Source organism: Mustelus asterias, chromosome 1 (assembly GCF_964213995.1).
Source record: "Mustelus asterias chromosome 1, sMusAst1.hap1.1, whole genome shotgun sequence".
In the NCBI taxonomy this organism is placed as follows: domain Eukaryota; kingdom Metazoa; phylum Chordata; class Chondrichthyes; order Carcharhiniformes; family Triakidae; genus Mustelus; species Mustelus asterias.
In genome coordinates, this window is record NC_135801.1 from 12520850 (window position 1) to 12583125 (window position 62276).

At 45.0% G+C, this 62276-nt stretch overlaps 1 protein-coding gene across 1 annotated transcript; it reads right to left on the reverse strand.

Moving 5' to 3' along the window:
- Nucleotides 1-9057: 9057 nt before the first annotated feature.
- Nucleotides 9058-54079, reverse strand: papss1 (3'-phosphoadenosine 5'-phosphosulfate synthase 1). Its single transcript, XM_078209257.1, has 12 exons — nt 53971-54079; nt 47917-48031; nt 46445-46680; nt 43645-43783; nt 41486-41604; nt 38360-38473; nt 33733-33844; nt 31122-31327; nt 29082-29217; nt 19143-19411; nt 13315-13544; nt 9058-10306 (listed from the first exon to the last, which is right to left on the reverse strand). Exons 1-12 carry the CDS (start codon nt 54040-54042, stop codon nt 10168-10170), a joined length of 1887 nt encoding a protein of 628 aa, XP_078065383.1. The 5' UTR covers nt 54043-54079; the 3' UTR covers nt 9058-10167.
- Between the last annotated feature and the right edge of the window lie 8197 nt (nt 54080-62276).

A 62276-nucleotide genomic window follows, 5' to 3' on the forward strand; every position in this document is an offset into this window, starting at 1 on the left:
ATAAGTACACACTATTTGGAATGCTCCAGTTCATGCATGTTATACATGTTTTTTATTCTTTCTAGGATGTAGGTATCACTTTCAAGGTCAGCATTGCCCATTCCTAATTGCCCTTAAACTGAGGGCAGTTAAGAGTCAACCACATTGCTGTGACTCTGGAATCACTTGTAGGCCAGACCAGGTAAGGATGGCAGATTTCCTTCCCTAAAAGGCGCTAAAGAACCAGAAGGGTTTTTACAACAATTAACAATGGTTTCATGGTTACCATTAGACATTCAATTCCAGATTTTTATTGAATTGAAATTTCACCGTCTGCCATGGTGGGATTCGAACCCTGGGTCCCCAGATCAGTACCCTGGGTCTCTAGGTTACCAGTCCACTACACCATCACCTCCCCAGCATATCTGCCAAAAGAAAAACACCATTGTCCTGTTTATCAGCCATGTCTTAGCAATAGAAAATGCATGGAGCACATTTCTGCCTTACAGGCATGGTCATTGGAAACCTAACTAACAGACGTGGGACAGGAAGAATCTACCTTAACCAGATCTCTGCAACTTGCATAGGATATACTACACTGAAATAGGCCATTGGGCCCAACCACTCCATGCTGGTGCTTATTCTGCATTTTTCTCATCTAAGCACAACACAACCTTCTCTTTTCTCCTTCATAAGCTTGCCTTGCTTCCCCTTAAATAAGTCCATACTATTTGTTTCAGCCATTCCTTGTGGCACTCCGTTCTACATTCTCATCACTCTCTGGGTGAAGAAGTCTCGGCTGAATTCCCTACTGGATTTCTTGGTGACCATCTTACATTGATGGCCTCTGGTCATGCTCTTGCCACAAGAGGAAACTTTCTCTCTCTATCCACTTTATCATATCCTTCAAAGATTGCGATTAGGTCACTCCTAAGCCTTCCTTTTCCAAGAGAAAAGCCACCCAACCTGTCAATCCTTTTCTGATACGTATATCATCTTTATAAATCTTCTCTGTACTCTCTCCAGTGCCCCAATTGTTTTTCATGACAACCCAGAACAGCATGCGGTACTCTTAAGTGTGGTCTAACCAAGGTTCAATACAGATTTAACATAATTATCCTACTTTTCAATTCTATAACCTTTATTTGCTAAATAGTGTAATGGAGCACACACTCGATTAACCATTACCCCTGAAGTTGCTTCATCACTGAATTGCCTGGTGTCTTTTACTAAGCTCTCTGAACATTAAACCAAAACCCTACCATCAACAGTATTTCAAAGGCAAGAAACTTAGGTAAAAGATAGAAGCATCTGCATTTATGTAACACTATTCATGACCACCAGATGTCTCAAAGCACTTTACAACTAATGAAATGAACTGTGTACAGTTCTGCTCACCCTACTATAGAAAGGGCATTATTAAACTAGAAGAGTGCAGAAAACATGCTACAAGGAGAGGCTGAATAGACATGGATTTTTTTCCTTGGAGCGTAGGAGGCTTAGGGGTGATCTTATACAGGTCCATAAAATCATGAGGGGCACAGATTAGTTGGATGGTCAATATCTCTTCCCAAAGGTAGGGGAATCATCAACATCTTTTCCCAAAGGTAGGGGGAGTCTAAAACTAGAGGGCATAGGTCTAAGGTGAGAGGGATGAGATACAAAAGGATCCAGAGAGGCAATTTTTCACTCAGAGGGTTGTGAGCATCTGGAACGAGCTGCCAGAGGCAGTAGTAGAGGCGGGTACAATTTTGTCTTTTAAAAAGCATTTAGACAGTTACATGGGTAAGATGGGTATAGAGGGATATGGGCCAAACGCAGGCAATCGGGACTAGCTTAGTGGTAAAAACTGGGTGGCATGGACAAGTTAGGCCTAAGTTTCCATGCTGTAATGACTCTAGGTGCTTCTTGAAGAGGAGTCACTGCTGTAATGCAGGGAACATAATGAACAGATAACCTACTTTTTGTGATGTTGATTGAAGAATAAATATTGACCAGGACACTGGGGATAAGCCCCCTACTCTTCATATAATGCCATAGGAATTTAACATCCACCATAACAGGCAGATGGAGCCTCAGTTTAATGTCTCAGCCAAAAGACAGGCACCTCAGACAAGCTACATTCCTTCAGTACTGTGCTGGAATATCAGCCTTGATTAGTGTTCAAATTCTGGAATGGGATTTGAACATGGAACTTTGTGTATCAGCGGCAAGTGATCTACCAACTATGTCACAGCTGACACTGTTGCAGCAAAGAGACTAAGATATGCTTACTTGGGGAATATGGTTGTATAAATCTTTCCTGAATTGGGGATGGGGATTCCTCACAAGAGGCCTTCAATTTGGTTCTGGAGTATAAGTTGGACTGTGCCTTTTACGAACATTGCTCTACCCAATCCCAAGGTCTGAAGTCTGATCTCCTAATGTGTTCAGCTATTGTTACTGGGATGAAACCAACCTGCACTGATCTAGCCTGAGTCACAGCAGTTTTAGATATGCTCCCTTAAAGGTCCATGCACATCATTGCACCATAATACCTGCAAGATCTCAGCTCCTCCTCCACGGGAAATAGATGGATTTTGAGCAGAATTATGCAACACCGCACAGTTGGACTATTTTGGTGTGAGGAATGGAGTAAACTGTTATGTTCTTACATTCACAATAAGGGTTCGTGTGAGAATGGTTCCAGTGACACTAGGGCAAATGCATTGTTTTGGAGTAATTAAAATTACAGAATTCCCAAGCTGTGATGGATCATGAATAATGCAAAATTATTTTCTATCTAAATTGCAGAAGTAGTTAGATCTCCGATGTTTATCTTGAAGCATCTATAAGCTCCCCTCTCCACAGTGAATGAACGCAGACTTCAAAGAACAAAGAACAGTACAGCACAGGAAACAGGCCCTTCGGCCCTCCAAGCCTGTGCCGCTCCTTGGTCCAACTAGACCAATCGTTTGTATCCCTCCATTCCCAGGCTGCTCATGTGACTATCCAGGTAAGTCTTAAATGATGTCAGCGTGCCTGCCTCCACCACCCTACTTGGCAGCGCATTCCAGGCCCCCACCACCCTCTGTGTAAAAAACGTCCCTCTGATGTCTGAGTTATACTTCGCCCCTCTCAGCTTGAGCCCATGACCCCTCGTGATCGTCACCTCCGACCTGGGAAAAAGCTTCCCACTGTTCACCCTATCTATACCCTTCATAATCTTGTATACCTCTATTAGATCTCCCCTCATTCTCCGTCTTTCCAAGGAGAACAACCCCAGTCTACCCAATCTCTCCTCATAGCTAAGACCCTCCATACCAGGCAACATCCTGGTAAACCTTCTCTGCACTCTCTCCAATGCCTCCACGTCCTTCTGGTAGTGCGGCGACCAGAACTGGACGCAGTACTCCAAATGTGGCCTAACCAGCGTTCTATACAGCTGCATCATCAGACTCCAGCTTTTATACTCTATACCCCGTCCTATAAAGGCAAGCAAACCATATGCCTTCTTCACCACCTTCTCCACCTGTGTTGCCACCTTCAAGGATTTGTGGACTTGCACACCTAGGTCCCTCTGTGTTTCTATACTCCTGATGACTCTGCCATTTATTGTATAACTCCTCCCTACATTATTTCTTCCAAAATGCATCACTTCGCATTTATCCGGATTAAACTCCATCTGCCACCTCTCCGCCCAATTTTCCAGCCTATCTATATCCTGCTGTATTGCCCGACAATGCTCTTCGCTATCCGCAATTCCAGCCATCTTCGTGTCATCCGCAAACTTGCTGATTACACCAGTTACACCTTCTTCCAAATCATTTATATATATCACAAATAGCAGAGGTCCCAGTACAGAGCCCTGCGGAACACCACTGGTCACAGACCTCCAGCCGGAAAAAGACCCTTCGACCACTACCCTCTGTCTCCTATGGCCAAGCCAGTTCTCCACCCATCTAGCCACTTCTCCTTGTATCCCATGAGCCTTAACCTTCTTAACCAACCTGCCATGTGGGACCTTGTCAAATGCCTTACTGAAATCCATATAGACGACATCCACGGCCCTTCCTTCATCAACCGTTTTTCTACAGTATGCAGTCCACATGGACTTAACACAAGCACCTTCTACACTAATTTCCATTGCAGATACTGGTTCAATCTGAGTGTTTATACTGAACTGTATCTCATAGTTTAACTTTTTTAAAAAGTTTATTTATTCGTGTCACAAGCAGGCTTAATTAACACTGCAGGGAAAATACCCTAGTTGTCACACTCTGGCACCTGTTCGGGGACACTGAGGGAGAATTTAGCACGGCCAATACACCCAACCAGCACGTCTTTCGGACTGTGGGAGGAAACCCACAGACACAGGAGACTCCGCAAAGACAGTGACCCAAGCCGGGAATTGAACCCAGGTTCCTGGCGCTATGAGGTAGCAGTGCTAACCGCTGTGCCGCCTTTGCCTATGCATTGCATTTGATTACTTAATGCTGATTTTACAAGGGAGTGCTGGTTTCAATTTATTAATAATGTCCCCACTTTCTGATGTTGCTTATTATCTCTGCAGACCATCACTTTCCTTTCCTTACTCTCAGAAAGATGGCAATTTATCTGCATTACAGATCAACATTTCTTTTATCTGGGATATTTAAAAGTACTCTTGGAATTGAATGGAAAACAGATGGGTGATGTTCGAGAGGCTATAGCACTAATGAAATCTGAAAACCAAAGGCTTCAATTCTAGACTACAAGTAAAATATCCCGTCAAACCCTAGTCTGAGCACAATTCTACTCGGAGTACTCCACAGCTGCTCTGCAGTGACAAGGCGATCACAATACAATCATCTAGGTTAATGGGAGTAAAATGCTTCCACATTTTGTCTACCACTTCCAAAATTGGAAGAAATTACTTTATAGCAAAATCCTTCAAAATCAATTACCGTACAGCTGTAAAGAAAACCCTTTAATGCTTTGTTTGAGCCTTGAATTGCTGCCCAAGAGTGTTATTCAATTATACCAAGAGTTCATTGCAATGAAGTTGAATTTCATAGTCGTGTCACCTGGCAGGTGGAACACTGGCAACCTTGACAACCAGGGAAAATTTAAAATAAAAATGCAACTCAAAACATCCTACTGTGACCCGCAAGTTTTTTTTTTTACACAGAGGGTGGTGGGTGCCTGGAACTCGCTGCCAGGGGAGGTAGTGGAAGCAGATACAAGAGTGACTTTTAAGGGGCATCTGGACAAATACATGAATAGGATGGGAATAGAGGGATATGGTCCCCGGAAAGGTAGGGGGTTTTAGTTCACACAGGCAGTGTGGTTGGTGCAGGCTTGGAGAGCCAAAGGGTCTGTTCCTGTGCTGTAATTTTCTTTGTGGAGTCCATTTAGATTAAGCCCAATCAATATTTGGACTATATAAATAGCTGGGCCTGCTTATCAGTATCTCTGTTAGCCCTCGATCATGATTGAGAGATGAAGTACAAGATAGATGATTGCAGACTCTCATGAGACATCTTTTGCCAGGGGAATATCTATCCATGCAACATGGAGGCAGGAGAGGCACGTAAACATTGTAAGAAGTTAAACTTCCAGGGATAAGAGTTATCAGACAGTGCAAGGTTAAAAAGTCGTTTTGGAAGACTCCAAGTCAGTTTTGGTTAAGATTTTAAATCTTCCCAAAGTGATGGCCAGCAGGAGGGCTCATAGTAGATACCAACTCAGTGTAGTGTTGCAGATTCAGTGAGTCACCTCAGTTAAGTAGCTGGGCTTTGTATGGAAGAACTCACATTTAACTGAATGAGGCTGAGAGCCCTTGGCTCTGGGGTGTTCCCAGGCTGAGGTGGGGGCAGGGGGGGAGCGGGTGCATTCCTGCCTGGTGATTGTTGAGCGGTGTGCATTCATCGATTGTCGTGGCATCTCACCAATGTACCAGGGGCAACGCTCCGAAAGCTCATGCTACCAAATAAACCTGTTGGACTTTAACCTGGTGTCGTGAGACTACTTACTGTACCCACCCCAGTCCAATGCCGCCAACTCCACATTGAGGCTTAACAAGAAATAGTGATAATCACGGTGGCACAGCGATTAGCACTGCCAGGGATCTGGGTTCGATTCCCGGCTTGGTCTGTGCGGAGTCTGAATATTCGCCCTGTTTCTACGTGGGTTTCCTCCCACAGTCCGAAAGACGTGCTGGTTAGGTGCATTGGCCATGCTAAATTCCCCCTCAGTGTACCTGAACAGGCACGATGGTGTGGCAACTAGGGCATTTTCACAGTAACTTCATTGCAGTGTTAATGTAAGCCTACTTGTGACACTAATAAATAAACTTTAACCTTGCTGACCTGAGCCAATAATCACCACCATCTTCAGTCTTAATTTGCTTGGGATCTTGGAAATGGTTACGGAGAAGGCACTAACACTTGGAGAAGTTCCCTGGTGGAAGCAAGTTTGTAATCTTTCATGGGATTTTTGATGGAGCTATTTCTGTGAAAGGACAGATCACAGAAATTAATCATCGATCTGACAGTTAAAGCTATCTAACAAGTGTTTCACTTTTCTGTCAGATAAGCTGCATCATTCTATTCCATTCAAATAGATTTGGATTTGTTTAAACATGCATTTAATTTTTCAATTTAACAGTTGCTTTCGGTTAAATACTTCTCAGCCGAGGTGGCTCACATTGTCTGTCCGCAGCTTCTTAAATTTCTTTTACATGATTTGGGTGTCACAGGTCGGGCCAGCATTTGTGGCCTATCCTTAACTGCCCTCCATTTCAGAGGACACTTGAGTATCAACCACATTGCTGTGGCTCTGGAGGCGCATGTAGACCAGACCAGGTAAGGTCTGCAGATTTCATTTCTCAAAGAACATTAGTGAACCAGAAAGTTTTTTTTTTTAATGACAATCGACAATGGTTCCATGCTAACATTCGACTTTTAATTCCAGATTTTTAACAAATTCAAATTTGTCATGGTGGGATTTGAACCTGGCTCCCCAAATTTAGATGTGGAGATGCCGGCGTTGGACTGGGGTAAACACAGTAAGAAGTTTAACAACACCAGATTAAAGTCCAACAGATTTATTCGGTAGCAAAAGCCACAAGCTTTCGGAGCCTTAAGAAGGAAGAAGGAGCTTAAGGCTCCGAAAGCTTGTGACTTTTGCTACCAAATAAACCTGTTGGACTTTAATCTGGTGTTGTTAAACTTCTTACTGTGTTTTCCACAGATTTAGCCCAGGGTCCCCGGATTACAAGTCCAGTGACAATACCGCTGTGCCACCACCTCACCAGGAGGAGACAGTCAAGTTGCAGAACTTCCATAGACAGGAAGAAAAAGAAACTGACGTGCCAGAATATCATAGTTTAGTGCAATTGTTGTAGTCATTTGTTACAGACAAGTACGAATAAAATCCCCATTGGTTATAGCAAGAGTTATCGAGAGGGAGAGACACAGAAAAGGGGAGGGGGAAAGAAGCGAGAGGGAGGGGGGAAAGAGAGAGGGAGGGGGGAAAGAGAGAGGGAGGGGGGAAAGAGAGAGGGAGGGGGGAAAGAGAGAGGGAGGGGGGAAAGAGAGAGGGAGGGGGGAAAGAGAGAGGGAGGGGGGGAAAGAGAGAGGGAGGGGGGAAAGAGAGAGGGAGGGGGGAAAGAGAGAGGGAGGGGGGAAAGAGAGAGGGAGGGGGGAAAGAGAGAGGGAGGGGGGAAAGAGAGAGGGAGGGGGGAAAGAGAGAGGGAGGGGGGAAAGAGAGAGGGAGGGGGGGAAAGAGAGAGGGAGGGGGGAAAGAGAGAGGGAGGGGGGAAAGAGAGAGGGAGGGGGAAAGAGAGAGGGAGGGGGGAAAGAGAGAGGGAGGGGGGAAAGAGAGAGGGAGGGGGGAAAGAGAGAGGGAGGGGGGAAAGAGAGAGGGAGGGGGGAAAGAGAGAGGGAGGGGGGAAAGAGAGAGGGAGGGGGGAAAGAGAGAGGGAGGGGGGAAAGAGAGAGGGAGGGGGGAAAGAGAGAGGGAGGGGGGAAAGAGAGAGGGAGGGGGGAAAGAGAGAGGGAGGGGGGAAAGAGAGAGGGAGGGGAAGAGAGAGGGAGGGGGGAAAGAGAGAGGGAGGGGGGAAAGAGAGAGGGAGGGGGGAAAGAGAGAGGGAGGGGGGAAAGAGAGAGGGAGGGGGGAAAGAGAGAGGGAGGGGGGAAAGAGAGAGGGAGGGGGGAAAGAGAGAGGGAGGGGGGAAAGAGAGAGGGAGGGGGGAAAGAGAGAGGGAGGGGGGAAAAGAGAGAGGGAGGGGGGAAAAGAGAGAGGGAGGAGGGAAAGAGAGAGGGAGGAGGGGAAAGAGAGAGGGAGGGGGAAAGAGAGAGGGAGGGGGGAAAGAGAGAGGGAGGGGGGAAAGAGAGAGGGAGGGGGGAAAGAGAGAGGGAGGGGGGAAAGAGAGAGGGAGGGGGGAAAGAGAGAGGGAGGGGGGAAAGAGAGAGGGAGGGGGGAAAGAGAGAGGGAGGGGGGAAAGAGAGAGGGAGGGGGGAAAGAGAGAGGGAGGGGGGGAAAGAGAGAGGGAGGGGGGGAAAGAGAGAGGGAGGGGGGAAAGAGAGAGGGAGGGGGGGAAAGAGAGAGGGAGGGGGGGAAAGAGAGAGGGAGGGGGGGAAAGAGAGAGGGAGGGGGGGAAAGAGAGAGGGAGGGGGGGAAAGAGAGAGGGAGGGGGGGAAAGAGAGAGGGAGGGGGGGAAAGAGAGAGGGAGGGGGGGAAAGAGAGAGGGAGGGGGGGAAAGAGAGAGGGAGGGGGGGAAAGAGAGAGGGAGGGGGGGAAAGAGAGAGGGAGGGGGGGAAAGAGAGAGGGAGGGGGGGAAAGAGAGAGGGAGGGGGGGAAAGAGAGAGGGAGGGGGGGAAAGAGAGAGGGAGGGGGGGAAAGAGAGAGGGAGGGGGGGGAAAGAGAGAGAGGCAGGAGAGGAGGGGAAAGAGAAGTAGAGAGAGGACAGGACTGGGCTTGGCTGCAAAGGTCTCCAAACAAACAGAAGGAAATTGGTAGGAAACATTTAATCATTTCACTGTCAAAATATAAAGATAATTTTTAGAATTAAAACTGAATACGAAACAGGTCCAAATCAATCAAGGATCCTTAAACTGAATGGAACAAAATCTTTATTATGCAGGCATAGACAGACATCAAGTGCACTTTATGCCAACGGATGCAACAATGCAACTGCAACTAGTAAGTCTACAAATTACATTCCCAATCATGCCACAAGCATACCACTTGACTTTACTACAATCATAATCCAACATTTTATCGGTTTGGAACTCTCGAGAGTTTTCCCACTGCACTCCCACTCACCCACTGAGAATGGGAGATCTCTAAACTTCACTGTGAATACCTCCGTTCGTTGAGCTTCATGGAAAGACAGCCCAAGCAGTGGGCACAGAGGCAAAACCACCTGTAAATTTCAAATCATACCCAAACTCTAAATCTAACTTTCACCACCTGCAGATCATATTAACCCAATGACCGAGGCAATTTCTGCAGGGAAAGGGGCACAGCAGCTATCTGATTTGAAGTGCTAATGACAGGTATTGGTCGAGCCACTCAGTACAACCACTCAGCAGCTGGCTGTCATGAATGAAGAACAAAAAGTACACTTTTCAATCGCCCCTTCTTCAGGCCTTTGTGTAATCGGATGCATGTGGAGTGCATGTGGGAGAGCTCTCCCACCCACCCAAAGCCACCAGAACAAAAGATTAAATAAATTCCCAAATACAAGATTTGGAGCAGAGGGCATTGGTGGTTCAGAGAAATCCAAACCTACCGATAATGTACACCCAGTGACCAAATATAGAACTGCAATTAAAATTTCAGAACAGTTATAAACGAAAGCTAAGCGATTTAATGTTAATCAAGTAACATCCATAAAATTGTTCCTGTTGCAAATGCAACCTGTCAAATGCCCCTATGAAATGTATGAAATTTTCTCGGCTGGCATGAGCTGGAAATGCCACCTTTTAAATAAAGGAATAAAAACAAGACAATGCAAAGAGAACTCAAAACTCTCCGGGTCCTGATACATAATAAAGCTTGTAAGACATGTGCAGACAGTGATGTAGCTTAAGAAAGAACACAGATTCCTAACTAACACCAGTGAAGTTGCCGGAACACCTGCTGTGTGTGCGCCCGTGTGTGTGTGTGTGTGGTCCCCTGCTCTCAATTAAAATAACTTTTGCGTCTCATTGCTGCTCCCAGTTAGGCCTTCTCCATGGATTTGTAATATTCGGTTAGGACTGCCCACGCTTTTGGTGCCATGAAGCCTTCTGGCGGATTCACTCCTTCCTGCGCTAACTTGCGCATGCGTGTTCCAGAGATAAAGTCAAAATCTGTGTGGCTTTAAATGAGAAAACAAAATGCAGGAATTAAAGAGAGAAAAAGGAACTAACTCACTCAGTAAAAAATGCATTCACACCAAATCCTTTATTTTTAGCTCTGGCATATTTATTTACTTTATTTTCAAATCAAAAAAGGCAGTAACCAATTTATATAATGGGCTGGGTGAGACCATGAGCTTTCATAGCATGCAGTGAAAATAGTAATGTCTTTCCAGCTAATTCACTGCAGCCCTTTCTAAATCATCTCTGATGAGATCATTTCCCTCCCGAAACATCTTTCTAAAGACTTTATTTTTTTGAGGCTTTGTTAGCCTCTAATTTCTTCTCCTCTTTCTCCCGTTGTGGTAAACCCTGGTTTACAGCTGAAATGGTGGGTGGGCAATCTGCTTCTCGAGCTCTGCCAGTCTGACTCTAAGATCGCCTGCTAGGAGGCATGCAAGAGCAGTCCAGTAAGGGCTCTTCCTACGTGAAAGTGCCAGACCTGCAGTCCCCGTCTGTATAAAATAACACAGCAGAGATTGAAAACTACTATCTGCATTCTGCACCGTCACACACCTGTGCTCTGCTCTGCTCCAAATTTACCACTTTATTCGGCACGGCGGCACAGTGGTTAGCACTGCTGCCTCACAGCGCCAGGTACTAGGGTTCAATTCCTGGCTTGGGTCACTGTTTGTGTGGAGTTTGCACATTCTCCCCGTGTCTGCGTGGGTTTCCTCCGGATGCTCCGGTTTCCTCCCACAGTCCAAAGATGTGCGGGTTAGATTGATTGGCCATGCTAAATTGACCCTAGTGTCAGGGGATTAGTGGGGTAATTATGTGGGGTTATGGGGATAGGCCTGGCTGGGATTGCGGTCAGTGCAGACTCAATGGGCCGAATGGCCTCCTTCTGCACTGTAGGGATTCTATGAACCTTTTGTGGGATTTTGTTTTTTTTTTAAAAAGAGGACGACAAGTTGAGAACCTTAAGACGTGCATTTGTCTGTCGCAACCCTCAAACTTTTTCACACCAATTATTCGTGCAGGCAATCATTAAATTTAGAAAATGTTTTGGATTACAACCACACCATTTGCATTCCATAACAGTCTTACAGGATTTGAGGTGGTGGGGGAGGGGGGCGTCATTTGGTTCATTGTACTTGTGCTGGCTTTGTTGAAGGCTTTTCATTTAATTTAACTCCCCTGTTCTTTCGCCATAGTCTTGCAAAATTTTCCTTTCCTAAGTATATTTCCAATATTGTAAATAAACAGTAAAATGTAGCTCATGTTGTACAGGTCATAAAAAGGGACATTTTTACAACTGCACACTATTCAAGAGGCGGCTGGATATAGCACTTGGGGCAAATGGGATCAAAGGTTATGGGGAAAAAGCAGGATTAGGCTATTGAGCTGGATGATCAGCCATGATGGTGATGAATGGCGGAGCAGGCTCGAAGGGCCAAATGGCCTCCTCCTGCTCCTATCTTCTATGTTTACTCCTGACTGGGGGGTTGGTGACGTGAAACTGGATAATTCCCTTAACGATCATGCCTCAAACCAGGCATTGCTCTGAGCGACTGAGATTGATTTTATCCACTAGTTCTGTTTGTTGGAGATTGTACTTTTTAAATAGATTCTGTAAATAGACTTTGCTTGCTTTGGTGCTAAAATATTGTTTGATGGCAAGTCCCTTTCCACCTCCAAAACATTGGCTGATACAGTGGTGCCATTAGATACGAGGCACAATTATTTTAAAATGATCCATGATCACAAGAGCTTTCAAGCAAACCGCTCTTGCATGAAGGGTGCCATCTTTCCTGTAGTTCCCTGCCAACCAGGGGGCCACTGATCATAGAACTCCAACTAATATCTGTGTAGCTTAGAATGTCACTGTACACAGAAAATGTATCTGCACCTGCAGCACCTTAACTCCCAATATCGTCACTTAGGGACACGGGGCTGCACAGCCTTCTCCCATTCCCTTGAGACCATTCACTTGGATCATGCAAACCTTATCTGGCTTATGCAAACCTCAAGCCCATTTCATAAAATCGTAGAATCCCTACAGTGCAGGAGGAGGCCATTCAGCCCATCGAGTCTGCACCGACCACAATCCCACCCTGGCCCTATCCCCATAACCCCAAACATTTACCCTAGCTCGTCCCCCTGACACTAAGGGGCAATTTAGCATGGCTGATCAGCCTAACCCGTGCATCTTTGGACTGTGGGAGGAAACTGGAGCACCCGGAGGAAACCCACGCAGACACGAGGAGAGTGTCCCAAGACGGGAACCTGGCACTGTGAGGCAGCAGTGCTAACCACTGTGCCACCATGCCGTCCCCCTAAAAAACATGAGTGAACCAGGTGGCTTTTTCCGACAATCGACAATGGTTTCATGGTCATCAGTAGATTCTTAATTCCAGATTTTTTTTTATTGAATTCAAATTCCACCATCTGTCATGGCGGGATTCAAATCCGGGTCCCTAAAACATTGGTCGAGTTTCTGGATTAATAGTCTAGCAGTAATACCACTAGGCCATCGCCTCCCCTCACCTTTAATCCCCATCCCTTGATCCCTTACAAAAAAAATATATCCATCTCCATCCTAAAACATTCGTCTGGCTCTGTATCCACTTAACTGCAAGCGTCTATCACTCCGAAGGTCCAGGACATGCATCAGTAAAGCAGGAAGATGATGCTTCAGAATCTCCCATAATATTATGTTGCACTGGATCCGGTAACCCAACTATTTGAGTACAACACAGCAATGAGGAAGAAGCACTGAGCAATAATCTGGTTGTAAAATCAGTTCGAAATGTATAATAAAGCACATAAACACAGCCCTCCAATTTTCTCTTGAAATAACAGCTGCTTTCAGCTGGCCCAGGAGGTTGAACTGGTTTAGAATACTTCTGCTATTAAAGTTATTGCATTTGTCCTCAATTATTTCTGCCTCACCAGTCCAAGGGGAGGAACGCGCAACTTCTGGAATTGCACATGTCATGTACTGAATCCCATAGCTCATACTTACTGTTCAGGGTCATAATAGTCCATGCATTTCTTCAGCTTGTTATAGGCCGCGACGCGGAATGGGATGATTTCCAGTGACAGCAAGCCTGGGGCCATGGTCAAGACCTTTGCCCCATGCGTTGGTTCGTACAGGTCCTTCTTAGTTTCTGGATGAGGCATGCCTGCAGGGTCGCGGCCCACAATGTAGAAATTAGCACCTGCAATCATGCGGGACCTGCAGTGCCACTGGACCTGTGACCATAAACGTGCGAGGAGTGAGAATTAGACAACACAAACTCGTTTTTCTTTCATTTATGCACCTTGAGAAAAAAAAAAAGAACTAGCAGCTCAAATTTTGAAACTTCAAGCCTTTGTGGTGTAACTTTTCCCTTGTGATCTGGCTGCTCTCTCGCCACACACAATGTGCAAAGGATCTACTCAATTACCATCATTTTCATGACTTCAAATTTCTACTGATTCCTTCAATGTTCCGTAAGGAGGAGGTGGCCTGAAATGCTGCTATGTAGCTGCTGAAATTGGTCACACTGCAGAAAAGGAACATTTATTTGAGGGAATCTGTTCTTAAATATGAATTCAATCCTTCCCGTGTCTTAAGGTGTGGAGCTTTTTTTTTTAATTAATTGATGGGATGTGGCCATCACTGGCTGGGCCAGCATTTATTGCCCATCCCTAAGTGCCTTGAACTGAGTGGCTTGCTAGGCCATTACAGAGTCAAACACATTGCTGTGAGTCTGGAGTCACGTGTAGGCCAGACCGGGTAAGGATGGCAGATTTCCTTCCCTAAAGGACATTAATGAACCAGATGTGGTTTTCCGACAATCGACAATGGTTTCATGGGCATCAATAGATTCTTAATTCCAGATTTTTTTTATTGAATTCAAATTTCACCACCTGCCCTGGTGGGATTCGAACCCAGGTCCCAAGAGCATTACCCTGATCTCTGGGTTACTAGTCCAGTGACAATACCACTGTGCTACAGCCTCCCTGACATATGACTGGAAACATAACCAATAATCTTTCTCACAGGACTAGGAAACAATGCTGAGTGCAAAGCGAGCATGCTCCACAAAGCACAAGGTGAGAAAATAATCTCAATTCACCAGTTAGCATTAATTCCTCTAGTTGCCCATGGAAATGAAGCATGAGGGTGAAATTAGTCTTAACCAGCCATGACTAACAATCCAATATTTGAGGTGTAGTCTGGCCAGAGAGCTGTGGCTTTCTCTTGGCTTCCTCTGGCTTGTACTCTACAGTTCTGCCTGTGTGGTTCAACGTTACCTTGACTGAAGTGGTCACTGAGCTGAGCATCACTGATAAAAATTCAGATATCTGACACACAATCGTTCCTAGTCACAATTCAACAAAACAAAATCTAGAGCAGCTCAGCATCCAGCAGGATGAGAATTTTATAAAATACTTCATTGGAAATATCTTTTATACCTTGTCCAATTTTCCTTCCATGGAAGCTACAGGAAATGGTCAACTGTAAATACCAGCTGTCTCAGGGACATCTGAGCCAATCCCACTCAAACAGATCAGCTGATTGCTAATGCAATTTGGACGGAGAAGCAGAATGGCAGGGTATTATTTCAATGGCGATAGATTGGGAAACATTGACATACAAAGGGACCTGGTGTCCTAGTATGGCGTTCACTGAAAGCAAGCGTGCAGGTACAACAATCAGTTAGAAAGCAAATGGTATGTTGGAATTAAGATGAACTAAATGGCCTCAGTCATCCTTGGGTATCTTGATATCTCAGCACAGAGACTGCAATGAGGGGGAAGGGGGCTTGAAGCCTGGTTTAAAGGTAAAGTCTCACTGCAACCAATCTGAGCAGCAATTCATAACCATCCACGTTGAATGTGCTAATACAATTTTTGAAACACAAGTGAGCTCCATCTTCTTCAAGTAGCTATTTGCTTCATAGATCTGCAAAGCTAACTTACTCATATCTGGCAGTGGAATGGACCTTATGCACAGGTTGATAACTGCAATAGTATACATGTTGTGAAATCTAGCATCATGGCAGAGGAGCTAATATTTATTCAGCTTTTATCAGCCTTGGCTCAGTGGTAAAACTCTCACCATTTAGATGGTCAGAGCTCATGTCCCATGGATCAAACTCCAGAGACGTCAGCAAATAATCCAGGCTGATACTTCAGTGCAGTACTGAGGGCTTGTGTTGTATTGTCAAAACTGCCACTTTTTTTTGGATGAGACATAAAACTGAAGTCCGTTCTGTCCTGTTGGGTGGATGTAACAGATTTCACAAAACTATTTGAAGAGCACATTCACCTAGTGACCTGGCTAACATTTATTCCTTAACACTCAAAACTGATGAAATAAAACAACAAAAAGTGAACTGAACACTCAACAGTTCAAGCAGCAGAAGCCTGTTAATATTTCAATTTGATGACCTTTCATTAGCACTTATGTCCTGAGCCATGCGCATCATCACTGTTTGTGGGATCTTCCTGTGTGTAAACTGGCTGCCACATTTCTTATACCACAACCATGACTACATTACCGACATACTTAATGGTAAAGCACTTTAGGCTGACCAGGTCTTGTGAAAGATGCAATACAAGTTCATTCCATCTTTATTCATTTAGAATTCGAGATAGGAGGCTGTATACTAAGTTCATCTCCTCTATAAATGGGACAAGGCTTCTGTGCAATATAAACAGATACACCACACCATCAATTTTTGCAGGATGGTTACTGCATCCTCAGTAATGATTAGTATAGCAATGGACAGTATTTTTTTATTGGTTCAAGGGACGCAGGTGTCACTGGCTGGGCCAGCATGTATTGCCCATCCCGAGAGCAAATAAAAGTCAACCTCATGGATCTGGAGTCACACGTAGGCCAGACCAGATAAGGATGGCAGATTTCCTTCCCTAAAGGGACATTAGTGAACCCCATGGATTTTTATGACAATCGACAATGATTTCATGGTCATCATTAGACTTTTAATTCCAGATTTTTTTTATTGAATTCAAATTTCACCATCTGTCACGGTGGGATTCAAACCCGGGTCCCTAGAGTACTACCCCGAGTCTCTGGATTGCTAGTCCAGTGACAATACCACTGTGCCAACGCCTTGCTAATTCCCTACCCTACCTCCACCCATAATGCAGAGACATTGATAGGATGTATTTGCCCATGGCCTTTTAACCAATCAGAAAGTGAATTTTCTACCATTTTGCACTCTAGGTGTGAAATGTCCTGTTCTCAAGATGCTGTTTTGTTTTTCAGGCCCTTCAGACCCATCTGCCATCTGTACAGACTACCAGCACAGGATGTGAAGACTGCCAAACCCACAAATTTGGCAGCGTCAAGAAAGTTCTACCACAAACTATTCTGAAAATGGGACTTTACCGGCAGATTCAACAACAAAAAAAAATAGGCAGCAGATTGCTTTGATTAATCAAAATCTGTGCTTGGACACAGCGATGTTCTATAGCGGCAGAGAGATTGCAAGCCCAATCAAATAGCAATTCACACATGTAACCAGTCACTTATGGGCTGGCAGCCTCGGAGGTTATTCTAGAATTTAGTATCTGTGCTCGTAATGCCAGTGTTTGTTCCTTCCCATAGGAGAAGCACATAAGTGAGGCATGATAGTGCTTTGAGAAACTACAAGGGAGTGCACATATGTGATCTAGTCAAGCGTGCTGTAATCACACTAATATATTCCCTGTTTGCTTCTTAGATTGCCCAACACGACATTTAATGTTTAGGGGGTGAACAGGAAATGACCAATCACATTATCTAACGGAGAACACACAGGAAAAACATCAACTCATCCCAGCCCATGATGGCTACATATGGATCTCTCCACTCGTTATCTGGAGGTCATTGTTTAAGAGAAGTCCAAGAGCTGGTTCTTCTATACTTGAGAGGCACTTATGTAAATCTATTAAGATATCTCTACGAAAATGTCAAGGATGACACCAAAGGACTGCAATTAGGGGATTGCTTCATAGTTCCAAGGTTATGAGGGTGCGACCAGACAAAGGCTGTCTGTCATTCCAACCCATCTATAGCTCCATTTCAATGTTCAAACAGCAGCAGCAGACTCTGAGGAGGAGAAGGAAGCTATGGAAAACTGGTCAGTATCAGTATAAAATACCCATACCCATTCCTCGAAGCTTGAACTCTTCTGAAAGTGACTGCAGGATTATTCGCCACAACGGTGCAAGTTGGGCAAGTAATTGTTTTCTTGGGACCTGAACTGCAGTTTTCAACTCTCCAGTTTGTTTAGAAAGTGATTTCCTTCAGTTTATAACTCAATCTTCAGATTAGCTGACGATCTTTCGGTATTTGCATCACCATTAATCTGACTGTGCCGCAACCTCAACATATATGCATTATATGGTAAAAAGTTCATTTAGGAAGATTCCATTAGAAATTCTAATATGGGAATTTATATTGAAGGTATAAGACTTTAAAATGGAGACCGAGATATGTCCGCACAACCCTGGGCCAATTATCTCCTGTTCTCTAACCCTGCCTTACTTGGTCTTAACTACCAGTAACACCGTGGGAGGTCAACTAGTGTCATACGGCCTATCATCGCTTTGAAAGAGGTATCCAATTAGTCCCAGCTCATTACCCTGTTATACTTTCCTAACACTTTTGGAACAAAGAGTCATGTTTAGCAATATTCCTGTGGGCCCCTGGGAGGGCTATGAGTAACAAGCTAACCTAAAACATTATTAAAAAACGTATATTTAACAAGACATTAGATGTAGAACACTACACATTTACCAAGCATGCATCTGTAATAATAACATAAATCAAGTAGACTGTCTCCATTAACATTTATGCCTTCCAGCTGCTTAAAGACTGCAAAAAATAAGGGTTTTTAAAGAAGTAAACACTAACACTACTGTTTGCAGTTTAAATTGCCCATTTAGCTTTTGTGGTCTTTCATTAAACATTCAGGTCTTTTCCTCTGGGAACCACTTAAGTGCATCTTAAGTTTATTGCTCAGAAGAGTATCAAATAAAGTTATCTAGGGGTCTTGGAAGCCTGGCTGCCTTGGCAGGCGAAGCACAGCACATTCGCGAAAAAAGTCGACACATTTTGGCAGAGGGTTTTACATTGAGCTTTCAATAAGCAGTGGCTAATATAAATTGCTAAACTTCACTGGTACACCACATCTGGTCAGTATCATGCCCTCATAAATAGCCTGAGGTCACACACTAGTGAGGGTTAGTCAGTCAAATCTTGGGAATGTAATGCACCCTCCTAGAAGCTTTTAAAATTAATTGCTGGTGCCTCTTACATACAAATTAATTTGGAGATGTTTTAGGGGAGAAAAAGTACTGACACATTGGTCTTATATAATACATCTTGAACATCGCAGAACACTTCCCAAATATTCATTTTTCAAATGAGAACTCAACCTACTGGATTCCTGCAGAGTTGCGATAAATGTACAACTTATGTAATATTTGACGCAAACGCATGGGCTTTGGAATTTAAAAGACTGCTGAATTGAAGCATACAGGAAACAAATTTGCAAAATGTTTAGCTTTACACAAACCCAATGATGGACAAGCCCAAAGAGTCAACAATGGGTCTCAGTCTGTGCTGTAACATTCTATGATTACTACAAATAAAAACAATGGCCTCCCATTAGGCTGAAAGCGCAAGTCTACATTACAAGACTAACCAAAAGCTTTGAAGAAAATATTAACCGTAACACATCAAGTGGCACAATACCATACGATCTTAGGCTTGCTACTGCAGACAACTGCTTCAAAAGATAATTCCCTTTCCTGCCCCCAATTTGTAATGATAGAGAGGAGAAAAGTCACCTCGGTTGGTCCAGCATACATCATGGGAGATGGGAAGATGGCCACGACAGTGGACTCTTGTTTAAGTATCCTCTCTTCCAACACGGCAGCATGCTGCTTCATTCTCCATATTAAAGGTACATCATCATCTTTTGTCCAACCTCCCAGTGGGTGAAGAAGAAGAACGGGACGCCTATAGCCACGTTCAACCAGCTGCTGAAATGTGTCTTGCATCAATAGAGCATGCCCGTTGTGCACTGGATTGCGTAGCTGAAATGCGAAGACGGCATCTAGAGGATTAAAAACAATTAGGACATATTTACCTCACCAAAAAGATCTATTTTATATATTTTTAAAAAATATATCATTGCCACTCCCTGCAAACAGTCACCAGGGTGGTCTACAGTAGAAGCCAGTAAAGCTCCTTGCTATAGCACATCCAGGGGATATGGGCATCACTGACGAGGCTGGCAATTGTTGCCCATCCCTAATTAGGAAATGGTGTGGCAAGCCACTCAGTTCATGGGCAATTAGGACATAGATGGATAGATAGGAAGAAACTTTTCTCCTTAGTAGAGGAGTCAATAACCAGGGGTGCATTGACTTAAAGCAATGGGCAGGAAATTTAAGGAAAAACTTCTTCACCCAGTGGCGGTGGGAATCTGGAACACTCTGCCTGTAAAGGTGGGAACCCTCACAACATTTTAGTATTCAGATGAGCACTTTGAACACCATAACATACAAGGTGCTGGAAAATGGGATTAGAATAGATAGGTAGGTGCTTGATGGTCGGAGCAGACATGATGCTCTATGACTCTGAGGTACTCCAGACATAAAACAACGAGAGGGGAGAGTCTGTTGCACTACTTTAACAGACTGTGTTACAGTCTGTAGTCTGTAACACTACAGACTAACCACACCTGAAGATCTTCCATAATCTGAATGCCCCGTTTGTCCCAGTGGATGTACAGCCGCTGCAATTTGAAAATGACTTCTTCCACTTTCTGGCTATATTGTTCGACCTTTTATTGGCTTTGGCGATTGCTGATCTGCACTATTTGGACAAACGCACTAACGCTTTTAAGTGTCACCCTGCCTCGATGGAAGGACAAGATTTTCTGCCCCACTGCAAAAATTAAAGTGCGACAACGCAGTGAAGGAGTGCTGGTAATTTATCATGTTGCTGTTTGTGGGAGCTTGTTGTGTATAAATGCCATGTTTGCCTACTAAACAGTGACAGCACTTCAAAATTAATTCAGTGGCTGTGACTCACTTTAAGATGCCCCAGGGACATGATGAATGTCACATAATTCAAGTTCTTTTATTTCAACTTCCTTAGCTACTCTTACATCATTTGTGGGTTTACACGTTGCCAAGTTTCCCCTCCTATTTACAGTGACTTCCCCTTGTCGGTATTAAGTTTTGCTCACAATGGTTTTACTTACTGGCATATTTTGCCCAACTCATTTTGCACCTTCTGAGGTATCACCAGAAACCTTTGTCCAACTTGAATTTCTGAATACAAGTCAATGAAATGAAGGTAACAGTTCCAAAATTAACCCTGGAGGTGCCACTCAGCTCTCCCCTTCCCTCACCCAACGTGATGAAAACTTTGTTCTATCCTCCCAGTCAATTTTTCAACCGCTCTGAAGATTTAGCCTGATTCTATTACTTGGAATTTTCATGGTCTCACCCTCACGATGTGGGGCAGTCTTGATGGGACAGTTGGTCTTTCCCTGTCTGTCAGGTTTCATAACTCTGCCAGTGCGACAAAAAGCCGTGATCTTAGTTCCCAAGCCAGTCCTTTTCTTCAGATGAAACTTCTTGCTTCCCTAATGTAGTCCATCGGTGAGCGAGTGCAAAATGCTATCCAATTTGAGACTAAACCCTGAAATTTGAGACCAGTTTAGGGTCTGAGCACTCAACTGGGAAACTAAAGTTCCTATACAGCTTCAGATATTATCTGGTATCGAGAGGTCGAGTTCTACCCTAGTATGATTGTTTGTGAGAACCAGCACTACACGTTTCTTCCTCATGTCACGTTTACACATCCAGAAGATCATATCAAGCATCTAAGACCTAAAGGTTTGTAAGAAGATACCAACGAAGAGCACCAAAAGGTCAGCTTAATCGAATAAACCGCTGAAAAGAAATCAGCAGCTGAATGGGTTCATCCTTTTCCTAAGTTCCAAACACCATTAGCCCCAAACAAGTTGTCGCTTTTGTTAAAATTCAGGTCAGAAACTCCAAAGTGTTTTATGAAGCTCACCTGGATCATAACTTTTGCACTTTGAATTTGGCTAGGATTAGCATATGTTTCACCTCAGGTATGATTCAACTGACCCACTAGGGAGCTTTTATCAAATAAAGTTTATTTTAGAATATAGCTGACATGTATGGAAAGGAAATTAGCAATAATTTTTATCAATTACAAACAAAAACAAAACAACCATGATAATGTATAACCCTTAACTAATATATCTAAAGTGTTCCAATCAAGCAAAACTTTCCATAGACAAAAAACCCTTTCCACAGGTTTAACATGCCAAAGACTAATGCTCACATGATACTGGGACTGAGTCCTTTGGATGAATGCTGCAACTCTCGAGGCACACAGAGACAAGCTTGGAGTCAGAACAGCTTTCCAGAACACCAGGGAGAGACTCTGGTCGAGCCACCCACAGCAGATTCTCTACTCCGGGAAGGCAAGAAGGTTTGCTTTCAGCTAACCAGCGGAATTTCCAAAAAACCAGGGAGAGCGTGCAACACTTCTTTTCAGCTTGATGTCTCTTCGAAAACTAAACTGCTGCCAGCCAAACAGAAAATGAAACCTTAAATTCACTAGGAAAGAAAAGAAACTGTCCAAAACACATGACCTTCCTCCTAACAATACAGGGTCATAAAAGATCCCAGAGTAAAAATAAACAAACCCCATTTAAGTAGCAATGAAAGGTCTCATACAGCCAACTCAGCAACACTGCAGAGAACATGACTTAAATAAAAAATCTCTTAAAGGTACACTAATGTCACATTTTTATAATGATTCCTAGCACTCGTAGTCTTTAACTGGGTTCTCTCTTTAAAAATGCAACTGTCAAGTCATTTTGTCTGCTTCAAAGATCTCCTCTGGCAACATCCTGTACAACTTCATGAATATTTTGGTGAAACTGTTTTTTCATTTTCTTAGCGCCATAGAGGCTTACAGCATGGAAACGGGCCCTTCAGCCCAACTTATCAATGCCACCCAGTTTTACCATTAAGCTAGTCCCAATTGCCTAAGTTTGGCCCATATCCCTCTATACCAAATCTTAGCCACGTAACTCTCTAAATTACCTGTGTTTGGTCCATATCCCTCTATACCAAATCTTACCCATGTAACTGTCTAAATGCTTTTTAAAAGACAAAATTGTACCCGTCTCTACTACTACCTCTGGCAGCTTGTTCCAGACACTTGTCACCCTGCGTGAAAAAATTGCCCTTCTGGACCCTCTTGTATCTTTCCCCTCTCACCTTAAACCGATGCCCTCTAGTTTTAGACTCCCCTACCTTTGGGAAAAAATATTGACTATTTACCTTATCTATACCCCTCATTATTTTATAAACCAAGCGCACCGAAAGCCTTCTTCACCACTCTGTCCACCTGTTACTCCACTTTCAAGGAACTATGAACCTGTACCCCTAGATCTCTTTGTTCTATAACTCTCCCCAATGCCTTCCCATTAACTGAGTAAGTCCTGCCATGGTTCAATCTACCAAAATGCATCACTTTGCATTTATCATCATCTTCACTCTTAACTTACTGATTTAAGAAAAAAACTTGCCAGTTAGCATTTGAAGCTTTGGCCATGGCAAACAATTTGCACAGAGCCATTATACTCTCCTACGTCAGTCAACAGCATAAATCTCAACAACAGGAAGTTATATAAATCTTGATATCACTGTTGACCCAATCACAAATTGAGCCAACATCTCTGCCTGGTTGTGAGTAATGGCCATCTGTTGCTGTTCATTATGATGTGGAGATGCCGATGTTGGACTGGGGTAAACACAGTAAGAAGTCTAACAACACCAGGTTAAAGTCCAACAGGTTTATTTGGTAGCAAAAGCCAAAAGCAAAAGTGGCTTTTGCTACCAAATAAACCTGCTGGACTTTAACCTGGTGTTGTTAGACTTCTTACGCTGTTCATTATGACAGCTGCTGGCAAAAAAGCAAATGGTAAACTATAAACTAGGACATGGAAAAGGAAAGAACATGATTCTGGGAAGTTACAAGACAATAATAACACATCAAAAGTGTCAACAAATAGCTTATGACATCAATTGCACTTCTGATGTATTAAAGCTCCTGTAATAGTCTCCATAGAATCCTACAATGCAGGAGGCGGCCATTCGGCCCATTGAGTCTGCACCCACCACAATCCCATCCAGGCCCTATCCCCATAACCACATCCATTTACCCGAGCTAGTCAGCCTGACACTAAGCGGCAATTTAGCACGGCATAACCTGCACATTTTTGGACTGTGGGAGGAAACCAGAGCACCTGGAGGAAACTCACACAGACACGGAGAGAACGTGCAAACTCCACACAGAAAGTGACCCAAGCCGGGAATCGAACCCGGGTCCCTGGTGCTATGAGGCAGCAGTGTTAACCACTGTGCCACCGTGCCGCCCAGAACGAGAATTATTACAGACCTGATATGGTTATCAGGTAGGTAATCTAATTAAACTCAAGACCGTATCAACATTAACTATGTAACCTGATTTGCCCAGAAACAAATTCTCAGTTACAAGAACAATATGCTCTGACAGGAATGCTGGCACCTGGACGAGAGCTCCAAACAGGCATTCAACTTTTCAGGATGTATATGGTCACATCAACACCCTGATAGAATGTTTGTGTCACAGTCACTGTGAACTTTCAGCTGAGTAATGTTGTATGGTGTCCCTGCACCACAAATCATAACTAGGAGCAGGAGTAGGCAATTCAGCCCCTTGAGCCTGCTCCACCATTTAATACGATCATGGTTGATCTCATGTTGACCTCAACTCCACTTACCTGCTCGTTCACCATAGCCCCTCAAACCCATTACTAATTAAAAATCTGTCCACCTCTCTCTTAAACTTACTCAAAGTCCCGGCATCCACCACGCTCTGGGGTAGTGAATTTCAGATTCATGACCCTTTCAGAGAAGTAATTTCTCCTTATCTCTCTGTTTTAAATCTGCCTCCCCTTACCCCAAAACGATGACCTCTTGTTCTAGATTGCCCCACAAGAGGAATTATCCTCTCTACGTCTACTTTGACAATCCCTTTTATCATCTTGTAAGGCCCAGTTAGATCTCCTCTCATTCTTCTAAACTCCAGGGAGTATAGGCCTAAACTGCCCAATCGCTCTTCGTAAAACAAACCTCTCATCTCTGGAATCAATCTGGTAAATCTCCTCCGAACCGCCTCCAACTACATCGTTCAAAGGGACCAAAACGGCACACGATGTTCTAAGTGCGGTCTCAAACATTGCACAGGAGCAGCAACACGTCACTATTTTTATATTCAATTCCTTTAGCAATAAATGCCAAATTTCCATGAAGAGACAATGGAATCAATGTGAACAATCAGACTGATGGGAGTTTGTGCAGAAAAGGAGACAAACAAAGCGAAATGGTCAGTTTTTTTTAAAGACTGGATTCAAAGGTTTACACAATTGCTAGATCTAGCTAGATTAAGGATGACACCACAATCATGTGGAGTCATCTTAACTTTACACTCCTTTTAATCTTACTAGGAATCGACCCTTGCTTTCTCAATAGCAAAACATCATGCAAAATCCCTATTATGGTTACCTGCCAGAAGTCTGAAGTGAAGCTGACACAGTAATTGCAGTACACAGGACTCCATGTACAACAACATAAAGAGATGCACTTTATATATTAATTTGTATTTTGGTAGAACATGACAGAACTTGAGTACTGCTGAAAAAGGAGACATGTTGTCAAAACTTTTCATCTTGCACTCATCAGCCGGAATTCTCCCAAAAATATTCTCAGTGTTGGCTTTACTCTGCAGTTGTTGTGCTCCACAGTAAGAAGTCTCACAACACCAGGTTAAAATCCAACAGGTTTATTTGGTAGCAAAATCCACTAGCTTCTGGAGCGCTGCTCCTTCGTCGGGTAAGTGGGAGTTGTGCTAATTCAGACCTGGGAGGGCTCAATGCTGCTACGAAATCAAAGTGGGCTGGATGCAACAAAATGAGACTGGAAAAATGCTGTGAAAAAATTCAGCTGCTTACCCCTTCCATTGTACTTAAGGTGTTCAGTTTTTATGGAAGAAAATGATGATTTGGGTTCAATCCCCATACTGGCTAAGGTAGTTCTTGGGGCTTGCCTCCTCACCTTGCCCCATGCATGAGCCATGATTAGGAACCTTTAGACACCGAGGGCACGTCATGCAAAGAGAGGAGCAAGATCAGCAGAATCAGGCTAGGTAATGTTCAGTGCAATATCATTGACAGGGTTGAGTCCCTGGGAACTCTGGAGTCATCTCACATCAGATGGAATTAATATAATGTGCAATCTGCTCTTACAAAGTCGGTGCCATAAAGATAACAAATTAATCTGATAATGCTGGTGAAAACTTGATGCTCCTGAAGCAACACAACCAGAAGGTGTGCAGCACTAAGGAATAAGAGGCTGTAAAGTCAATAGAAAATAACTCATTGCCAAATACACTCATCTGCCCGAGACACTATAAGCAGCGCAAAATCTGAGATCTGTGGAGGATCTCAGCTCAGCATCAACTTGTTCTGATAAAAGGTCACAGACCTGAAATGTTACCTGTCTCTCTCTCGAGATTCTGCCAGACCTTCTGGACATTTCCAGCCTAATCTGACTTAATCTTTCATAATGGTTAGTGTTCCCAGCATTTCTATTTGTATGCTGTAATAATGCTAATCGTGACTTTGTATGTTTTTGGAATAACCTCTAATTGAATAGACAATAAATGGCACCAAACTGTGGCTCAAGCGATGCTGAACTGAAGAAATGGAATTTTGAAAAGCTCAACACCTAGGAGAACACCAAGAGGAAGGGGGAAATTACAAAATAAGGGCCCACGGAGACAGAAAGTCAAAGACTGACAAAAGAAGAGAACAGAATTATGGGAAAGTATAACACAGTATTTTCCTTTTCAATTTCTTTTAATCCCCGGTCTTAAATTTTCCTCCAGCTGTGTAGATGGTTTGGAGATTCTCTTGTCTCCAACCGCTGTCATTCTTTGGCCAGCATTTAGGAAGTAACTGAGTTTTTGCTTCCACCTTGTGGAGAACTCAATGATCTCCACTGTGAGGATAGCATCTTTTGACATCGGCAGCTCATTGTGCAGTGAATAAGAACAGAATGCACAGCTTGGATGTTTCAGAATATTTAGCCTCTACTTATTCTCAAATCATGGACAACGCTGGCAAAGCTCCATAATGTTAATCCCTGGTTGCCCCAAGGTAGTGATGGTTGATCTTCCACTCGAATTGTTGCTTGTCCATTAATGTTAGGCAGGGAATTCTAGAATACTGATCCACTGATAATGAAGAAATATTGATAGATGTCCAAATAAGGATGGTGGGCGACTTGAAGATTATATGTACGTAACTCCAGCCCTTCTGAGGTTATATGTACATAACTTTAGCCCTTCTGTCACAGTATTGAGAAGTGCTACTAAATTATGAATGCCAAGAACCAAGTAATTGATAAGTTTCTAAAAACACAAGGTGATAAGTTTCCTACTGCAAGCCTCCAGTGTGAGAAATACCAGCTTGTGGCATTATTAAGTGGAGTACAAAGAATGGGTCACAACAATAGCCGCTGTTTAAGGATGGCTATACTTTATTCATTAGCCCCTCCTATGCCAATGTTCAAGTGTTGCCATTTAGCATGATGATTGAGAATGTATACCGAATGCACAGTTAGCCTCTTGTGACATTGTTAATAGAGAACAAGTAGTGGGGGTGGAGGACAGAGAGAGAAAATTCTGTTGGCTCGACGTAATAAGCCATGGTTGTTTGATTGTCTTTGTAGTGACCTGATGACCAGTATGGACAGTTTGCATTTGACCATCCTCTGGACACTTTCTTGGGCCATGTCAAGGTTTTCCAGGTGTCAACTTTTTTGAACTGTTACACATGTAAAGGTTCAAGTCAGTCAGAATACAAGTGGCAGGCCTTACAGCAACCAAGCCATTCTGCAAAGCATCAACATGATAAGCTTCAAGGTGCTTGGGGAGAATACACAGAATATTTATTGCGAAAGCTTATTTACAGAATTGTACCATAATTCACAAACACCAGCTGTACCCAATTTCAGATTAGAGAGCAAACAGATGAACTTACATTTAATGACACTTTGCACATTCTCAGGACATCACCAAAGTGTTTTGCAACCAATCAAGTGCTTTTTGAAGTACAGTCACTGTTATTATGTAAATTCTAAGATTGCTAAAATACTAAGATTGCTGGAGTTGCGGATAGTGATGAAGATTGTCAGAGAATACAGCAGGATATAGATAGGCTGGAACATTGGGCGGAGAAATGGCAGATGGAATTTCATCCGGACAAATGCAAGGTGATGCATTTTGGTAGATCCAGTTCAGGTGGGAGCTATAAAATAAATGGCAGAACCATCAGGAGCATAGACACACAGAGATCAGGGAGCACAGGTCCACAGATCCTTAAAAGTGGCAGCACAGGTGGAAAAGGTGGTGAAGAAAGCATATGGCATTCTTGCATTCATCGGACAGGGCATTGAGTATAAAAGTTGGCAAATTATGTCACAGTTATATAAAACATTGGTTAGGCCATATTTGGAATACTGTGTCCAATTCTGGTCACCACACTACCAGAAGGATGTGGAGACTTTGGAGTGAGTACAGAGATGGTTCACCAGGATTTTGCCTGGTATGGAGGGTATTAGCTATGAGGAGAGATTGAATAAACTGGGATTGTTCTCCCTGGGAAGATGGAGGCTAAGGGGCGACCTGATAGAAGTTTATAAAATTATGAGGGGCATAGATAGGAAGTTGGAAGCTTTTTCCCAGGGCAGAAATGACAATTACAAGGGGGCACAATATTAAGGTAAGGGGGGGGAAGTTCATTGGAGATGTGTGAGGGAAGTTTTTTTTTAAAACGCAGAGTGGTGGGGGCCTGGAATGCACTGAGGTGGTTGAAGCAGATACATTAGTGACATTGAAGACTTATCTGGATAGTCACATGAACAGACGGGGAATAGAAGGATACAGGCGGTTGGTCTAGCTAGGACAACATGATCGGCGCAGGCTCGGAGGGCTGAAGGGCCTGTTCTTATGCTGTACTGTTCTTTGTTAAATATAATGTGTGTGTAGATAGATTCATGAACAATAATCAGAAAAATGACTTTTGATAAAGTTGGTTATGAAGTAACCTCTGGCATAGAGACAAGGGGGGGGAAATCCACCTGTTCTTCAATGCCATGGAAGCTTTTACATGCACCCGAGCAGGGAAGGCAGGGCTTCAATCTAGGATCTCATCTGAAAGACGGCCCTTCTGACACTGCAGCATTCCCTCAGTACTGCATTGCGGTGTCACCCTAAGTCTCAGGAACGGGTCTTAAACCCACAGGCCCAACGTGCTACCCAAGGAGTTGAGAAACAAGAAACCAGAAGGCAACCTGGCACAGGTCTTAATAATGCAGGAAGTTGTGCCAAAAACTTAACAAGGGGATCTTAGCTGCTGCAATTGAAGAGCCAACTTAGGACGTGTCCACTTCTTGGGATTCACAATCCTCACTAACAACAGGAGTGCAAGGAAAGACTGATTTGGTATTTAGTCCCGAGCATCCACACTAAATAATTACAAGACCATAAAATAAATTTGAAATATCCCAAGGAATTTGGACTCTAGTCCTGCAGTAAAACTGTAAATGGTTGATGCTACTCACCGGCATTCATGGCCTTAAATTTTTGCTTTAACTCCCGTGGGGTAAGGCGATAATGATCGAGGCCATCATTCCAATAGATACGATCAAGAACCTGCAGGTCTCCACCCACCAGCCAGTTGCCACTCTGCATTACCATCTGTTAATTTATAAGGGTACACAACTGAACAAAACCTTTACGTTTCAAAGAAGCAACGGAGAATAACAGACATAAAAGCTGTCACTCTAAATGTTGAAAATCTAAAATTAAAACAGAAAGTGCTCAAAACATCTGAAACACAAAGGGGGAATTATATTCCCGCTCTGCCCACCATGGAAATCAAAGCGGGCGGGGAGTGGACCATGAAAAGGTCCGTTGACCTCAGGCGGGATTTTCCGGTTTTGGGGCGAGTGCAGCCAGAAAATCCCACCCAAAATGTTTGAAACTCTCCACAGTGTAGGCTGTCACTGTGAAGATAAAAACAAGAATTCATATTTCAGATCGATGCTGCCACATCCAGATATATCTTTTATTTCTCTCATTATCACCACCTTTTTGCCTTTTATCATCACTTCTGTCAATCGTCTTCTTTCCACCATTGAGTCACAGCCCCCCCACCACCACCCTCCCCCTTGCCCCTGGTTCTGTACCTGCCTGTGAACTGTTCATCTGTGGCATGCTCCAGTCCGGGGCGGCACGGTAGCACAGTGGTTAGCACTGCTGCTTCACTGCGCCAGGGATCTGGGTTCGATTCCCGGCTTGGGTCACTGCCTGTGTGGAATTTGCACGTTCTCCCCGTGTCTGCGTGGGTTTCCTCCGGGTGCTCCGGTTTCCTCCCACTTTCTGAAAGACGTGCTGGTTACGTGCATTGACCAGAATAGGCGCCGGAGTGTGGTGACTCGGGGAATTTCACAGTAATTTCATTCACAAGCCTTACTTGTGACTAATAAATAAACTCAACTCTACTTCTGACAGAAAGGGCAAACCCTATGTTTATCTCTCTTCAGATACCAAATAACAAGATTTCCCAGCACTTTTACTGGGAAATAGGGATCTAGCTGTAACAAAAACACCAACCAAGGATAGATGCGTCACCTTATTAAAATTTCAGTGTTAATGTGAGGATACAGAAAATAATTGCAGGTAACTGAACACGTCTCCAAAATAACAAATATTAATTAGTTATATTTTAAAATTATTCTTCAATATTTCCAGAATCCCTACAGTGCAGAAGGAGGCCATTCGGCCCATCGAGTCTGTACCGACCACAGTCCCACCCAGGCCCTATTCTCGTAACCCCACACATTTACCCTGCTAATTCCCCTGACACTAGGGTCAATTTAGCATGGCCAATTAACCTAACCCGCACATCTTTGGACATATTTGAAAAATAAAGAAGATTAAAAGTTTTTTTTAAACAAGGTGTGCCATACAAGTAGATTTATATTCCTCTGTGCGGTCAACATAAGGGACCACTGTGGTGAATTAATGGAATCCTTTATATTCCATACTAAAATTATGCCGTTCAGTTGAGCAACAGGCTGTGCTATGGAAATTACTGATGGGTGGAGAATATTTGCAGTCAAACATTCCGAAACACCACTTCTTTAGTTGACACTAATTTATTTGACCAGATCGAAATAGGACAAAGCTTCTACATGCCTCCTGTTTATAGAATCATAGAATTCCTACAGTGCAAAAGGAGGCCATTCAGCCCATCGAGCCTGCACCAACAACAATCCCACTAAGGCCCTATCCTCATAACCCCCTGACACCAAGGGGCATTTAGCATGGCCAATCAACCTGACCCGAACATCTTTGGACTGGGGGAGGAAACCAGAGCACCCGGAGGAAACCCACAGACACAGGGAGAATGTGTAATCTCCACACAGACAGTGACACGAGGTCATAATTAAACCCGAGTTCCTGGCGCTGTGAGGCAGCAGTGCTAATCACTGTGCCACCGTGCTGCCCTTTAGTTTCATGGTGCTATATGTACTGAATTGGGAAAGTTATCGAAATGTCACACTGATCTCAGGGAGAATAAATGCTTTTAGCAAAACCTTAATGTAAGGATGTTCTTTGCAGGTTGTTCCCCATTGACGTGCGCAACGCTCCTCTTTCCGGTGCTCGTAGAATTCTGGATTGCGAAGGATAGCCACCCTTTGCCCATTATACACCAGCGCAAAGGCGGTGTAGCCATCCAGTCGGTCTTTGTCTTCATTTGTCGCTGTCAGGATGATGGGCACCGATAGGTTAATGAGGCCACCTGCAGCGCACAACACAGCAAAACAAAAGCATAAATAGTAAATGGTACAGAGTTACGGAGTGCACAAATAAACAAATGAAAAATTCAGATGGTTAGTACGCTCCATTGAGATCTTCCCGCATGGAGAGCACCACCATCTCCACATACCTGCACTAACCTGCATCAAAAGGCATTTAAAAATACCTTCCCCATCCCTGAATAGGAGAGATTATATAGGATCAGGTCTCTGTGGGAGTGAGCTCATTGGCAACTCAGGTGAGATTAGCAACAAGACCCTTTTGGCCACCTAAGCCAAGACGCATCTTAAATTAAACAACGGAAACAGGTTGCTGAAGTGCCACATTCACAATTCTGGCAGATCCTGGAGAGTGAGAGGTTGGAAGACCTGAGCCCTCTGCTGTGGACCCACTCACCTGAAGAAGGGGCCTGGAGCTCCAAAAGGTTGTGTGGCTTTTGCTACCAAATAAACCTATTGGACTTTAACCTGGTGTTGTTAAACGTCTTACTGTGTTTACCCCAGTCCAACGCCGGCATCTCCACATCGTGGAATTGTTACTCAGCTACTTTAAAACTCTTATGACATACTCCACCAACACACCACACAAGTGACAGTGAAGATTGCCTCCAATGTGGTTTAACTTAACACTTTCATTAACTTTTATTCAAAGTGCCATACTTCGATTATTAGTAACCTAAGCTTTGGAAAAAAAAGCCATAAATCAAGCTTTATCCAACATTACAGGAAAAGAAAAATCGAAGAACTCAGGCACCAGATAGAAAGTGTGATCCCACTAAGGGTTAACATTCAGGTTAACTTAGACTCCAACAATTCATAATGTGGTATACATCTGTGTGCCACACCTCCGGCCAACATTTTCCATTATAAATTTCTGTCTCCACATTTCCACAATTAAACTGCCAATGTAAACTTGTTACACTATTAGAGCAGGTTATTTTATTTATTTTCATTTTAATTAGTGTCACAAATAGGCTTACATTAACACTGCAATTAAATTACTGTGAAAATCCCCCCGTCGCCACACTCTGGTGCCTGTTCGGGCACACTGAGGGAGAATTTAGCATGGCCAGTGCACCTAACCAGCACGTCTTTCGGAGTGTGGGAGGAAACCGGAGCACGCGAAGAATGTGCAGACACTGCACAAACGGTGATCCAAGCTGGGAATCTAACCCAGGTCCCTGGCACTGTGAAGCAGCAGTGCTAACCACTGTGCCACCATGCCACCCTCCGTGGTATTCCACCGCTGGTGAGAATGTTCAGTTAAGGATGACAAGTTCACAGAGATAGTTACCCATTATAAACATAAACAGAGGGGCTGATAATTTGTGTAAAATACAAGGACAAAAAGTAGAACTTTCAAATGGGGATCGTAATTGCGCCTATATTGACTGGTCCAATTATCCCCCATCCTCTTATCTCATTTAATTTGAACATTACAGGGAGCAGTAGTTAGCACTGCTGCCTCTCAGTGCCAGGGTCCCATGTTCAATTCCGGCCTTAGCGTGCGTGGAATTTTCACTTTCTCCCCGTGTCTGCGTGGGTTTCCCCCGGCTACTCCTGTTTCCTCCCACAGTCCAAAGATGTGCGAGTTAGGTTGATTGGCCATGCTAAATTGCCCCTAGTGTCAGGTGGATTAGCAGGGTAAATGCGTGGGGTTATGGGAGTAGGGCCTGGGTGGGATTGTGGTTAGTACAGACTCGATGGGCCGAATGGCATCCTTCTGTACTGTAGGGATTCTATGGATTACTACTTTGCCTTGAATGGAAAAGCAAAACATTACACATGGTGGAAATCTGACCCGAAATGTTAAGCTTCATTCCTCTCTCACAAATGCTGCATTTTCTGCCTTTGATTTTCTAATTTTGTCTCGACTCTGTCTGCAATTCCACCTTGTTTAAAAAAGAAAGGGTGCCCAGGATACAGCTGGCCATGAGCTTGCCCTTACTACTGTCAATGATGTACAAAAGCATTACTGTCAGAATCTTCCAGCTACATTGTAAATGAAATACGTTTCCGATGCGGGGCTGTACAGAAATATGGTTGTGACATTTTCAATTGGCGTTAACTATTATTAACCCTTAAACCTGCCAACTCATAGGTGAAATTTTTGGTTAAGCCTGTTGCATCCAAGTGCAAACTCTTGTTAAATTTCCACTTGCAGTCTGTGACATTGCAGCCCTTCCACCCAATCCTTTACATTTGATTTGATTTAGTCACATGTATTGGCATACAGTGAAAAGTATTGTTTCTTGCGTGCTGTACAGATGTGCAAACATTCGAATTGACAAAATGGTGTTAGAGCTTTGGCTTTTTTCCCCCATGGAAAAAGGATGATCATCTGGACCTTAGTTTGTCACTCTCAGCCAGTGATTACTTGAGTTCTTACCATCCAACAAGCAGCCAAAATGAAGGCACTGCAAGAATTCACGTTCCCTCATGAAGCCATTGAGTGGAGTAGCCCAGCCCTCTGCCAGAACCTGCACCCATTGCAAATCCACCTAGAAAGATGAACAGAGATATAGGTTTATTTTTTAAGCCTAACAATTAGGCATCGTTTTTAATCACGGTACTCACAAACCTCTAATTTCATAACCATCGCGTTTTAGGTCTTGGTACGATAGGTAGGGGACAGGATATCTACAGTTATTTCAGAAAAGGAATTAAAATTATTCATGTAATTCTCAGTTCAAAGTATCTAAAAATTGCTTGTAAACAAGTGGGTTCCTTGGTGGAATCAGCAAGAGGGCTGTTATCTCCATTAAAGGTATATATGATTTATGTGGGTCGCAGAATCGAAGGTAGAAGATAATTAGTTTAAATTTCTGTTTGAAACATCCCAAAGTATGCCACGTTGCTATTGAAATGGGCCAGTGCGGAGGTACACTTTTGTTTGGCTTTTATTTATGCGTTTTTCCTCACAGAAACAGGCAGTCAGATTGGTTACAGCTTGGGGAAGGCTGAGATAAGAGACTGCCAGGAGTTGTACGACCAAGAGCAGAGGGCTATTAGACACCCAAAGGGGTTTCTGAAGTGCAGCCACTTAGCAGGAATGCAGCGAGCTTTCAAGTTTGAGTTGAGGAGTCCACAATCCTGATGTCCTAAAGGAAGGTTGAAGCGTCGCCTAGCCAAATGCTGGTGGAAGGATCCCCATGAAATCTTATACCTCAGAATAGCTGGAACACTAAGGAGAATTAATGTGAATACCAGAGAGCTGTGGCATACCTTGGTTTGGTCCCAGGAGAAGAGAACGAACCCTCAAGATTCTGTAATGTACAAGGGAATTCTTGGGTGGAAGTAAAAGGTAGGACACAGTTTAAAACTTAATTACAAAATAGGGTTAATTTTGAAGTGTTTGCTTTGTTTAGGACCATAAAGTTCTTGTCTAAAACTCAAAATCTTCAGACATAGTTCTTCTAGAGAATAACAAGAAGTTCAAAGTTCTCTTCAACCATTAATGTTCTCTCTGGGAATTGCAACAGAGCAAAAACATATGTACAGTGTACATCAAGCCTTTTCACATTCTCAGGATACCCAAAGCACTTCAAAGCCAATTTATTATTAAATAGAGTCACAGTATATAAGTGTGGCAGCCAATTTACATATTGCAAATTTCCACAAGCTGCAATGGCATAAGTATGACGTGGAGATGCTGGCGTTGGACTGGGGTACAGTAAGAAGTAACCTGGTGTTGAGAGACTTCTTACATGGCATAAGTAACCAGGTAATCTGTGCTCGGTGACTTTGATTAAGAGATAAGTACTGGTCAGGACAGCAGGAAACATTGATGGTGCCTGGATGGGCAGGCTGGATAAACCTGGATGAACCTATTCCATTCCTGCCCTTTGCGTGTTAGACAGTTCAAAACCTTGCCACTCGCTGGTGGCAAACATTCCTGGTCCAGCGACAATGACCGTAGATGACATTGCTGCACCAGCCTAGAAGGCTGCAGACCTTAAATCAAGGATTTCCAGGGACAGCAATGTTTCCTGAAAGATGTCTGATAAATGTGAAGTTAATTTTATAACCTTTCCCTTATTTGGAAGCATTCTTTCTTTTCCCATGAACTTTAAGGGATAACTAAAGCAAATTCTGCAATTCAATCTTTGGTTGTTTTCTGATTTCTTTGTAACTGAACTAAACATTTCTTACTTATGTTTTTTAGGGATGTATATACTGTGCACTAATTCATCTGTTAGTGAATTCACTCCGAACCGTTACTAATTTGAAACACTACTCTAGTCATTGGCAAAGTACAGGGACAGAGCAGCTACTGACGGCAGCAGCAACTGCGGCTCAGTCTGGGAGCCAGCGAGACAGGCTCCAGCACACTTGTTATTTACTGTAATTTAAATGAGTTGCAGACCCGGATTCTCTGAGGGGACTTAAAATTAGCCACCTTCCCTGGGGTGCCAGGGAGAGGGAGGGTTGGGATAGGGGAGAAAGATTTGAGCATTTATTGAAAAAGCAATTGTATACAAAAGGAACAGTAACTATCTGAAATAAATATAAATTATATGTAATCAGCATCTTTCTCATACTTCGAGCTCATCAAGCCAGCCATGTGCAGTGGTGTAAACACATACAAGTCCTTAAATTGTTCTTACTCTGGAAAACGTACCCCCTTTCTCCTCGGGCTTATTTCAGCTGGCAGTTTGAGGGGACAACTCAACTAACAGAATCAGGATTCAAAGTCTTTGCTGTTTTACATTGAAAGATGCTGAAAGAATTGGCATTGCATTACAACTGCAAACAGCATCACTGGAACATTTGAGTTTGCTATAAAGAAGCGCGCATAATTTCATTGAGACAGCAAATTTCTGGGATTTTGGGGTTTGATTGAGGAGGGTGGTGGAGGTGGTGACAAAATGCAGCATTAGTGTATTTGAGCCTGAACTTCACATAAAACCTTGGGTTGCAAGCAGTTTTCCCAGAGGCCATTATAAATTCTCCGTCCGTTACTGGATTCTGCCGTCATTGCATGAACAAAAAGCTGGGGATTAGTTTTCACGATATTTGCGTGAGAATGTTCACTGCATTGCAATATTACTCTGGTAATCTATTTTAAGCCAGTTAATGTCTCTAATAAAACAATAAATATCACAGACTGCAACTTCTAGGCTTACTGCATGTTGATGACTATGGCGCAAATCCGGCTTCATGTCAACAAGGAGGCTTGACAGTTCCCCAATGAATACACCTCAAAAAACGGCATTTGAATTGAGAAGTCATGTTCCGATTCAAAGAAAGAAAGCCCTGCATTTATATTACGCCTTTCACATCCACAGAACTTCTCAATGCACTTCGCAGTTGATGACCTACTTTTGAAGTGTAGGTGCAATTGCAGAACAGGGAAATGCAGCAGTTATCTTGCACATTCAGCTGTCAGATCAGTACGAACTTCCTGCTCTTCTTCAAATAGCACCATGTGATGTCTTACATCTACCCGAGGCTGCTCTTCTGACAATGCAGCACTCCCTCAGTGCTGCACAGTCTTGATTACGTGCCCAAGCGCCTGGATTCGGTCCAAAACGCCACAACGCAGTGCAATATCGCCCAGCAACCTGCCACAATGATCGATCACACTGCTGCATCCAGTTTAACCTGTAACATCTTCGTGTACAGGATTATTTCCTGAAATTTAGGAAGCATGTAGCTGGCAACTGGACATTTGGAAAAAGTTGTGCAAAAATCAAGATTGGTTTCATTCAGTTCAGGACACAGAGTAAAATGGAATATGATGCAGTCTTCTGGAACCAGCACAGTGTAAATGAGTACATATCTAATTAGTAACTACACATAATCCAAACAATGGCAATCTCTACAATGTGAAATAATATTTGTATTCGCAGAGAACTTTTGAATTATAAAGTACTGTAAGTGAATGACAGACTGGTACGGCGCAGTAGGAGATGTTTGAGTACCACTTGGTGAGGGTTGAATATTGGTCAGTAAATTGACTTTTTTCAAATACTGCCCTGGGATAGAAACATAGAAAATAGGTGCAGGAGTAGGCCATTTGGCCCTTCGTGTTTGCACCACCATTCAATATCATAGCTGATGATGCACTTTCAGTATCCCACTCCCATTTTCTCTCCATTCCCCTTTGATCCCTTTAGCCGCAAGGGCCATGTCCAGCTCCCTCTTGAGCATATCTAATGAACTGGCACCATCAGCTTTCCGTGGTAGAGAATTCCACAGGTTCACAACTCTCTGAGTGAAGAAGTTCTTCCTCTTCTCAGTCCTGAATGGCTTACCGCTTATTGTTTGACCGTGACCCCTAGTAGTTTTGGACTTCCCCAACATTAGGAACATTCTCCCTGCATCTAACCTGTCCAGTCCCATCAGGATTTTGTATGTTTCTATGAGATCCCTTCTCATTCTTCTAAATTTGAGTGAATACAAGCCAAGTCGACCCAGTCTTTCTCCATAGGTCAGTCCTGCCATTCCGGGAATCAGTCCATGAACCTACGCTGGACTCCCTCAATAGCAAGAATGTCCTTCTTCAGACTAGGAGACCAAAATTAGGATCTTTAACATCCATTGCTATTGGCAGCAGGGCCCTGATTTAGCAACTCAACAGAAGGATAACATCTCCAATGCTGGAGTCAGCCTAGATCTTGAATGCTGACAATAGGGCTCAAACCCCACCACCGTTTGACTGTGTACAATCATAGAATCCTACAGTGCAGAAGGAGGCCATTCGGCCCATCGAGTCTGCACCGACCACAATCTCACCCAGACCCTATCCCCATAACCCCATGCATTTACCCTAGTTAGCACCCCTGACACTAAGGGGCAATTTAGCATGGCCAATGAACCTAACCCACACATCTTTGGACTGTGGGAGGAAACCGGAGCACTCGGAGGAAGCCCACACAGAGATGGGGAGAATGTGCAAACGCCACACGGACTGTGAAGCGAGTATTACCAGCTGAGCCAAGCCCGTGCAGCGCCACATTCACAGTCTGTCACAGTTTAAAGCAGTTGCAGGAGGGAAAACAAAAAGGTCATACCTTATTAATTTCCAGGGCTGGCAAAGTCTCTGCATCGGCTCTGGCGAGATCAAGCTTGTTCTCTGGGACAAACAGTTCCTTTATTTCAGCATACGCATCAACCGGGACAATGTCCTGTTTGAAACAATCAATAAAACCCTCAAAAAAATCCAGTTAGTGACAACACTGGACCACCAGTCAAACGTGGTAAAATTTAAACTCATTTACATTGCCACGAGTGGTTGAACAAGAGATGAGGGGGAAGAATTAAAATGCTTGGTCCTAGAATGCCATCTTGTGTTCATATTCGGTAAAGGCAACGTGGTCAGAAAGGAGGAAAATAAAATTAAACCATTTTATTACAAATATGGGCATCTCTCATCTATGAAATACGTGACAATAGGTCTGTGTAAGGAGGTGCTTTAATCAAACATTAAGGTACTGGAGGGATTCTGTTTTATGAATGCACAAAAAATGATCGGGGGCATAGCCTCAAAATACAGGGGAGTCAATTTAGAACAGAGTTGAGGAGGAGCTTCTTCTCCCAGAGGGTAGTGAATCTTTGGAATTCTCTGCCCAATGAAGCAGTAGAGGCTACCTCGTTAAATGTGTTTAAGTCACAGATAGATAGATTTTTAACCATTAAGGGAATTAAGGGTTATGGGGAGCGGGCGGGTAAGTGAAACTGAACCCACTATCAGATCAGCCATGATCTTATTGAATGGCGGAGCAGGCTTGAGGGGCTAGATGGTCTACTCCTGCTCCTATTTCTTATGTTCTTATGATTACTTCAAGAGCCATAGCCAAATTCATGGTCAACCTCAACGGAAATAAAACAAAATCACAAACACACAGACCTCCATGAAGAGCTCTATTTAAAACATCTGTCTAAACGTCGATTAAAAAATAATGCTCATTTTTGGGGGGCTGGGTGGTAAACCACAAGCTAATGTCACTTAGTTATCCTGTCGGTGCAGACACAGGAGCTTTCCCCTTCCTGGCGCTGCTAGTTAACAAAATAAATATCTCCACAAAGTGATGACAGCCAGATAGGAGTTCAGACTGCAGAGAATTCAACGCTTGCCTTTAACAAAAAAAATACTCCACTTCATAAATCATACTCGAGCAGACTGGGAGATTTGCTTTTAAGTTCCGGTCTCCCTATATATAAGTAGACTCTGTGGTCAGATTGCAGAAGTGATGGACCGAAATGCTTCTCTAACGGTGGACAAAAAGTTCTCTATTCTCAAGGCTGCAAGATCCTGTTCGTTCTTTTTCTCTTTAAACACACACCACTGTAGGTCAGTTATTCCTGAGAGTTCAGGTGGTCGTGGGATGATTTTAATTGAGATTATGATTGAAAGTACAGGGAAATGGTTGCCGGATGGGTGTGTGTGTGTGTGTGTGTAGGGCCAGATCATTCATGAGCAAAAATCAGGAAACACTTCTTCCACATAAAGGGTAATGAAAATATGGAACACTTTCCTCAAAAGGCGAGTCAGTTGAAATTTCTTCAGAGAAAAATCAACGGGTTTTTTGTTGGGTAAGTTTCCTGTCAGCCGTACGGCAATCTGGAAGGTATGGCATAGGCCGCACACAAGCTGCCCCCTTTAAAATAACTAGTTTCCACCAGCATTCAGAAAGATTTAAAGGCACTGCCACTGAAATAAGCAGCATGCTCAAAGAAAAGAAAATTAAAGGGGCACGGGTGTCAAGCAATCTGGACCAAAGTTAAGAGTTGAGGCACAGATGGGCCGGGATCAGATAGGATGGTAAAACTGGACAGAAGGGCTGAATGACCTACTCCCGATCCTGTCTAAGCCCTGTTGCCAACTTGGAAAAAGCACAATAATGAGATGCTGGCATGGGATCTCAGGTAAATAGTGTCACTCGATTGTTTTGACAACATGACTAGTCTTTCCCTCCTACCCAGAAATAAAAGGGATTGCATTTATATATCACTATTCACTTCCAAGGACATCCCAAAGGGATTTATGGGCACTTGAGATTTTTGTTTGGGAGCGTAGTCGCTGCTGCAATGTAGGAAGCTTGACAGACAATTTGCCCACAACACACCTCTGTATCGCAATGGAATGGCCACCTAGATTATGTGCTGAAATCTATGGAGTAGCAATGGAAGACACAGCTGTTTTGGGATGTTCCGAGATTGTGAAAAGCATAAGGGTATAAATTGTTTTAATGATGTGGAGATGCCGGCGTTGGACTGGGGTGGGCACAGTAAGAAGTCTCACAACACCAGGTTAAAGTCCAACAGGTTTATTTGTTAGCACGAGCTTTCAGAGTGCTGCTCCTTCATCAGTTGACTCACCTGATGAAGGAGCGGCGCTCTGAAAGCTCGCGATACCAAATAAACCTGTTGGACTTTAACCTGGTGTTGTGAGACTTCTTAAATTCTTTTAAAACTGCTAACAGTACAAAAAAGTGGGGCACTACCATCTTTTTAGGGTTAGTATGGGCAATAAATGCCAGCTTTGCCAGTGAATTCACATCCCAAGAATTATATATATATTTTTAAATAAAAAGTCAATTTGGATGTCGCTTCCTCTATAAGGAGTTGCTCCCTCTGAGTCCATGTTGGTGGCTGTTGACAAGTTAATCATAATGGTTATCCTCACGTTTTTACACAGTACCAAAGCAAGATTAATAGGTTTGCAGTTTCACAGAGTTAATCTGTGCTGTACCTACCACTTATGGGCACAATTTCCAAGAACCCATGTGACAGACATAGTTCACTGAAAGTGCCTTTGACAGCAGGTCAGGCAGCACCTGTGTAAAGAGTTAAAGAGCTAAAGTTTCAGGTCAATAGCCTTTCATCGGGACAGAAAGATCATCGACTTGAAATGATAGCCTGTTTATCTCTCCATCTGACCTCTCGAGTATTCCCAGCATTCTCTGTTTTTATTTCAGACTTCCAGCTTCTGCAGTGTTTTGCTTCTGCCTCACACCGGGGTTGTTGCGGTGCAGTCGGGTTTCCTAGGGCTGCCTGCTTTTGTGAAACCTGAAAATTTACCCTAGGGTGAGCACTGCCCACGTTGGACTTTTGATATATCCACTAATCGCCTGCAACTCTAATAAACCCGAAGCTGTATAAAGGCAACACAATTCAGGACACGGGTGAACTCTTACCCTCTCTTGAAGCAACTCAATCACTTGCTGGACACATTCGTTTACGGAACAGACATCAGTCTTCAACACTAGCTCAGGAGCTTCTGGTTTCTCGTACTCTGAATCAATACCGGTGAACCCTATAAGACAATAAAGATATTGTGCTCCTTAGCCAGTGACTAATTGTGCAATTTAACGAAAGATATTTGCCACCTTCCTAATTGCATATTTGTTCAAAAGTACCACCAATGTGGAATTCACAGACTAAAAGTTTGATAACTTCTCTGTGATGAATTAACTGATTCCAGTATAGCCAGTAGTAGCTATTGGCCGTACTGGAAATCAGACAACATTCCCATTTCTGAATGTTTTCCAAGTGGAATGTATGTGTTGTGCGCACTTGAATGCAGAATCTGCATCAGCTGAGTTGCTTCTCAACTAACCCAGTGAACAAGTAGTCCAGCTGACACTGGCAGAAGACCACCAGTTAGTTGCTGACTGTCTGGTGGTAACAGACCTTTTACTCCAGCAAGAGTCTGCATCTTCCAGGGAGAATATTTTTATTCACTCATAGTATGTGGGTGTCGCTGGCTGGACCAGCATTTATTGCCCCTAATTGTCCTTGAACTGGACGGCTATTTCAGAGGGCATTTAAAGAGTCAACCACATTGCTTTGGATCTGGAGACACATAATAGGCCAGATTGGGCAGATTTCCTTCCCCAAAGGATATTAGTGACCACACGGGTTTTTACAACAATCGACAATGGCTGCATGGTCATCATTAGACTTTTAATTCCAGTTTTTTCTTTTACAAATTCAAATTTCACATTTGCCATGAGAATGCATTACTTATATAGTATGATCCCACAAGTAAACGGTCTACAAATGATACAGCAAAGTGTATAGCAGCAAGAGCATTTTGACTTTTTTAAAATTAAGGAGCACATGAAAGTTTAAGATTTGCACATTGCCACCAGGTTCAGCATAACTTGCAATTTCCCTGCCCCTCAAAGATGATCACTATTTTGTAAATTCAGATCCCGACAGCTCGCCACCCACTCATTTAGTCCTGTGGCGGGAATGAGCAGCCACACAAACTCTTGCTGCGCGCAATAACTTCAAAAATCTGGCTGCGGTTGAGATCTGATTCTGAAGTGGGATTTCTATGACAAAAATTAGACTATGTACATTCTAAGATTACATAAATACACTCCAGAAAAAAAACACAACCTGCATTTAAATAATGACTCATTCGTTCCTCAGGAGGACCTAAGGCACCACATAACCAAATGTATCTTGAAATGCCGTCCCTGTCGCAAACACAACAGACAATTTGCATGCACGCAATAGCTAGCAATTGAGATGAATGACTAGATAACTGGCTATGGTTAAGTTTCTAATCAAAGCATCTGCCTTTGTTAGTCACTGATATTTTAACTTCTAACAAATCTTTGCTGATTGTCACAAGCCACTGGATCATTATGAATGGGTCTTAAACTTCTGTTTCGTCCCTTGAATTTAAAAATACACATCAAATTTTAATGGAGGTTAACGAGATTTAATGAGGCTGTCAAAATTACAGGGGATTTTGGTGGAGTAGGTAGGGATGAACTCTTTCCTTTGGCAGGAGGGTCAACAATTGGATGACAGAGGTTTAAAATAATTGGTACAAAAACTGGAGTGGATGAGAATTTTGTTTGAACAGCAAATCATGATGGTCTGGAAGACACTGCGTGAAAGGGAAGTGCAAATAGATTCAATGATAGCTTTCAAATTGGAATTAGATACACGATTGAAAAGGAAAAGATTGCAGGGTTATGGGGAAGAGCAGAGGAGTGAGACTACTTGGGAGAGCTCTTTTAAAGAACTGGCAGTGGTGTGATGGGCCAAATGGTCTTCTGTTCTGACCGGAGAATGGCCAGGTATTGAATGCCCAGGTTCCAAATTCAGAGGGGACAAAGGAAATGGTGAAATTCTGCACTGGTGACCATTTACTGTGGGTCCATTCAGAAAATCAAGGTGCTTAGCGTGAAGATTTTTTCCCCCAAAATAAAGTTGAAAGAAATAAATTAAATATAATAAGTGTCTTCCACATGCTGCTTTAGACTCTTATACCACCCTACCCCCACCTTGTGTGTCCTATATTCCCAATTGCTCCTTGTACTATCACGATACTTACCTTTTATTTCACCAGCTCTGGCTTTTTTGTACAGTCCCTTCACATCTCTTTCCTCACAAACATGCAGAGGGGCATCGACAAATATTTCGAAAAACGGCAGGCCAGCAGCTTCGTGAATACTCCTGCCATTCTTCCGATCCTGCCAACAGTGAAAGCTTACATTTAATAGATGAGAGACATCAGCAATGTCCACCCCAACAATGAGATAACTTGACAAAAGTTTTACAACTTAATAAAAACAATAACAGTAAGAGGGAGAATACAAAGTAATGTAACTCTGGCCTCAAATAATTTTGTTGTTTTATTAATTATACCAATTTTCCCACCCTCTCGGTTTCTGGTTTCAGTTTCTCTTCCTGAATGGCACTTTGACAGAACCAACCAAGCTCTTGCTCAAGAACCAGTCACATGAAGCAAATCGAGATGTTTAACTCCAATCAAGAAAAGTTTGGCCCCTTCCTGATATTCTAAGATTCAGAACGCAGCTCTCACATGACGGTTTGCGCAAACTGCATTAATCTTCTCTAGGGTAGTTGTCACTCTGTCGTAACTTGATGGGTATTCGTAAAGAACTAGAGAAGACTCCAGCAAAGCCTGATGGTGAAAAGGGCTAACTCTGTATCAGGCTAAGGACTTGTGGGAGTAGCAAATAACAGGATGTGCAGCTATGGAACAAACACAGGAATTGATTGGACAGTGGCTATTCCTATGCCTTGAACAGACAATGATTGTGTGTTGTGTTCCTGAGAGAATTACAACCTGACAGAGGCACAACTCTCTGTATTCGTGCCAAATAAAGACAGTGATTGATTAGTTCCTGTCCTGTGATTGGGGAATCATGATCAGTGCTAGCAGGATCTCTATAAGGAAAAGAGACTCGGAGATATCGACAGCAGTAACCCGGGACCAACCATTGTGGAAGCAAGACACCCAAGTCTGGGACTCGGAGACATTGGAACAAAACCCATCAGCAGAGCGAATCTGATCAATTCACCTTGCTAAGGGTAGTGTCTGAGTCTAAAGTCATGCATTTGAATATTTTGTAGTGTTTTGATACCTTTTGAATGCTTGTGTGTATAGCGGAGTTGGTCAAAGGTTAGTTACTTTGTGTGTAATGAAGTAAGTCAGAGGTGAAATACTTTGTGTATAACAAAGTTTGATACCTGGTGTAATGTTATAGTAACTTGGTAAAGTACAATAAAGCAGATTTGTAATATAATAATTCGAGTGTTTGAGTGCTTTTGTTCATGGTGTCAGTTGACCGAAGTTTGAGGGCAACACTGCAAGTCCACAGGCACCAGTGATTTTTAAAAGTCTGGATTTTACACAAACACATCTTGCATTAATAACAAGATCCCATAACAATTCACAAGGAGAAATGAGGCAGGGAAAATAAAGCAGGAGGGTGCACCTGAAAACCTGGAGGACAGAAAAGGGTGGAAAGGGTTTAAGGAGGAAATTTATAGAATTGGGTCAAGGAAGCTGAAGGGTTTGCCTTCAACTTGGCTTTTGGAATGGGAGAGAATGCAAGGCGAGAGCCAGAAAACCCAAAGGAGAGTGAGTGGAAGGGAGCTGGTTGGCAGCTGAGAGCACAAGAAAGATACAAAGCTTGGAGAACTTGGCAGAGTGGGATTTGAAGAGAATCAGACGTTCGAGAGACAGGAAGTCAGTGCAGGAGAGTATTGGGGAGGGGGGGGTTGATAGGATAACAAGATTTAGTGCGAACAGAATTAGGGCAGCTTATGTAGTACGTCTGCTTAAAATTGGAAGCTCAGAGGTTGTATTAAGATGTCAAATTAATCTCATTGACTCAATCTCAGGTGTCATTACAACATTCAAATGACTATCGTATCAAATTGCAGGTTACACCTCTATCACCATGAACTAATTCCAATTCAACACTACTGTCTGCATCTCAGGTTTACACATGTACTATTAAGAGATAATAAAAAGCCTTAATTGGGGCCTGTGTTCTATATTATACTTTGTTACACATCAATAAACTATTTGCAAAGTCTTAATGAATAGCTTGATATCAAGGAGGATGTTAAGTTACATCAAACACAGTGCAATGATACATTACTCTAAAACGTAACAATTCCCAAAACATAATCTGATTTAATCATCAGTAAAATATCCATGGTACGTTGATGAACAGGAGTGCTTTTATATATATTTGTAGGATGACACAAGTTAAGTTTTATTTATTAGTCACAAGTAAGGCTTACATTAACACTGCGATGAAGTTACAGTGAAATTCCCCTAGTCGCCACACTCCGGCACCTGTTTGGGTCAATGGACCCTAACCAGCACGTCTTTCAGAATGTGGGAGGAAACCGGAACACCCGGAGGAAACCCACGCAGACACGGAGAGGACATGCAAACTCCACACAGGCAGTTACCCAAGCCAGGAATCGAACCCGGGTCCCTGGTGCTGTGAGGCAGCAGTGCTAACCACTGTGCCACCGTGCAAGACCCACAAAACTCTCTTGACTGCACCATCTACTGGCCAGAGCATTGTTACATACAGGGGTTTCTAGTCTAAATAGTCACATTGGTACTTTCATGTTAAATGTTGATAAGTGACCATAACTCAAAAATCATGGCAAAAAGTGTATTCCTTCACAAGAATTTTAGTATGCAGAGAAAGGTTGGAGATGAGCGCTGACCACAATGTTGGTGATGAATAACACAATGAAATGCAGACAGTGTGAAGTTTCAAAGGTTAAATGACTTGCACTTGAATGGCACTAACAAAACATCCCCACGCATTTCACATGGCTGGAGAACAGCTGAGTACCTTTGTATACGGAGAAATGAAACTGGCCAGACACACAAGCCCAGCGTCTGCAAACAGCTTGGCCACTTCTGCAATACGCCGAATGTTCTCCTCGCGGTCCCCTGGGCTAAAACCCAAGTTTTTGTTCAGGCCTTGTCGGATGTTGTCACCATCCAATGTGTAGCAGGGTATGCCATGGCAAACCAAGTACTCCTCCAGTGCCATGCTAACCGTGGTCTTACCAGCTCCAGACAAGCCTGTTAAATACAACAACAAAATCAAAATAAATTGGGCATACTTAAATGAGACCATCTTCAGCAAACATCCCATGTAGAGTTAGAAAAGGTCAGCTTGAGTATGAAAGTTGTGGGCTTAAGACACACTCCAGAAATTGAGCACAGTCCATACCGATACCTCAACGTATCAACTCTCTAACAAAGCTATATCATAGCATGTAACATGAGTACAGTACCGTAGAGATTATGTTACTGCACTAATAATCTAAAGATCATTGAGTTCAAATCCCACCACAGCAGCTTATGAATCTGAATCCAGCTTTTAAAATCTAGAATAAAAAGTAGTACCTGTAGAAGAGCTAGCAGGCTGCCATAAAAATTGATGACAATTCGGGAAGGAAACCTTTTTTCTTTATGTGTTCTGATCTATATGTGACACTAGTTTCACGAGGTTAACTCTTAATTGCCTGGCAAAATGGCCAAGCAGAGCACTTGGCTGTATCAAGCTTGTGATTCAGAAGATGACTCATCACCTCCTTCTCGAGAAAACTAGGCGAGGCTGTAAATGCCACGTTGTCAGTGAAGCCCAGAACCTGACTGAATAAAACAAAATAATCAATGCCTGAAGCTTCATCTTGAAAAAATGAATAGGGCATACGACAACAATAAACCCATTTAGATGCTTGAAAGGGGCTTCAGAGATTAGCAAAACTGGACATCAAGTGAAGAAATTCTGGAAACTGTATGGGCAAATAGGTAGGTTCGAAGAAAGATGATAAAAGTAGGGAGAAGAAATTTGAGGAAGCTGCAGATGTGGGTAGAGCTTAAAGCTTTGACATCAATGGTGGAACTGAGGGGGGAGTGAGCTGTACAAGGTGCCTGAGTTATACGAGCAAACAGGTAAATCCAAGTTAGCGGAACACTGGGCATAAGGTAAAGGAGGTCACAGATAGAGGGCAAAGATCTGTAAGTGATGGCAATGATTTTGAAATAAATGCACTGAGAGGTAGGGAACAAAGATAATCCGGCATCGTCAGAGATAACAAACAAACAAGACTGAGATCAAACAGGAGGCGACATCTTAAGTGAGTTGGAGTGAACGGAGTGTACAGCACACAGAGGGAGAGCATCAGCCTGAAGGGGAAAGGATATGGATTAAAGTTTCCATGGTGTGAAGTAGGGCAGAGGTGATCAGTGCTACACAGTTTGGAGTGCAGGGTCCTGGAGACATTCAAAGGAAGAACAAGTGAACATTACCTGTAAGCCAGACAGTGCATCCTCGGAAACCACCTCTGGTTCCTACAACTTGCCCACGCTTGTTTCTGCTGACATGGTGCGCCTGGAAGGTCACATTGGTTGCCCTCTGCTTACCCTGTGAGATACACAATCACAGCATTGAGAAACACAGAGTACACAGAGCATAAACAACACCATTCAAACAGCAGAAAAACATTGCACTCAGCTTTACAACTACCCACTCTATAAATCCGTAAAGGGACCATTAACGTAAGATAGTCACTAATAAATCCAATCCATCTTCTTTTATCGATAGAATGTGGAATTTACTACCACATGGGATAATTGAAGGAAATAGCATAGATGCATTGAAGCTTGTTATTTTACATAACCCACAGACGATCCCTGTAGAAATTCAATATAAAAAAAACTCGAACTTCCAGTTGACAGCTGAAAGAATGACTCAACAAAGTTTGACATTTTGAAACTTTTAATGCAAAAATGAATAAAAGCAATATCAACCAAACACTGTTTTCTTTTTGTAGGCAACTTATACTTTAAACCACAGAGAGGAACGTTCCCCTTTTATAATAAACTCCACACAGTCCGAAAGACGTGCTGGTTAGGTGCATTGGGCATGCTAAACTCTCCCTCAGTGTACCCGAACAGGCGCCGGAGTGTGGCAACTCGGGGATTTTCACAGTAACTTCATTGCAGTGTTAATGTAAGCCTACTTATGACTAATAAATAAACTTTTCAGAGAAGAAATTGCAAAAAAATTGCAAAGCGATATAGACCGATGAAACAATTGGATAAGGTTCACTACACTAGTACCTGGGCAGAGAAGGTTAAGAGAGATTGAACAGAATGGCCCATATTCTTTCTGGTTTAGAAGAATGAGAAGTGATCTCATTGAAACATAAGATTCTGAGAGGATTTGACTGTGTCAATGTCGAGGAAAATGCTTCGCCACACTGGTGTCTCGAATGAGAGGTCTTCACCTCAGGTTAAAGAGTCAGTCATTTAGTGCTTTGACGAGGCGATAAACCCAAATGTGTTACGAGCCTGTTCGGCACTTTCTAAAGTGCCAACTGGGCACTTAATTGACACTCACTTTTAATCCCTGAGCCAGCACTAAATTCCATTGGGCTCGGAGATAATTAGATTCAACCTGCTCAATAATGAGCCTAATTGACATCCTGCCACAAGTGAGTAATTTCCCACAATTAGCCTGTCCTCACCTCCAACTTAATCATGGGACCTTTTCTCACCGCCGGGAAACTTTGATTTATTATTGTCACATGTACTAACATAGTGAAAAGTATTGTTTCTTGCGTGCTATACAGACAAAGCATACTGTACATAGAGAAGGAAAGGAGAGAGTGCAGAATGTAGTGTTACAGTCATAGCTAGGGTGTAGAGAAAGATCAACTTAATGCGAGGTAGGTCCATTCAAAAGTCCGACGGCAGCAGGGAAGAAGCTGTTCTTGAGTCAGTTGGTACGTGACCTCAGACATTTATATCTTTTTCCTGACGGACGAGGGTGGAAGAGAGAATGTCCGGGGTGTGTGGGTTTCTTAATTATGCTGGCTGCTTTGCCGAGGCAGCGGGAAGTGTCAATGGACAGAGTCAATGGATAGGAAGCTGGTTTGCATGATGGATTGGGCTACATTCACGATCTTTTGTAGATCCTTGCGGTCTTGGGGAGAGCAGGAGCCATACCAAACTGTGATACAACCAGAAAGAATGCTTTCTATGGTGCATCTGTAAACGTTGGTGAGAGTCGTGACACGTGCCTTCTCCCACAATTAAGTGGCCTCAGCTGCCATATCTCCCGTCATGGCCAAATTCCGCCCACGATCTTATCGAATGAAGGAGCAGGCTTGATTGGGTTTATGACTTAGTCCTGTTGCTATTTATGTTCAGTCAGCCCAGTGTCCAACTGGAGGAAATTGCAGTTCAAAGACTGGATATGAGTGACGAGTCACCACTGGGGCCCAAATTCAGTGCTGCAGATGAGAACGCTCCTGAGAGTGTACCTACACCACATGGACTGCAGTGATTCAAGAAGATGACTCACTACATTAAGGGCAAATGCACAAGAACAAACAGGTTTGCTGTTTATTGCCAGAGATAACACACAAAGGGGCTCACTGAATACTTGGAAGTCCGACCAATCAGAAAATGGTGGGATCACACAGCACCTGAATGTTGATTTTGGTTTGAGATGCTGATGGCAGGTTTAGTGATCTTTTCTCTTTGGAGATGTCAGCTTGCCTGCTGCACATTTCTAATGAGCAGGTTTTGTTCTACTCTCTTCTGCAGAGACATGTTCGAGATGTTGCTTAGATCACTCGGATGACGACAATGATATGCATTTATATAGCGCCTTCAACGCAGTGAAACATCCAAGGATTCGCAATGAACAAAACAATGATAATGCAACGGTGGTGGGTGAGAGCAGTGGATCATTTTGCACATTCAGATTACTCACTGATTTACACAAATCCACTAATTAAACCAACTCCAGCAGTGATCAATGAGGCATTGCCCAATGCCACCACAATTTGAAGTACGACTTTCAGTTGCTCCTGTTTAGACCGAACAAGAATCAATATCTCCCCTTTTAATAAGACTGCGTGCATCCTGATTGTATTGCTTTCCCTCTGTCACGGAGCAGGCAGTCAGTATACACTCTGAATAATCAAAAGCTGCAGAATCCTGGATTCAAATGTATACAAGGCCCAGAAGTTGAACAGAAGGGAGCATTTTGCATAAGTGGGCGGAAGACTCTGGGAAGAACATGAGAGTATTGGCCTTCTGCACTGAGTTGATTAGATTCATAGGAGAAATTTAAATAAACACCTCTTCTTAATCGCATAAAGTTACACACACTTTTAACATATTATAATCTCACTACTTATACTGAGACTCAGGTCTACATTAAGATTTATTCACAACCTTGGCGTCATATCTGACCCTGAGATAAGCTTCCAAGCACAAACTGCTGCCAACACTATGGACTCTTTCCACATCCATAACATAGCCCCAGCCTCCTCTAATTTGCTACCGAGACTCACGCCCATGCCGTTAGAACCTCTAGGTTTGATTAATCTAAAACATTCCCACTCAGGGTCCCACATTCTACACCGCCTATACTTGAATTTTCCAGAAATCTGCCACCCGTGTCCTAACTCACGCCAAATTCCATTCACCTATCAAGCCTGTGCTTGCTGACTGACCTGCCATGTCCCCTGGTGATGCCTTGATTTTAATCTTCTCATCCCGTTTTCAACTCTCTGTCTTTGTAATCTCCTCCAACCTCACCCTCCCGCCTCAACACTCCGAGATATCTCCAACCTCGACTGCAGGTCTCTTGAACATCCCCCATCTTACTCACTCCACCACGGCTGGCCATGTCTTCAGCTGTCTGGTCCCTATGCTCCAGAATTCCCTCCCTAAACCTCAGCTTCCTTCTTTAAGAAACTCTTTAAAATTTTACATGGCCACTTTTATTATCTGATTTCATATGTGATTTTGTTTTTATTCGTTCATGGGATCTGGGCATCGTTGGTTGGGCCGGCATTTATTGCCTAATCGTCCTTGAACTGAGTGGCTTGCTCGGCCATTTCAGAGACCACTTTACGAGTCAAACACATTGCTGGGGGTCTGGAATCAAACCTAGGCCAGACTGGAGAAGGATGCAGATTTCCTTAGCGAACCTGATGGGTTTCACACCAATCAACAACAATTTCATGGTCATTATTGGACTTTTAATTCCAGATTTTTATTGAATTCAAATTTCACCATGGTGGGATTTGGACCCAGGTCCCCAGAGCATGGCCCTTGGTTTCTGGATTATTAATCCAGTGACAATACCACTACACTACCACCTTCCCCTTGTGACTGAATGGTATTGTGTTTGGAATATAAGCGCACTAAGATATTTTATCGCATTAAAGGCGCTATATACATACATACATGTGCTGAACTGCAACAATCCAGAGAACAGCGCTCTCTTAATTTTCAGATGGTGTTATATTCTAACCTTAACTCTCCTGGCGGTACTTGGTAAACACCAAAGATGTTATTTTTGACAAAGGTGTGTCAAAATTTTTCAAATCCCAAGTCCCCTCTCTCTCCACAATTAGCAGGCAGCCAGCCTGCTTCCAGACATCTGGAGAGTTAACACTGCAGGTAAACCTCAATGTGCAGTTAATTCTGCTCATCCACAGTAAAAAAAAACAGCACTCCTGGTAGCATAACAGAAATAATACCTGAAAAATATTTAGCTAACAGATCCCCACAGGTGCCCTGGAATCTAAAGCAACCAGGCGATGTTCAGTTATCCGCCTGGCCGATTCTTCAAAGGACATGTCTTCGCTGTGAGGTTAATTAATGTTTAACTGTTCGGTGAGGAACATCTGTAAGCTGGAAAACTTTGGCTGCAGCTCAGAAAACTAAGGCATGTCCTTCTTTCTCTAATACTTTCAAAATGGATGTCCATAAAACTTTTACTTAGCAGAAACCGATGAAAACTCCAAGCAATCCATGTTGGAAATCTATCCTGGTTTTCTATCCTCAAAACACACATGATTCACATTTCCGCATCACCTATCAAACATCTGCCCACTCCCTTCCCTTCCCAATCTACTAGTTTTCACTATGCCCTGCACTATTACCTCTTGACTGTTGGCATTTCACACTCTCCCTCACCCTGTCTTTGGATAATTGCTCCTTCTTCCTCACTTCACTTGTTCTCCATCTACCTTTCTTGGCTTCCGTCTCCATCTCCCCATGCCGCTTCTGCGAGCTTGAGTTTCACACTCTTGTTTAGCTCCCTGACTCTGTCACCCTCCTTCCTTGTCCCTTTTTCTTTCAATCTATCCTCTCTGCCTTTTTTCACCCGTCTGTTCTATTTTGCTCCGGTCCTCCAGGTCTCTAACTCACTCCCACATTCTTTCCAACCTCACCCCCTGTCCTCACTCTCCCTCCCAACACTGCGCCCATCATCACACCTTACACAAAAGCAACCCATCCCTACTTCTTCCATTCCCTCCAAGCCACTTTGTTCTCCTCCCTCTAACCTTACCCCTAATTCCCTTCCATCCTCCCCCCTTTATCCTCCCCCTCCACCATTCCCCCTTCCGTTCCCCCTCCCTCTGCCCTCACCCCCTCCATTCAGCTCTCCCTCTGCCCTCACCCCCTCCGTTCCCCCTCCCTCTGCCCTAATGTCCTCCATTCCCCCTCCCTCTGCCCTAATGCCCTCCCTATACCCTTCCCCCTCCGTAGCCCCTCCCATCACCCTCTTGCCCTGTTTCCCCTCCCTCTACCCTCCTCCCTCCATTGCCCCTCCCTCTACCGAACCCCCTCCGTTTACCCTAACCCCATTTCCCTCCTCCCTCTACCCTAACCCCCTCCATTGACCCATCCTCTACCCTAACCCCCGTTCCCCCTCCCTCTAGCATTGCCCCCTCCCTCTACCCTAACCCCATCCATTTCCCCCTCCCTCTCCACTAACCCCGTTTCCCTGCTCCCTTGACCGTAACTCCCCGTTTTCCCTATCCTCTACCCTAACCCGCTCCGTCTCCCCCTCCCTCTACACTAACCCCCTCCGTTCCCCCCACCACCCTAACCTCCTCCGTTCCCCCCACCACCCTAACCTCCTCCGTTCCCCCCACCACCCTAACCTCCTCCGTTCCCCCCACCACCCTAACCTCCTCCGTTCCCCCCACCACCCTAACCTCCTCCGTTCCCCCACCCTCTACCCTAACCCCCTCCATTCCCCCCCAACCTAAGCCCCTCCATTCCCCTTCCTCTACCCTAACCCCTTCTATTTCCCTCCTCCCTCTACCCTAACCCCTCTCTTCCCCCTCCCTCTAGTATAGCCCCCTCCATTTCTCTCCTCTCTTTACCCCAACCCCCTCCGTACTCCTCCTTCTACCAACCCCCTCCGTCCTGACCCCGTTTCCCCATTCACACTACCCTCCCCTATCCACCTCTCCTCCCCTTAGCCCTCCTCCTGTCCCCTCACTCTCCCCCTCCTCCATCCTATCCCCAGCCCCTCCCTCTTACCCAGTTGGGTTTGCCGCTGTTGCCGCTCGGGCCGGTGTTGTTGAGTTTGACTTTTTTCAGCGGCTTCTCCATTCCGCAGCTTCACTCGCACAACATCCGGGACAGCGCGGGGGCGGGGCCAGCCGCTTCTCGCGACAGCGGCGGGAGAGGGAGGGGGGAGTGAGGGAGGGGGAGGAGGGAGTGGGGAGTGAGGGAGGGGGAGGAGGGAGTGGGGAGTGAGGGAGGGGGAGGAGGGAGTGGGGAGTGAGTGAGGGAGTGGGGAGTGAGGGAGGGGGATTGAGGGAGTGGGGAGTGAGGGAGGGGGATTGAGGGAGTGGGGAGTGAGGGAGGGGGATTGAGGGAGTGGGGAGTGAGGGAGGGGGAGGAGGGAGTGGGGAGTGAGGGAGGGGGATTGAGGGAGTGGGGAGTGAGGGAGGGGGAGGAGGGAGTGGGGAGTGAGGGAGGGGGAGGAGGGAGTGGGGAGTGAGGGAGGAGGGAGTGGGGAGTGAGGGAGGAGGGAGTGGGGAGTGAGGGAGTGAGGGAGTGGGGAGTGAGGGAAGGGGGAGGAGGGAGTGGGATTGAGGGAGGAGGGAGTGAGGGAGGGGGGAGTGAGGGAGGGGGGAGTGAGGGAGGGGGGAGTGAGGGAGGGGGGAGGGGGGAGGGGGGAGTGAGGGAGGGGGAGGGGGGAGTGAGGGAGGGGGGAGGGGGGAGTGAGGGAGGGGGAGTGAGGGAGGGGGGAGGGGGGAGTGAGGGAGGGGGGAGTGAGGGAGGGGGGAGTGAGGGAGGGGGGAGGGGGGAGTGAGGGAGGGGGGAGTGAGGGAGGGGGGAGGGGGGAGTGAGGGAGGGGGGAGGGGGGAGTGAGGGAGGGGGGAGTGAGGGAGGGGGGAGGGGGGAGTGAGGGAGGGGGAGTGAGGGAGGGGGAGGGGGGAGTGAGGGAGGGGGGAGGGGGGAGTGAGGGAGGGGGGAGGGGGGAGTGAGGGAGGGGGGAGGGGGGAGTGAGGGAGGGGGGAGGGGGGAGTGAGGGAGGGGGGAGGGGGGAGTGAGGGAGGGGGAGTGAGGGAGGGGGGAGGGGGGAGTGAGGGAGGGGGAGGGGGGAGTGAGGGAGGGGGAGTGAGGGAGGAGGGAGGGAGGGGGGAGGGGGGAGTGAGGGAGGGGGGAGGGGGGAGGAGTGAGGGAGGGGGGAGGGGGGAGTGAGGGAGGGGGGAGGGGGGAGTGAGGGAGGGGGGAGGGGGAGTGAGGGAGGGGGGAGGGGGGAGTGAGGGAGGGGGGAGGGGGAGTGGGGAGGGGGGAGGGGGAGTGAGGGAGGGGGAGTGAGGGAGGAGGGAGGAGGGGGGAGGGGGGAGTGAGGGGGGGGAGGGGGAGGAGTGAGGGAGGGGGGAGTGAGGGAGGGGGGAGTGGGGGAGTGAGGGAGGGGGGAGGGGGGAGTGAGGGAGGGGGGAGGGGGGAGTGAGGGAGGGGGGAGGGGGAGTGAGGGAGGGGGGAGTGAGGGAGGGGGGAGGGAGGGGGGAGTGGGGGAGGGGGGAGTGAGGGAGGGGGGAGGGGGGAGTGGGGGGGGGGGGAGTGAGGGAGGGGGGAGTGAGGGAGGGGGAGGGGGGATTGAGGGAGGGGGGAGTGAGGGAGGGGGGAGTGAGGGAGGGGGGATTGAGGGAGTGAGGGAGGAGGGGAGTGAGGGAGGAGGGAGTGAGGGAGGAGGGAGTGAGGAGGGAGTGGGGAGGAGGGAGTGGGGAGTGAGGGAGGAGGGAGTGGGGAGTGAGGGAGGGAGTGAGGGAGGAGGGAGTGGGGAGTGAGGGAGGGGGGAGGAGGGAGTGGGGGGGGAGTGAGGGAGGAGGGAGTGGGGAGTGAGGGAGGGGGGAGTGAGGGAGGGGGGAGGAGGGAGTGGGGAGTGAGGGAGGGGGATTGAGGGAGGAGGGAGTGAGGGAGTGGGGAGTGTGGGAGGGGGAGGAGGGAGTGGGGAGTGAGGGAGGGGGGAGGAGGGAGTGGGGAGTGAGGGAGGGGGGAGGGGGATTGAGGGAGGGGGGATTGAGGGAGGGGGGAGTGAGGGAGGGGGAGTGAGGGAGGGGGGAGTGAGGGAGGGGGGATTGAGGGAGTGAGGGAGGGGGGATTGAGGGAGGGGGAGGAGGAGTGAGGGAGGGGGGAGTGAGGGAGGGGGGAGTGAGGGAGGGGGGATTGAGGGAGGGGGGATTGAGGGAGTGAGGGAGGGGGGATTGAGGGAGGGGGGAGTGAGGGGGGGGGGAGTGAGGGAGGGGGATTAAGGGAGTGAGGAGGGGGGAGTGAGGGAGGGGGGATTGAGGGAGTGAGGGAGGGGGGATTGAGGGAGGGGGGATTGAGGGAGGGGGGAGTGAGGGAGGGGGGATTGAGGGAGTGAGGGAGGGGGGTGAGGGAGGGGGGAGTGAGGGAGGGGGGATTGAGGGAGTGAGGGAGGGGGGATTGAGGGAGGGAGGGGGGATTGAGGGAGAGGGGAGTGAGGGATTGGGGGGAGATTGGGGGAGGATTGAGAGGGGGGATTGAGGGGGGAGTGAGGGGGAAGGGGGAGGAGGGGATTGAGGGGGAGTGAAGGGGAGGGGATTGAGGGGGAAGGAGGGGAGTGATGGAGTGAGAGGGTTGACGGAGGAGGGATTGAGAGAAGGAGGGGCATTGAGGAAGGGGGGATTGAGGGAGGGAGTGAGGGAGATGTAGATGAGGAGGAGAGGTTGGATGAGGGAGGTGATGGGGGTTGAGATAGGGGTGGTTGAGTGGGGGCGAGTTTGAAATGAGGCAGTAAGTGAGAGGATGTGATTTGGAGGAGCGGGAGATGGATGGAATAGGGAATGAGTGAGGGGATGGGGAGTGGGAGGAGAAGATGGAGGACAGGGGGAGGGTGGGTTAAGTTAGGACAAAGTGAGAGGGAGAGGTGGAGACTGACTGTAGTGAGGAAGGGCAAGGAGAGGACACAGGCTTTATCTTATGGAATCGGCCAGCATTGTAGGAATTCCAAGTCATGTTGGCGTGTGCCTTGGAGGGAGCTTTCAGGTGGTGGTGATGTTCCCATTCATCTGCTGCCCACCTTCTGTGTAGTAGAGGCCGTGTGCTTCAAAGGTGCTGTCAAAAAAGCCTTGACGAGTTTCTGCAGTGCATCTTGTAGATGGTCACACTGCTGCCACTGTGGGCAGTGGTGAACATAGAATCATAGAATTCCTACAATGCAGAAAGAGGCCATTCAGCCCATTGAGTCTGCTCCGACTCCTCGACAGAGGATCTCACCCAGGCCCTTTCCTTGTAATCCCACATATTTAACCCACTAATCCGCCGAACCTACACATCTTTGGACGCTAAGGAACAATTTATCGTGGCCAATCCACCTTACCTGCACATCTTTGGACTGTGGGAGGAAACCGGAGCACCCAGAGGAAACCCACGCAGACACGACCAGAATGTGCAAACTCCACACAGACAATCACCCAAACCCGGAATCAAACCCGGGTCCCTGATGCTGTGAGGTAGCAGTGCTAACCACTGTGGCAGCGTGCCACACCGTAACTGAGCTGGTGAGAAGGAATAAGATGAGGGAGTGACACTGATGATATTTACTGTCAAGAGGCTGTAATAAAATGAAAATAAAGGAATCTAAGAATTGGGAATGTGTTCTGTTGGGTGTTGGATTAAAAAAGAGCAAACTAAATGGGAATTGGGTAGGAAGGCAGATTTACTGAGGTGAAGGAACTGACATCCTTAATATGCGGATTAGCCTCACAATGCCATCAAGGGATATTTACCTCAGAGAAGTGGGTAACAATAGGGCATAGAATTTCAGGAGTTAAAGCGAAGATGGTAAAAGTTCAAAAGCAAAGATGAGGGCAAATTTCATACATATTCTCTCGTGTAAGAAAGGTTATGAAGATGTAAGACAAGTAATTCCGATAAAATGACCAAAAGAAAAAGCAGTGTACCAGTGGGCAAAGTTCATCCTATACATAGAGCTCGTCCAAGATCACAGTCTCACACTGTAGAAACTTGTATTCACTCTTAATATGTTCCTCAATGACACCCTCATCAGCACCAACTTACTACATATATCTTCTTCGTCCTCCTCTTCCTCACTATCCTCCTCCTTATCCTCATTCTCTGCATTCCAATCATCCTCCTCCTCCTTATTGTCCTTGTCTTTATCATCCTCTTCCTCCACCTACTTCTCATCATCATCTCCATCCTCCTCCTCCTTCTTAGACCACAAGAAGCTACAAAGGGTTGTGAACGTAGCCCAGTCCATCACTCAAACTAGCCTCCCATCCGTAGATTCTTTCTACACTTCCCACTGCCTCGGAAAAGCAACCAGCATAATTAAGGACCCCACGCACCCTGGACGTACTCTCTTCCACCTTCTTCCGTCGGGAAAAAGATACTAAAGTCTGAAAACATGTACCAACAGACGCATGAGCAGCTTCTTCCCTGCTGTCATCAGGCTTTTGAATGGTCCTATTATATATTAAGCTGATCTTTCTCTTCACCCTATCTGTAACTGCAACACTACATTCTGCACCCTCTCCTTTCCTTTTCCCCTTTTTCTATGAATGGTATGCTTTGTATAGTGCGTTAGAAACAATACTTTTCACGATCCCAATACGCGTGACAAATCAAAAACCTCATTATCATTCCCACCATTCTCATCCTCAAGGGGAGGCGATGACCTAATGGTATTATCGCTGGACTATTAATCCAGAAACTCAGCTAATGTTCTGGGGACCCAGGTTTCAAATCCCATCAAGACAGATGGTGGAATTTGTATTCAATAAAAAAAATCTGGAATTAAGAATCTACTGATAGCCATGGAACAATTGTCAATTGTCGGGGAAAACCCATCTGGTTTACTAATGTCCTTAAGGGAAGGAAATCTGCCATCTTTACCTGGTCTGGCCCACATGTGACTCCAGAGCCACGGCAATGTGGTTGACTCTCAACTGCCCTCTGAAGTGACCTAGCAAGGAACTCAGTTCAAGGGCAACTAGGGATGGGCAATATATGCTGGCCCAGCCAGTGATGTCCATGTCCCACGAATGAATAAAAAGAAATCGCCCTCACTATCCTAGTTGTCCTCATCTTTATCAGCACCATCCTCCCCGTGCCCTTTTCCTCCTCTGCATCCTCCTCATCAGCTTCCTCCTCCTCTATTGCTCCTTGATCTGATCGATTTTCAGAAAAAAGGTTCAAACGGACGGCCTCAAGCGGGAGAAAGCCAGAACTGTTTTGCGGTTTTGTGCAGATGGGAAGGAAAATGCCGGAAGAAGGCTGAGATTTGAGTCACCAAAGGCATAAGCGGCAGGCCGGGAGAAGAGCAGAGCTCAGATAAATAAGAGGTGACAAGAAGACGGTGCATCTGAAACCTAACACAACAGTTAAAAAAACACAGCTGTTTGGCAAAGAATTACCAACTACCCCAGATTTTGAATATAAAATACGAGAGGTGTAAGGAACAGCTTAGATTGCAAATCAAACATTCAAGGTGGTCACTGATTTAAAAGTTTTCGTTATGATCGAACATTTGGAGCGGAAATCAGTTGCCAGTTATGGGAGATTTTTTTATTGTATCTTTTGGTACTTTATTCTTAATCAAAAAAGCCAATTAAGTCCAATCAGAGTGCCCACACGAGAGACAAACCAGATCGGAGCTGACAAGAGAATACACATCCCAACTTGGGCTTGATCAAACAAGATCCAAGATGACAAGATGAGTCATTACACCCCCCTCCTTGATCTGAGCTTCATCTTAGCCAAAAGGCCGAGATGGTTTTGAAAAATTGCATGAGGTAAAGCCTCAGTTTAACCTCATTGGCTACCCTGATCCTTTACTTCACCCTAGCCTGGACAAATCACGATCGCAGGTGTCAGCACACCCCCAGTGCAATGGGCTAGCCTCGTCCCCTGCCTGATCATGGTTTCACCCCTGCCAGGTCAGTATGATTAAGCTCTCTTGGGATCAATGACTTGGGACAATGTCCACCCTCGAGTGCACCTGGTGTGTCCACTTTCTCGTATTTCCTCACAACTCAAACACCACCATTCCCGGCTGATTAAAGTTAAGATTCCTATTGCCACACGGTCATGTTACAGCATATTTTTCCTCAGGCCCAATCTCCAACTTCCCCATAGCACCTCATAGTGGAATCATTTGTCCAGCCCATCAGTGATAATATTAATTTATCGAAAATAATAATGTTTTGTGTCATTTATGTTTTAAATATCAATGTATAGTTCATACTTTTCATGAAAAGTATTAAAACAGTATTAAAACGCTGGTATTAAAACAGAACGTTCCAGATTTCCTCCCTCCACCTCTGTTTCTTTCACATCATCCCTCTCTCTCTCACCACCTCAATCTCTCTCCCAAGGCTTGGCCCCTACTGCACCACACACAAAAAAAGAATCCCTGCTCACCCCTGCCCATTTTGACATAATTTGCCCCTTTTTTCTCCTCGGGGCATCTCTGCTTCATTTTCATACACAACCCCTTGAAAATAGAATCATAGCATAGAATCCCTACAGTGCAAAAAGAAGCCATTCGGCCCATCAAGTCCTCACCAACCACAACCCTACCGAGGCCCTATCCCTATGACCCTACCCATTCACCCCACTAACCCCAAGGGTCAATTTAGATGGCCAATCAACCTAACCCGCACATCTTTGGACAGTGGGAGGAATCCGGAGCACCCGGAGGAAACCCACGCAGACATGAGGAGAATGTGCAAACTCCACACAGACAGTGACCCAAGCGGGAATCGAACCCAGGCCCCTGGGGCTGTGAGGCAGCAGTGCTAACCACTGTGCCACCATGCTGGCAGCACGATGTAGGCTAGCACTCCAGTGCAGTACCGAGGAAGTGCTGTATGGGTGAAGTCTCATTTTTGGATGAGGCATTAAACCGACGCCCTATCTACACATGTGGGACGTTAAAGATCCCATGACCTTATTTCGAAGGAGAGCAGTGGAGTTAACCTTGGTGTAATATGAGCTCTGAAGAAGTGTCATCCAGACTCGAAACGTTGACTCTATTCTCTCTCCACAGATTCTGCCAGACCTGCTGAGATTTTCCAACAGAGAGAGAGAATGTGTGTGCGTGTGTGTTCTCTGGTGCCCTGGCCAAAACATCTCTCAATCACCGTCACAGAAAATGCATTGGCACGGAGACAGGACTTACCCCAGAAGTTGCGCTATGGGTCCCCTTGGAAATCCCAACACAAGGACTCCAGCGGGAATTGCCTGGGAAGTTTCAAGTTCGGGTGGGCAATTCCACTGCTCCCCGGCACTCTCTGAAAACGTCATCGGTGCGAACTTTGCCGTCCCGCCTGCCATGGGAATGGGAGCAGGCGAGGGGCGGATGGAAAGGTCTGTTGACCACAGACGGGATTTTCCAGTTTCGGGGCGAGCGGGGCTGTAAAATCCCACCCCACAACTCTGAGTTAAAGGTTGGATGGTTTTTACTCACCTGCATAATTGCCCAGGAAATATTATGTCTAACTTCTGGGTAATGACACAACTGACACCATAACTCCCCACTAACCCAACCCTGATGCCCTTCCAGCCTCCTAGTCTCCTCAACCCCCGGCCTCTCCATCGGCCTCTGACCCTCCGATTTCTCCCCCTGATCCTCTTGACACCTCATCAACGTGACCCGACCCCCAACCCACTTATCTCACTCCCACTCATTCATTGACACCGTGAAAAGCTAAATCAAATGTAACCAAAGCTTCTCGCTGTTTTAGTGAATAAAAACTTACCAATATACAACAGCTAATGACATAAAAAGTGGACATGGCTTGGCTTCCGCCAACAATCCTGCACTAGGAAGAAGGACTCTAGGCCAGGTTCAGATGCGTGGACTAGAGTTCCACATTCGTGTAAGAAAATATGAGCAAAGTAGCAACACAACGGTGACTGACACTCCTCATAAGATTCAGCCCATTATCTGGTCATTATCACTTTGTGGGAGCTTGCTGTGCACAAATTGGCTGCCGTGTTTTCTACATTACAACAGTAACTACACTTTGAAAAGTTCTTCATTGGCTGTAAAGGACTTGGTTTTGAAAATAATAGTACTCTTTCCCCATCTCTAAAGGACATTAATGAACCGATTTGGAATTCTACGACAATCCAACCTTTTTATTCCCAAATTGTAAGAATGGACCTGGATGGCCACAGTGGGATTTGAACTCATTCTCTGCATTGTTAACCCAGTAACATAAACCAGTACTCTACAGCTGAACGGCCACCGACCATTAGCTTCACTAAAATCACTGGTAGATGTAGTGTGACAACCCAGCCAGCAGAGTGCGGTAGGACAACACTTTACCAGCGGG

Excerpts from the sequence above, each read along its gene's own strand:
- papss1 (XM_078209257.1), bottom strand. The coding sequence starts at position 54,042 with ATGGAGAAGCCGCTGAAAAAAGTCAAACTCAACAACACCGGCCCGAGC. Across the intron at positions 48,032-53,970 it reads ACAGCGGCAAACCCAACTGG|GGTAAGCAGAGGGCAACCAA; the intron begins GTAAGAGGGAGG and ends TGTATCTCACAG. Across the intron at positions 29,218-31,121 it reads AAGAACATCCTTACATTAAG|ATGGTAATGCAGAGTGGCAA; the intron begins GTTTTGCTAAAA and ends ATAAATTAACAG.